At 32.6% G+C, this 51156-nt stretch overlaps 5 protein-coding genes across 8 annotated transcripts; 3 read left to right on the forward strand and 2 right to left on the reverse strand.

The window, feature by feature from the left end:
• The first annotated feature begins 1240 nt into the window (after positions 1-1240).
• Positions 1241-4060, forward strand: LOC122605020 (zinc finger protein JACKDAW-like). 2 transcript variants are annotated; one of them, XM_043777887.1, is made up of 3 exons: positions 1241-1593; positions 2307-2706; positions 2913-4060. In XM_043777887.1, the coding sequence occupies exons 1-3, from the start codon at positions 1431-1433 to the stop codon at positions 3895-3897; spliced, it is 1548 nt and encodes a 515-aa protein (XP_043633822.1). In that variant the 5' UTR covers positions 1241-1430; the 3' UTR covers positions 3898-4060. The 2 variants fall into 2 exon arrangements, with proteins under 2 accessions (XP_043633822.1, XP_043633821.1); XM_043777886.1 differs by having other exon boundaries at positions 1242-1602.
• An 8703-nt stretch (positions 4061-12763) lies between these two features.
• LOC122602784 (dnaJ protein P58IPK homolog) lies at positions 12764-16736 on the forward strand. The gene is made up of 9 exons (XM_043775381.1): positions 12764-13020; positions 13561-13726; positions 14425-14626; positions 14731-14891; positions 14969-15062; positions 15150-15362; positions 15454-15534; positions 15626-15844; positions 16193-16736. Exons 1-9 carry the CDS (start codon positions 12879-12881, stop codon positions 16379-16381), a joined length of 1467 nt encoding a protein of 488 aa, XP_043631316.1. The 5' UTR covers positions 12764-12878; the 3' UTR covers positions 16382-16736.
• LOC122602783 lies at positions 16728-20889 on the reverse strand. 2 transcript variants are annotated; one of them, XM_043775380.1, is made up of 8 exons: positions 20634-20889; positions 18766-19272; positions 18516-18687; positions 18146-18443; positions 17989-18061; positions 17822-17912; positions 17584-17663; positions 16728-17323 (listed from the first exon to the last, which is right to left on the reverse strand). In XM_043775380.1, exons 1-8 carry the CDS (start codon positions 20706-20708, stop codon positions 16994-16996), a joined length of 1626 nt encoding a protein of 541 aa, XP_043631315.1. In that variant the 5' UTR covers positions 20709-20889; the 3' UTR covers positions 16728-16993. The 2 variants fall into 2 exon arrangements, with proteins under 2 accessions (XP_043631315.1, XP_043631314.1); XM_043775379.1 differs by having other exon boundaries at positions 18140-18443; positions 20634-20887.
• An 8226-nt stretch (positions 20890-29115) lies between these two features.
• On the reverse strand, positions 29116-31988 carry LOC122605963 (probable E3 ubiquitin-protein ligase LOG2). The gene is made up of 3 exons (XM_043778927.1): positions 31321-31988; positions 29470-29962; positions 29116-29343 (listed from the first exon to the last, which is right to left on the reverse strand). Exons 1-3 carry the CDS (start codon positions 31797-31799, stop codon positions 29212-29214), a joined length of 1104 nt encoding a protein of 367 aa, XP_043634862.1. The 5' UTR covers positions 31800-31988; the 3' UTR covers positions 29116-29211.
• A 12464-nt stretch (positions 31989-44452) lies between these two features.
• On the forward strand, positions 44453-49098 carry LOC122605965 (nuclear cap-binding protein subunit 2). Of its 2 annotated transcripts, none has more exons than XM_043778929.1 (9): positions 44453-44527; positions 45628-45655; positions 46678-46901; positions 47066-47204; positions 47288-47321; positions 47466-47579; positions 47993-48052; positions 48153-48259; positions 48668-49098. In XM_043778929.1, exons 2-9 carry the CDS (start codon positions 45638-45640, stop codon positions 48737-48739), a joined length of 768 nt encoding a protein of 255 aa, XP_043634864.1. In that variant the 5' UTR covers positions 44453-44527; positions 45628-45637; the 3' UTR covers positions 48740-49098. The 2 variants fall into 2 exon arrangements, with proteins under 2 accessions (XP_043634864.1, XP_043634865.1); XM_043778930.1 differs by lacking the exon at positions 44453-44527 and adding an exon at positions 45029-45153.
• The last annotated feature ends 2058 nt before the right edge of the window (positions 49099-51156 follow it).

Here is a 51156-nt window from a genome sequence, read left to right on the forward strand (position 1 = left end):
TACTAGTTTAACTTTACTAAACAATATTTCCAATTCATTTTTAGTAGTTGCAACTATTATCTTAAATATAACACAAATCTCTTTTCTCTTCAAACGTCCGCATACAAAGTCAGTGGTACGTGGACGGAACCAAACAACGTCATCATTTAACCATGTACGTATATCCTTGCCGAAAGTTTTAAAAGTGATCCATTGTAGTGTATCGCATGGAGACATTTTTTTTGTATTTAGTTAAAAAGATTTTAAACAATATTATATATATTCAAACGAAAATCTAAGATATCAATTAAGAAATTATTGATTTTGGGAAATGTTTTTTTTGTTGTTGTTGTTGGTTAAACTAGAGATATAACTAGACGACCTTGTACGTATCATGGCATCAAAGAAATCAATTCTATTGTCTAGGGGCTTGTATTACATTATCGAGGTGAGTTTTGTTTCCTTTTTATAGACTATATTGTTTTCTCATGGTCTTTTTAAAGAAATAAACAAATAGTCGTACTACTGCAAAATTTTCACTTCCCCAAGCTATAGCTAGACTTTCTCTAGTTTTGTGCATGTATATACGTGTCCAAAAGAATATTAAATGTTTTGAAAAGTACATGGTGTTGATAATAGGAATTTGAGGTTCGAAAACCTCCAAATGACCCAAAACTCTACACATTCTACTTACAAGCAGCTAGCAGCCAATTTACATAACATTAATTATCTATTTATAATATATGTATATAACAGAGAGCTAGCTAGGGGGGCCCAAATAAGCAGCTAAATTAATCTATGGCTGACCCTCTTTGAAAATAAGGGCTAAAGATAAAAAGGATATACAGTAGACGAAGAATTGAAGAGTAAGCAAATTAATTAAGCATCCGGCCACAAGTAAGAGAGAGAGAAAATATTCTTGTCTTTGGTTTTTTGTTAATTAGTGATATATATATATATATAAATATAAGAAAATTAAAAACACACCAAAAAACACAGCAATTAAGTTGTTATAAGTAAACTCCACCAGATCTCTCTTTCTGTCTGGAACGTAACTCACAGTTAGTTTCTCTTTAGATTATTGTGGTTTTTTGTTTGGTTATAGTAGTTGGTGATTTATCATCAGCTTCTTGTTTCAGCTATATATCTTTCTAGCTAGCTTGTGTTTTTAAAGTAAAATTGTTTCTTAGCTCTTTTTTGGCACAATCCTACATATATATAGTTCTAGTCCTGGAAGTTTTGTTTTTAATACACATAATAAACCAAATCAATCTTTTACCTGTGTGTTTTTGTTTTTGTATTCTAGTTTTGTGGTTTTGAAAATCTTGTTGTTTGTTTTTTCAAGTCAGTCTTTGCTAAACTACAACTAACCAATCTTAATCTGTAGTAGTATCTTAACTACTGAAAGCTAGTAAGACAAGAACAAATTAAACCTTAGTTTGTACGTGGATATGATGTCCGGTGAGATGTTTCCAATTCCTCTTCAAGATTATCATCATCATCATCATCTTAACAGTCAACAACCACCAATAACTACTACTACTACTACTAATGACCCAAATAACCCTACTCCTAAACCAACCTCTAATTTCAAGAAGAAAAGAAACTTACCAGGTACCCCAGGTATGAATAATTTACATATATCATCTAGCTTCTTTTTTTCCCTTTCTACTCAAGTGTGTGTGTATGTATACACACTCAAACACTTGTTAAGTTAAAGCTAGATTTATAGATTGCTTAGTTTAATTGGTATCTTAATTATACATAAGAATTATATGTGCATACATATACTTACATATGTAGTATATAATACAGTAGTAAAAATATAATTACCTATTAATTCTCTTTGACTCTATATACTAGTATATAGTAGATGAACTTGTCTGCTTAATTATAGCTTCTCATTTATGCATTTTGATATATATTGACATGGTTAATTAGAAATGATTTAGATTTTCCAAGTTCAATATAATCAAGTACTTTGTTATTGACATATGGATTCGATCACACCAATAATTCAACCATATATAGACATCTTATAAATTAAGGTTTGAATAAAGATAAATGGATTTTTCTAGTAATTAATTTGATTTAAGTAATCAATAATCAATTATACATGGGACGACAAGGGTCTATTTTATTTTTAAATTGTTGTATTTAATTTTCTACTTTGAGTGTTATCCAAAGTCATTATGAATACATTCCTATTTGACTACTCTAATCATATATATCCTAAAATGTAATTATTTGACTATCCAAAAATATACTCTAGGTTGTAGTATAGTTTTCTAATTAAATTTGACAATTACAATGTTTTTATTAAACAGATCCAGATGCGGAAGTGATGGCTCTATCACCAAAATCACTAATGGCGACAAATCGATTCGTATGTGAAATATGCAACAAAGGATTCCAAAGGGACCAAAACCTACAACTTCATCGTAGAGGTCACAATCTGCCATGGAAGCTAAAGCAAAGGAACACAAAAGAACCCATCAAGAAGAAAGTCTACATTTGTCCCGAAAAAACATGCGTCCATCACGATCCATCTCGAGCACTCGGAGACCTAACCGGAATCAAGAAACACTTTAGCCGGAAACACGGTGAAAAGAAATGGAAGTGCGAAAAGTGTTCCAAGAAGTATGCAGTTCAATCTGACTGGAAAGCTCATTCCAAAACTTGTGGTACTAGAGAGTACAAATGTGACTGTGGCACCCTTTTCTCCAGGTGTGTGTGTATGCCTTATTAAATTTAATTGTTTTAAGAATCCTTGTTTTTGTTTATGTTCGAATGTTCGATATAAATGCTTTGGAATTTAATGCATTTCGACAATATATATTTAATGTGACATAATAAGTGTAACATATATATATACAACGTACATGTTTTAATTCTTTTTTGGTTACATTTTTTTTTTTTTTTATTTTGTGTAGGAAGGATAGTTTCATTACCCATCGTGCATTTTGTGACGCGCTGGCTGAAGAAAGCGTGAGGCTCAACTCATCGGTGACGCCAAATAACATCGGTTTGAAAAACGAAGGTATGAATGAATCAGGAATGAACCCGAATTTCCCTCAAGGGTTTTGTGGGATGACACAATTTGGGTCTGGGTTTAGGCCTGATCATTTTGGTGATCATCAAAATAATAAGCCAAGATTGTCACTTTGGTTAGACCAAGCGAATTCTCATCATCAGCTCAATAATCTCAATCCAATGGAACAAATGAATATCAACAACTCGAATCTTTACAATATGTCATCTAGCTCTGCAGGTTTAGCCGATATGGTTAATGTGTTTGGTTCATCATCATCATCATCTCCTATGGCGAATTATTCAAACTCGAACCAAATGCCAAATTTATCATTAACTCCAATGGCCGGAGAAAGTTTAAAAGAAGAAACCCTAGCTTCAATATATTCAATGAACCAAAGCCATCAAACCGAATCATCCACCGGTCCAATGTCTGCAACCGCACTCCTTCAAAAAGCGGCTCAAATGGGCTCAAGCAGAAGCAACCCCTCTATCTTTGGGACAAGTTTCGGGCTCATGAACTCTTCCACGACATCAAACACCGCGGTTAGTCTAGTAAACAACAGCAATATCACGTCTCTACCTCAACTTCAAGCCTCTAGTGCAATGAACATTAACAACACCTCATCGAATTCAAGTCCTCAAGCGGCGAGCAATAATGCTGACAACCAACAAATGGTTATGTCAAGAAACGAAACAATGGCGGCGCCATTGAAGATGATGCACCACCAGAGCTTTAGCGGAGTCAACAACGGAATGACGAGAGACTTCTTGGGGATGGGAGCAGGAGAAGGTGGGCGGCCGTTGTTGCCACAAGATCTTATGAAGTTTGCATCTTATGGTTCCTCGGCCATGGGATCTGCTATGAGACAATTCGCTAGTAATTAGTTAATTAATTAGCTAGCTGGATGTTGTTCCATTATTATTTTATATATATATATATATATATATGCTGCTTCATTAATTTGAACGTTTCATCGATCATGATCATCATCACGTGTGTTTAATGTAGCATAATAATTATGTATCTATAGACGTAATTTTTTGTCAATGGTTTGATTTACTTAGATGAATTGGTCATGAGATTTCCTCGTAGTAGTTAAGGGGTTCTTTATGTGGAGTTTTCCCCTTAAGAGGTCCAAATCTTGTGGTGTATATTATGGTAAACTACTAAGTTATTAGCTAAGGAGTGGTGATAGGGCGAAAATCGGGGGGAAAACAAAAGTACCTACCTTAAATCAACTGATTAATTAATTCGTCATGGGCACACGGTGAAAGATAGCTAGCAACAATGAAGACATTCAGACTCATTACCTTCTTTAAATAAACCTTGATTAAGACATCAAAACTGATGCGTGCTATTAATTTGCTACTTATCATGTACTAATAATCTTTCTTGAAAAATGCTAGATAGTGAATTTTTTAACTCAACTGATCGACCATTTTATAGTAAAATTAGTCTCGACATTGACTATGTATATACTTGTCTTTGAATGTCATCTTATAAAATATCAGGACAAATTCAAACTCATGCATGACTTATATTTAGTAGAGCCTCACAAAGCATTTGGGTAAAAAGAATGATATTACTTAATCTGAATATGGATAATATTATGTGATAAACTTTACTAATCAACTTACGGCTCAATTTTCTTTACTAAACATTTAGTTAAGTAATTAAAGTTTAACATAACAAATTAATAAAATTTGTGTGCCTTTCATGTTAATATTTTTTCAGTGCTTAATTAGGATACAAGCATTTATAAACCTTATTTCAATTCAGAACATGAATATATTTATAGGCTCACGAAGACTTAAATTTTTTTTGAAACTTCTATATACATGACTTTTATGCATAAGATTTCTTAACATTTTTGGTTGAAATGGAAATGGACATATAGAATTATTGTGGGACCAAAATGCGTTGGAAATTGACTGGACCAAAATACATGTCCATCTGATCACTCTCACTCATGGGATGCTTTTTTGTATCTCCCTTTGTTTTTCTTGGTGTCGTGTGTCATTTAACTTTTATCTAGACAAATCTTTCTTTTTCGTATTTAATTTTCTTTCCCTCAAAAGCAAAAAATTAAAAATAAAAATCGCTTTCTCGCTGACTTAAAAGTCAAAGTATAGGTAGGGGGCTATTCTGGTCAACGTTTGTGGGTTCTTTAAAGTTTCTTTAGTGTTAACTTTTAGGTGTGTGCGACATGTAAATTATAACTTGTTTCCGGTAACAAATTTGGCAAATAGATTTTGCTTAACCAAATATGGTGAAGAATTTGCCAAAAATAGTGGATGCGTGTCTTCTTTCTCTATATCATGAAAAAAAATCTAACCATTAAGCATATTTTATAAGTATCATTGGCATGTAATTAGCCGACGACTTTAACGACTATACGTTTAGTCAATCGTATTTAATTTACGAGATCAATATATTAACCACAAAGTTATACACCAGAGGAGAGGTGAATGTATGTCAAGTGTGAGATGTAGTTTTCATGAAAAAGTCCAAAATTTTAGAAGGATATGATTTTTTACACGGTAGACTGAAAAATGAACGGCATAGCAAAAGTGTAAATAATTTATTATACGTCTCTACTAGCTAGTCCTACGGTCCATATAAGAAAATGTAGCGACTAACATTTGAGTAATATATGATACAACAAGTGACTCTGGCTATGTGAATATATATTTGCAAGTAAAGGATTAATGATGGTATACTAACAATAGTTTACTTAACATATTCTATAGAAAAGAAATTACTTTGGTAATTCAATATTCAAATACCTTTATCAATCCGCAAAACATATATAGTACTCATATAGGTTAGTCCAACATGTTAGAATTATTATAAGCAAAGGTCAAATACTAAAAAACATTGGAAAGAGCTTATATGAACTGCTTTTCATATATTTCAGCTTTTTGTCTCAATTACGATTATTTTTATATTGCTTATAATCATGTTTTGTCAATTTAGAAACCCAAGAGAAGAAAAGAAAAAGCTGGTCTTATTATCTCCTCTCATATTGTGCTGTGTCAATTTAGTACTGTAACATATACTAGCATTATGTTTTTGTCTTGATATTATAATCGAAGAAAATCTTAAAGCGCTGTACATGTATTTTCAATCACAAAAGGTACTAAATAACCATTATGTTTGAAGAAATCAGAAACGATATAAATCATATTGTAACCTTGATATATATTCTCAGACAAAAGAATTCCAAACACGTTATGTTTGAAGATAATTAATTCAAAATTAGTAGTTTAAATAAATAGAAAATGATTAAAGTGGCTAAAATCATAAACCATTTATTTCATTATTTGTTCTGATATAATTATGATATAAATTACTTTTATGCACAACATCAATTTTGGTTAACGTTCAAAATAGTGATATAAACTTTTACATATTGTGTAATTAATTTTATTAACGCTCAAAATGATTAAATCAGCCCCATTGTCATTAATTTCTTTTAGCACCGTCATTATTTGTGATGACCTAGCTCCTTCTGATAAAGATTTTAGGTCGTTTCCTATGCTACGTCGTGTGGAGCTCATCTTGGGGTGTCTTCGTCCAAACTCGTCCAAAACATGAAGAGGAAGGATGAGGGTGTGTGAAATTAGAAAGAGTATATGTATGTGAAGGTTTATATATATATATATATTTGATTGAGGATGCAGTGAGAAAGAAGTCATGATAGGGAATAAGTGTTCTAAAATGTGTTTTGAAATTGGAAAAACTGATGTTACAGTCAAGATTAGAAAAAGATCGATGAGTTCATGATTATCTTTAGTGGACAATTTCAATGTATATAGTATAGATTATCTAGTGGTATTGTTAGAGATTGTATATGATGGGCTTGTTCATTATTATTTGAAGCTCAAATTGATTGTATATTTGATTTGTTAATAAAATCGAGGCCCCGTCCTCATTATTTGAAAAAAAGAAAATAAAACAAGATGAGTTCACAATAATGAAGGGCGTTATTCATCATTCCAAAGCATGATCTAAAGGATTTTTGAGGCTATAAGAATGAAATCCAAATCTTAGACACATGAACACATTTTCATACTAACGAAACAACACAATATGAAACACAAACTTAACCCATATTCAAAACCCCAACCAAACGGCACCCTTAATTAGATTAACTTTATTGAAATTAGGTAAATCAATCTGCCTTGGTACTTGTTAGTACCCACCTTTTAAGGACACCTCTCAACTTACCTTTTCTAACCCTTCGATTCACCTTTTCAAGATTTGGATCCAAGGGAGTATTGAGACCCATGTCCTTCTAGTCGTTTTAAATATCAAATGCGTGTGTATCCATGCTAATTTAAAAATTACTTGAAATGTACTACAGTATTATATTATCTTTAAATAAAAGATGATATAATCTATCATACCAACTACCAAGGTTAAAAATCTTGACAATCTTGGAATCTAGAAATGTACTATTTTATATAATCGGTCGACATATATTTTTTTTAAACATGTGAACTTGATTTTATGGTCATTAAGAACCGGTTTTACAACATGAATCATATATTTTCTTCTTTTGGGGCCGGGTAAAATTCGAAAATATTTCTGCTTGTGGGCCTTATAAAGTTTAACTTAACGTGTTGGGTTATGTGTGATTCTTAATAATAACGAGTGAATCATTATTTAAGTTAGAAAAAAGCAAAAAAAAAAAGTTAGTAGTAGATCAATTTCTTTTATTCATTATCTAACTTTCTAAATATAACAATCATTTCTACCCGGGCGTTGCCTCAAAACAATAACAAAACTCTCATGATAAAAGTTAAATAACATTAAGCTGAAAACCCAAATTTCGTGCCAAAAGTTATGAAACTTTGATGGATAAAATTAAAAAACTCGAAGTTATGCGTAAAAAAGTAACTAGGATAAAACTCTAGCGGCAAAAGTTTAAAAGACAAAAGTTATGTGGTAAAAAAAACTTTCGTGGCAAAAGTTAAGATAACGAAAACTTTAAAACAAAGCTTCCATGACAAAAACAAAAGTTATATGGCAAAAAGTAAAATGGAGAAAAGTAAAAAAAAAAAGGTTTCCGTGACAAAATTTTAAAAAGTAAAAGTTACGTAGTAAAAATAAAAAGGTAAAAAACTTTATGTGACAAAAAATAAATTTAAAAAACTAAAAGTTATGTGGTAAAAAGTAAATAAGACGAAACTTTCAAGGCAAGAGTTAAAAAACTTAAACTTGAAAACAAAGTTCGTTAAATACACTTTTGTAACTACCGTTAGTTACCCAAGCGACAATTAACGAACGTTAATCCGTTAATTATTTTTGGTTGTGCAATACAAACTTGTACCTTTGTAGTATTAGCTATAGTAGGGCTGTCAATCTCAACCCAACCCAAAAAAAAGTCAGGTTAGGATTGTGAAATCTCGACCCGCCAACCCACTAAACTGATTTTTTTTTGTTGGGTTCAGGTTGACCAAATGGGTTAACAGGTTGACCCGCCAACCTGATTAGAATTTAAATTTACATAATTTTTTATTAGGTCGACCCAACAACCCATTTGACCCTGCAACCCGCTAACCCATGACCCATTTGACCTGAAATGTACTCACCAACCCGCCAACCCGTCAACCCATGACTCATATGACCTGTTTAACCTAAAATCAACCCGGCAACCCACCAACTCATTTGACCCGCCAACCTGAAACTCGACTCATCCACCCGTCAACCCAATTTTTTTTAAGGTTAGTGGGTTGGGTTCGGGTTGACAGGTCATTGGTTGGCACTTTGAAGTCCCGAACTGAAAGGAGAGATAAGGCCCAGGATTTAAACCTATTTTATTGGGCCTAGTTCAAGCTAATTTTACAATTTGGGCTGAATAGAATAGTCATTCCAGTAATCCTGTATAGGGTAGCCTTGTTTGTTGCGAACAAAGTACACTATAACCCATAAACCCAATTCCTGAAAAAAATGATTGTTTCAATTCATATCAAACAGACTTTCATTTCTTTTATTTGGCAAGATCGTATTTTAGTATAGGTGTCGCTCTTAGATCTATACTCCCTATTAATCTATACTCCCTATTAAAAATTATCACTCCTTGTTAAAAGTTTACGAGATTTAGGACATGCGATTTTACCCTTTTACCCCTCCTTATTCCTTCCCTTATTCTCTACATTTATTCTCCCTATTGTTTTCTTTCTGCCACAAAAATACACACACACCTCCACCGCTATCCTCAAAACCCAACCATCACCTCCACCTTCGTTCAATACCACCTCCGACACAAAACGTCTCCATAAGACCCACATCACCCCTCGACCTAGACGCCCTGTCAATGGTATTCGCCGCAACGTGCGAGTACCATGCTCGTTTTCTCTAATAATCGACCAAGTCATTATTTTTTTTCCCGCTCGTTTCTTGTGGTACCACAAAGTCGTGAATCGTCAAGTTGTTTTTGATACACTAGTTTTTGTCCATACTTTTAAAAGGTTGTGAAATGTATTTTGTTGTGTGTGAGAGTAAGGATGACAAAAATACCCGTACTCAATGGTGAATCCGATACCCGCACCCGATTTGACCGGGAATTCCCGAGTTGACCGGGGATGGGGACGGGTATGGAGATGTAAATCTAATCCCCGATGGGGATGGGGACGAGGATGGAAAACCATAAATCCCCAATCACCATACCCGAACCCGAAAATACTATATATACTTATTAGAATCACTTTAAGTTCTTATTTATAATCTATAATCAATTTTATGTTTAGAACTTTTATTTAGTACTTTTTGTGTTGTATACTATATTAATCATTTACTTAACATATATCTTAGTTTATACGAAGAAATAAAATATTTAAATACACATTTTCCTACATATTTTATATCAAAACAAATCAATGTTCATTAAAAAAGTATCCCCGATACCAGATGGAGACGGGTATGGGGATGTAATTTAATTCCCCGATGGGGATGCGGATTACAAATGAAAATCAGGTACGGGGATGGGGATTGAGATCCCCGACAAACCCCGCCCCATTACCATCCCTATGTGTGAGTGTGTGTTAAAGTGTATAGAACGAGGGAAAGTTAAAAATAATAGATATAAATATAGTTTTGGTTGTTTGAAAAATGTAAATAGATGTACGGGGTGAGTCAATGGGTATCCAAGGTACCGGGAATATGGTTCCCTCCATTACCTTTTTTTAGAGGTGAAATGAAAAACAAAAAAAAGAATGATTAACAGATAACAAAATATAATAAATTAAGAGGTCATTCTGATACTACAACTAAAGAAAGAAGGTGGCCTATAAACCTTTATCCGAGACTTATTCAACACCTGCTAAACCAATCGTTTTTAAAAGTCTTTACATGACCCCCTGATATAAGAACCGGACGGATGCCTCTTACAGTAAGGAATCAACTATAGAATTTCCTCTATATGAAATCTTTGACTTGATTCCCTACATCATACTCAACTTATCAAGGGGAGTTTGACCATCCTAAATCGTTAGAATACGATAGGAGTATTTCTCAATTGAGTTTGTCACACATGGAATGTGGAAGTTTTCTTCTAATTGCACTCTATATCTCGCCTAAAATCCTTAGTTTATCTGAGGCGGTCAATAAAAGTTAGAAAAACCTATTTAAAGACTTTGTCTTTACAAACTTAAGTGATTTTATTGATTTAGAAAAGCGTCTCTATAATTGTAAAAAAAATAGTGTTTAATGAATATATTTTACCCTGTTATGTAACCTGAATTTTTATTTATTCATGCTAGGCTTGCTAGCTATGAGAGTGCTTGAGTACTTGGTAAAGAACCAAAATTGATTGATTTGTCACTTTTAGTATCCTTACATTTTCTTCTTGTATAGATGATAAATGATTTAGTTCATCTAATACCAAATTACCAACAACCTAGTTGTGCTAACCATATGTGGATTATAAGATTGATCAATATCGCGTGATCTTATTTTAAAATATCTTTCATATATATTAAAAGTAGATATCTGAACATGATAATAATAGTTTAATATAATAATAACAAAATGGAATAAATATTTTTTTGAATTTTGACATGTGAAAACAGTAAAGTAACCTTAGCGTCCTTGAGTATTAGCTCAATGGTTGAAATATCATCTCCTTATCTATGAGATCTTGAGTTCAAGCCTTGGGGAGAACATAAAGAAGTCCTTTTATGAGGGCTTGGTTTAGGTATACCCATGTTTAAGTCTGAGGGAGCAAGGTTTACCCCTATTGATCGTCGCGCCTTCAGGCATATTAATAGGGGTTTTTTCCGCCATCAGGTATTTGAAATAAGCATTTCTACTTCGAGGGAGCTCTCTAGCGCGGACCCGATTAAGACAACGTATGCTAGACCTTCTGCTGTCGAATCGCGACACAAAGTTTCCAGCGAAATTCACCTTAAAAAAAAAAAAGTAAAGTAACCTTAACTTTGCATATTTGAGTCTTTATTTACTGGATGGTAATACTTAAGACCTTAAAAATGTGTTACTATTAAAGTCATAGTCTTGAGGACGACACTCCAGTAAAACACCTTTAGAGTGAGAACACTTAAAAACATCATTTTTGATGCATTAAAAGTCCATAAAACTAATATAGTGTGTAACTAATTATCATTATTTGAGTGTTTAAGAACACATTGATCCGTCAAAATAAAAAAATTATGTTTTTTGTTGGATATATCCATTTTGATGAATGTGCATCCAAGATAGATACACAAAACAAAAAACATGATGTTCTCGATTTTTAACAGATCAATGTGTTATTAAACACTTAAACAATGATAATTAAATTTACACTATGTTGGTTTATAGGTTTATATAATGCATTAAAATGAAGTTTAAGTTGCGTGTGTTCTTATTCGATTGCCCATAGTGATAGATATCTTTATTTCCTGGATCAAATTCGCTTCAGATTAAAAATCACGACAACAAAATCATGGTTGTAAATTGGAGTATCTGTTTTCATAGTAACAGTAAAAAAAAAAAAAAGAGAAAATTATATTTTTTGTACCTCAATTTGGCAATTTTTACACTTTTAGTCTATAACTTAAAAAATTGCAGTTTTCATACATAAAGTTTTGTGTTTTTTTCAATTTTGGTACCATGTTCATACAACATTAAATTTTGCCGTTAACACCCTCACGTGACAAGCACGTGAGGGGTATTTTAGTCCTTAGACCTCATTTTTTTTTGAGAAAAATTACAGTTTTGATATCTCAAGTTGTCAATGTTTTCACTTTTGGTACCTCAAGTAGGCAACATATTTTTATGTCACTCTCCAATTTTCATCTCAAACGTTAGCATCTATCAAAGAACACATACTCAAAAATCAACAAACATGATTTTTTAATTTTTTTTACGGCTCCTAAAAAAACACTCAATGATATCAAAATTGTAATTTTTTTTATAAAAAGAGGGGGTCAAAAGACTAATAAAAAATTTAACGCCGTATGAACGTGGTACCAAAACTGAAAAAAAAACAAAACTTTAGGTATGAAAACTGCAATTTTTTAGTTATGGACTAAAAGTGAAAAAATTGTCAAATTGGGTTACAAAAATGTAATTTTCTCAAAAAAAAAAAAAAAAAAAATCAATCCGACGTGGCAATTAAGGTGTATAGTCAGCCAATAAAAACCCACCAGGGTTACGCGTGTACATATCTAATTGGTCAATCCAACGTGGTATGACATTCCAATCCCAGTAAACACATCACCCCTGTTTCAAAAAACACAAAATCCTGTCTCCAAAACATCACACGCACACAACTCAAAACCTATACATACAGAATCTTACACATATATATATATACAAATACAAATATCTATATATATGCACACCTATTTCACTACTGGGGATGATGAAAATATTGAATATGATGATATTGCCAAGAGGAATGGATCTGGTAGCATGGAGAGGATTTATATACACTTTGTTTATACTTCACTTTGTTTTCGTATGCCAAATCCTTCTTCTTCAACCCCTTGTTTCTGCTTTAGGTAACTTTATTGTTTTTTTTATCATAAAGTTTGCATCTTTATTAGATCAAGGATTGATTTATATTGTTTTTTGTTTATATTGATAATGCCCTACATCTAGGTATAACCTCATCCGTTTACTGTTATCTAATATGGGCCTGAACTGGATATCACCATTTTGGGGAATTTAATGTGATTCAGCTGTTGAAAGGGTTATTTTTTTTGTACAAATTCTTGTTAAAGTTTGGATACTTGTTTTGGAGGTTGTTTATTATGTTGGAGATTATAAAGTTTTGATTTTTATGAATTTAGGCTCTAAGTTTTTGTGTTTATTGGATGAAGTATTTAGCTTTTTTGTTGCAACATTGTATATTCGAGGTTTGATTTGCAAAGTTTATGATTTGTGAATGTTATAGACCAACCACCGAGGCAATGAATCTTTTAAGTTTAGAGATTTGAAAGACAGTGTTTTCAGTTGTTATGCGTTTACGAAATGGTTTTTTGTATCTTTGATTGAAACTGCGTGATGTTTTGTTAATTTTTATGTTTATGGCTGTTTAGATGGAAAATCCGGTGATAATGCGGAGTTATTTGAGAGAGTTTCACAGAGTATAAAGGTGAAACATTATAGTGAGGCTATTAATGATCTTAATGCGGCCATAGAAGCGGATCCTTCGCTTTCAGAAGCGTATTGGCGCCGAGCTTCTGTTCTTCGTCAGTTGTGCAGGTTCCTTTTTTGACCTTTTTAGTATATTTGTAGTGTTTCTTACAAGGAAGTTTGAGTTACATTGGTCTTTTATGGATCCTTGTTTAGTGATATTGAGTTTAGACTTCGGCATTGTATCTATAGTCTCTGCATTGGTTGACTACTTGACTTATCCTCCAAATCATTGCAACGTGGTAATTCCCTTCATTGTAATGAACGTAAATTTGGTAGTTGGTACCCTAAACTAAGTTAGCTAATTTAGCGAGACAACGTACAGTTAATCAGCCCTAGCCAGCTCTAGACCAGAGTTAGAATTTCAACCCTGTAGCATCCTTGCCGTTGTCTTTGGTATGCACATAATGCCTAGATTAAGTTTTGGTTCCTAAATTATTGTTATGGTTTCCTCTCCTGCTATGGAATTGGGGACCGTCAAGTATGATATCTTAGTTTACCTGTGTGCCTAACAAAAGTCCTTTATAAAACAAGAAGTTTCATTAAGGTCTCAAAATGTTGAAATCCTAGATTATCAAACTTCAAAATTCACTAAATTGGCTGAGTTTTAATATGGTTTTCGTTATGTTCAGTTTGCAACATTTATTGTTAAACTTTGTCACTCTTGATCGTTATAATCTTTCTTAAAGTATAACTAAAACTAAACTGATTTAACCTAGTTCCTGATAAGAAACTTATATGATTCAGGCGATTTTTGGCTAATGTAGATATGAGGAATCTGAAAAGAGCTACAAAAAGTTTCTTGAAATGAAACCTGGAAACTCAGTCGTTGAAAAGGAGCTTTCTCAGTTGCATCAAGCACAAAGTGCTTTAGAAACAGCCATCACGCTCTTTGATTCTGGTGATTATATTAAAGCATTGGATTTCATCGACAAGGTGGTACTTATTTTTTCTCCTGCATGCTCACAGGTACCAACCAAAAACATCCCATGATTAATCATGTCTACTTGTTTCACTTTCTGTTTTCTTTAAACTCAGATTTTCCATCTTTTTTTTTTTTTTGTAAATTGTAGGCTAAAATACTAAAGGTAAGGTTATTACTAGCAACCAAGGATTATGCAGGGACAATTTCAGAGGCAGGATACATACTTAAAGAAGATGAGGATAACCTAGAGGCTTTACTTCTCCGTGGTCGTGCTTATTATTATTTAGCTGATCATGATGTTGCTACAAGGTTTTATTTATGACACATTCATTAGCTTATGAAAAATGAAGCTGAAAATAGTAAATAACGTAAGTGTTTTCTGTCAGGCATTACCAGAAAGGGCTCCGCCTGGATCCAGAGCACAGTGAATTGAAGAAGGCATATTTTGGATTGAAGAATCTACTGAAGAAGACAAAAAATGTAAACCCAACCTAGCGATCAGCCTCTAATCAGCCTTTGAGTTTCCTATGTCTTTGGGTAGAAGTTAAATTATGGCTATTGTTGCAGGCAGAAGAAAATGAAAAGAAGGGGAAGTTGCGTGTTGCCGTGGAGGACTACAAAGCAGCCCTTGCTTTAGACCCTAATCATGTGGCACATAACGTGCATCTTCATCTCGGGCTATGTAAGCTTTTAGTTAAGCTCGGTAGAGGAAAGGATGCCCTAAATGCTTGCACAGAAGTTCTTACAATTGATGAAGAACATACTGAAGCTTTGGTTCAGGTTCTTTAATGTCAAACTCAATATGGAAATGTAGTAAAGTTGAAATTTAATTTATATAACCCAATTTGATTTGAATCTGTTTTTCTCTCAGAGGGGTGAAGCCAAGTTGTTGACAGAAGATTGGGAGGGGGCTGTTGCAGATATCAAAGCAGCTGCAGAAAAATCACCTCAGGTTAGTTTCATATTTTAACTTTGAAGCCTGTTAAATTGTAAATGGCTACTGTATCTACATGCTTGTAACGATGGACATGCCAACTTTAAAGGACATGGCCATCCGGGAAGCACTTATGAAAGCTGAAAAAGCCTTGAAGTTAAGCCAGCGGAAGGATTGGTACAAGATTTTGGGTATTTCAAAGACTGCATCCATAGCAGAGATAAAACGAGCTTATAAAAAGCTAGCTTTGCAATGGCATCCAGATAAGAATGTTGACAATAGAGAAGAAGCAGAGAATAAATTTAGAGAAATAGCTGCTGCATATGAGGTCCTTATTTTACCCTTTTGATTAGAGGGAGTAAAATGGGTGTGTTGGGTAATGAGTCAAAACGGGTTATTCTTGGAACGGATCAGGTTGGCCTAAGATATACTACCAAGTAGTGTGTTAACAGTGATTATATAAACTACATTCTGTCAATTAAAGAGATCATGAAACATAACTTAGGGAGCTTTTTACACCCATTTTCATTGGCTATCTTTTTAAAACTTATTCTTACCTATTATTCCTAGAAAAACATATCAAGCGGGTCGTAATGACCACTTTTAATTGCATGTTTATTGTATCAATGTCAGTTGTTTGATTGTTTGAAATCTATGTCTGTGATGTTAATTTCAGGTTCTTGGGGATGATGACAAGCGTTCAAAATATGATAATGGTGAAGACATTGAGGAGGGCATGAATATGGGCGGTGGCAGTGGTGGATTTAACCCTTTCGGAGCAGGGGGTTTTGGAGGAGGTGGTGGTTATACATTTCATTTTGAAGGTGGCTTTCCTGGCGGTGGATTCGGTGGTTTTCACATGTAACTTATGGTCTTTGTACTTTCTTTGATCGCCTCCTATGGACGGGCCGTCAATCCAACTGACTTACCCCAAGTTGATAGCAAAACAATGTAGGAAATTGATTTTTCAGTTACCGGAATTCAAACCAGGATATGATTCCTTTTTTCTTTTGTTAAAATATGCAATCAGTGACCATAGACATATCAAGTTCACTAGGCTGCAATGTCCTACAAAAATCAGGCGGCTTGGATCAGAGTTATCAATTTGATTTGTGGAAATTAGAATATGTCATGTGCATATATGTTATATACTATTTTTAGCATACATGATTATGATCTTTAAGATGTGATCACCTAATGACAAAGTTTCATTCTTAAAAGACTATTATTGCATTTAATATTAGTGACAAAAGCCTGTTTGTACAATAATTTCATAAATAGAACTACAAGCCTACAACTAAAAGCTTCGGGTTCGATGATCCTCGAACTCCACATCTTTATGCAGTCTCCATTTTGATCGAATATTGAGGTTTAATAAGCATTTGCTAATGGGATTTTGTACAATCTTAGTTTCTGTAGTGACTGACAATGATGGCTACTACACACATTGTTAAATGATTTGAGCTCATACATGCTATTATGGTCCAGTTTGTTGACCTGGCTCTTGGCTTTGACTTATTTGCAGGTCAGACCCATTTTGGGGTGTATGACCAGTTTCTGTGGGCTGTTGTGGCTGTATCGCTTCTATTGAACCACCTTGTTGGTGGGGCTCATCTTGTGATACATGAGCAGATTCTGATGAGCCTTGAGGCTGTTCAATGTCCGGGGTCTCGTGAGGGTGGTTTGACCAACTGTGCCATCTTCCCCTCCATTTCAACAACTCATAAATAATCGAAGTTCCGCACATCGCACCGCCAAAGCCAGCAAACGTAGCAAGCAAAACTGATAGAACCCCAGCAACATGAAGCTGTAAATTATGCACATATTATATTGGTGAAGGGCAAGCTCCATAATTCTCTCTACAATCCAATAGATAGACTACAGGTTTGACTTCCAAGAGTCAAAAATACTATTTTCAGCTTTAAAATTAATATGAATTTTTTCAGCTGTAAAACCGGAAATCGATCATACAACTTAAAATTCTCAGCAAGTTTTAAAATCAATTGTCAAACATGGTACTATATCAGATTATCGGCACCTAAAATAAACTCACATGAAATAACTTACCTTTGAGTAGAAAACATGTGCAAAGCCAACCACTAGAATGAACTGAACAGAGGCATAAAACCATGCATACCGTCTCTTCACTGAACATAAATTGTAGAATTATCAGTATATCAATGAAAAATCTGCAAAGCCATACCGGTTATAATAACGTTAAAGGAACATATCAATTATCTCCGTATCTATATATTGCAACCGTTTGGGACTGGTGATAAAATTAACACGTAAGTGATGAAAATACCCATTGTTGTCGATGTCATTGATGCAAGGAGTCCCAGGATGCATGAAAAAGGCAGAGATATAGCAATTGCTCCAGACCCCATTTTGTTTACCTTATATAAAAAAGGACAATATTAGGAGCACTGCTCATTCTTTAAAAAAAACAGTGATTTAAGATTCATGGCATACCAAAAGTTGCTCCAAGAAGCAAAAGTACGCAAGCATACTTACAATCACAAGAACTGGTACATCTTGCCATACCCTGATAAATATTTTTAAAATTAAAATCAAACACTTATATGCCAAATAATCAAATGTGTTCTTGTGTTGTAAAGATTACCTGTACCTGGGAGCTTCATATTGATGCATAACTCCATTTCGAAGAACCCGGCTTTGTGATCTTTGAATCCTTAAAAGAGTTACAGGCAAGTTCTTGACTTCTTGCTTGCAAACCTCACAAGTCTTATTACCTTTTATGGTAAACCACTTTATGGCACATCCTTGGTGGGCCAGAGCTAGCCCCCCTTTGCAATCACATTCCATTTTAAGGTAATCATCAACTCCTTCCTCCAGTTCAACCATACATATTCTACAAACAGCCTCTTCTTCTGCAATGTCCTCACCCTCTTTGTGATCATTTCCATCTAGTAATTAAAAACAAGAAAACGTTCAAGTAAACATATATACGAAGAGTTCATTCATTACATAAAATTTACCAGCTTCAATTGAAGGAAGCACGATTTGGGTGGGATGAGTTCCTTGCACATCTTTTTGAGTAGTTGGAATTATCCGGAATACCCCTAGAGACTCTGTTTGTGTTACGCTTCCATCTTTAATCAAATCAGGAACAGAATGTGATCGATGAATAGGCCGTTGGATCCAACCTTTCTGTATAGCATTGTATTAAAACAGATAGCATAATTTATGAGGTCCCAATATCTAAAAAGTATGGCCAAAGATACTTACTTCCATGTTATTTCTTCCATGCATAGACTCGGGATTTGAGTGAGCAATAGGAGTTACGGGTAAAGATGATGTTCTTTTCATTTTGGATGAAAATAACTTGGTAAAAGAATAATTTCTAGACATTTTAGTTTTCCCTCTCAAATCTGATGGTGAGCCACCAAGGGCTAGAATTGCAGCCTTTTCAATCTCCGAATTTCTGCTTCTAAATTTGAAGCTTAATTTAGGAATGAGGCTTTTGATGGATGATTTACCTCTAGATGTTGAAGGACTTGACAGTTCATTAAATTTGGGATAAGCATATGCAGGGCTATGCAATGGTGAAAAGTTGACTCTTTTTGGAGTTTGTTGCGGTGTTAATGGTATGTTCATCTTTACATCATCTCTAATAGTGGTATCAAATGTCCTTTCAGGTATCTCCAAGACCAAGTGTTGTGGCTTTGAACCTTGACTAGTTTCAATTATTTCGCTTGTAGTAGTAACTTCACTAATTTCACTTGTTTGTCCAACCTACATATATGCCAAGTTAGTTGGTTTAATCATGTGAATTCACCCAATTTTAGTTAAGAAGTAGATGCTTAACACCAAAACTCCCTTAATCCAAAGGAATAGTCCGTGAGAGCATCTCCAATGCTATGGACTAAGTCAAGTTTAGAACACTCACACATCATCTTTACATAGACTACAATTTCCTACAAATATGCCTCTCCACTCTTATAACCTTTCTTAAATCTTAAGTTCATAACTGAGCCCCACTTACTTTAAAGTTTAATATAACAGTGACTAAATAAAAATCTAATTGTGGGACCAACCTATTTTGTGTTTCCAAAATTCATAGGGATGAACTTCCCATCTTTGAACTTCTAAAAACCTTACCAAATAATGGGGAGGTAAATAATATGGTTAATATCACTATAAACTAATTCTATAAATCTCTGTTGGAGGTGCTCTGATTGACCAGTACTTCTAAATTTCTAAGAATATATTAAAAATTATTGGGGAGATGATAAGTATGAAATAAGTTCATAGAGCCAAGTACAGAATTTTGTAACAGAAACCTGGTAGAGAGTCAAGAACACAAGATATAGCACAATTTTAACAACACAAGAATTAAATAACAACAATAACCAATCTCACAAAGGTCGGGATATAGGATATGTGGGATGCCTATAATCATACCCTTATCTGAGATTAGAGAGATTGATTCCAGAAAAACCTCTGGCTAAATATAGTCAAATTTGCCAAATAAAAAGGTGCTGCCTTTGTAAATGATTTTCCAAGAAACCTTTACAAGATTTTGGAACCTCAAAAACCCAATTTACATGAATTAGGAAAAATCATATAACTGTTGCACTAACAATATTTCCCATGATGTCATGTAGGTTAAATGAGCCATTGTCATTTGTCAAAGTACTCCCAAATGAAAAAGAAAATAAAAAAATAATATATATTTGTGAGTAATTTTGCATAAATCTTAATAAGCTCAAAATATTTAAACAAGCCCAGAATTTACAAAGATCTAACAAACCCAAATTTTATATAAAGACAAAATCTTGGGAAAAGAAAAAAAAATGATACTGTATAAAAGAAAACACCCAGATAGTACACTTCAATTATTATCAATTGACACGTAGACTCTGTCTGTGTGATTATGTGACACAGTGACACACCCTCCATAATTTCCAAAAAAAGTTAGTATCTTTTTGGGAAAAAAACAATAACTTCATAACAAAACAAGAATTCCCAGATCACATAATGCAAATTTCATCAACCCACTAATTACTGTGTGTATTGACTGTCTGTGTGTGTGTGTTTGTGAGAGTAAGAGACACAGAGAATGAGAGATACAGAGATTGTATTTAAAGATTTACCTTTAGAATGAGATGAGGTGGAAGATCAATATTGAGAGCTTCATTATGATCAACGGCAGTAGTGGATTTAGCCATATATATATGTTTTGATGGGGAAAAATGAAAGAAAGATTTTGAGCTTGAACTCCTCAATGGTAGATATATATGTATATGAGTGTGTGTGTGTATGTATACATGCTGATGATAGATTCAGGGAAACCCTGTAAAAACCCCACGGAAAGAAATATTAATTAATTAAGAAAGAAGGAAAGGGAGAGATGAAAGTGACAATGAGAAAATTATATATTTGGGGAAGGGGGGTTGGATAATTGTGAGCCACCTACAACTTACAACTATCCCACCTCGTACCATTTTGGCTTTGTCCCGAATCGATTTACGGTTTTTACGAATTTTTCAATTCTTTGATACGAAAAGCAAATTAAACATAAGAGATAAACAAAACCGAAAAATTAAATGGCGTTAGTCATTTATCCATTTTGTTTTAAAAAAAAAATAGACATATGTTTGAATTTAATTTAAACTAATCCAAATCATCCTCATCTAGAGTTTTTGGTAATATCATTCCTTTCAAAACAGTTAAAAGTATTTATGTGAATTATTTACTAAAACCCAATAATTGAGCGGGGTACCAGGGAGTACAAGGGAGTACAAGGGAGATGATAATATACATTGTATTATAAACTTTGATATTTATGAAAGGACTTTCTAAACACGTATAGCTTTAAAAGCTTTCGTTAAGGTTGCATTTTGTAAATATTTTTATGAAATGCTACAAATTATTTTTAAGTTAAATAGGTATATATAACCATATTGCAAATTCAAATTAGTATCAAACCAAACCAAATTATCAAAAGAAAAAAAAAAGAAGCTAAACTAACTTCGAAATTCAATTTCAGTTTGAATTAAGTTTTAGTTTCATTGACTTGAGTCCATATACTGAACACCACTACCAATACTATCCTTTTTTTCCATTTTAGTAAGATATAAAATCACTCCCTTAAGTATGTATAACTTGCAATTTACAGACTTTACATACCACGACTACAATTTTGTGCGTTTTGTTCACAAAAGTAGCGTTTGGTCACTTGGTGTTTGACAACCGAGTGAGGACTTTCAAAGGATGAGATTGCATCTTGATAAAACTTTAGCATAAACATTCTTAACTATCGAGCTTTTAAGGGAAATATAATGTTATAGTCTCAAAACGCACTATAATGCTAAAACTTCATTAAACACAATATCAATCTAATACACGATGGACCCAAGGTTCGTTTTGGTTGTTTTAATATAGTTTTGTTTCCAGAAATAGACCACTAACGTATGATATCATTGATATGCCTAGGGTGCTAGTTGACTTTAATTAACTTGATTCATATTAGTTTTATAAAAGGGAATACGAGTATGAAAGTTTTTTTTATTGTGATTTGTATTATATTGGACGAAATGGGTAACCGCGCAATGTGACGGTGGTGGCGGCAACGAGTGGCGGTGGTGGTAACGGTGTAGTTATTAATCTAAAACTAATTGATGTAAATGATAGTCCTGTTATTATATGGTTAAGAGATGTATCTTTTGTAAATAATTTTATTAAGATTATTATAGAGATATTAGGTGGAAATATTTAAATTAATGAATAAATGAGATAGATAATTTGGATAAATATGGTTGAAAAATATTTTAAGAATATATTGGGTAGATTTAGTGTGTGAGTTATGAATGTGTTTAAAATTAAGGATATTTTAGGTAATTTAAAGGTAGAGGGTTGAAAAGAGATGGATGATAAGAATATGTTTAAAATTAAGGGTATTTGGGCATTTTAAAAGTAAAGAGTTGAAAAGAAAGGGATGATAGTTTGTTTTATAATAGAGTATAGATAAACTTCAACTTCTATGTCAAATCAAACTTTTCTCTAATACAAGTAATACTTATCTTTATTTGTAACTCAACTAATTAGCTTGATGACTTTGTATAAGGTAAGACTGTCAACATAATACTTCTCCAAATCTAATTATTATCGGATTGGGTATCATTACGGTCACGAATTCATACTGGTCAATGGGTATCATTTAGATTAGTTTTTTGTAACAAATATTATAAATAAAATTAACCAAAAAACAAATATTATAAATAAAATTAACCTTAACGATACCCGTTGACCAAGCTAATGCTCCATCCAAAATGAGTGTGAGTGTTGACTTTATGCTTTAATAATTAAGTATAATATGCTTATTGGTGGGAAAAAGGAGTAGCACATTTTTATGCTTTTCGATTATAAAGACAAATTTTGTTTGGAATATTATAATTGTGCTTTTGAACGGGATGTGCATTATTTCAATTTTCATGGTCTTCATATATAAGAAATTTTGATTTGAAGATACGCACATACACGAACGGGTATCATATATGCACTTTTCAGAATTAGTTGTAAAGAAAAAATGAAACTATTACTAGCAGACTAGCAGTTGCCACTTGCAAATTGTATCTAATCATTGTTAATCATGTATTAAACTAGCTTTTACCTTCAAGTTGTGGACTCCAATTACTTGGAGATTGGACAAATGAATTACTTTTAACAAGTGCAATTTGACATGGGTGAAATTAGTGTAAGTTCCACCTAAACTAATGACAGATTATATACTAGTTAATCATACTACCCAAGGTGATTGTTTTTCTACGCTATCAAAATGATGTCTTTATTATACGAAAAAATATAAATAATTAAATGACCTTTCCAGCCAACAGAAAGGTAAAAATAAAAATTTAATAGTTGTCGTTATCAAATCAAAACTATAAATTGACATTTTGTCGATTATTAAATCACTAAATTATTTAATCACTATTGTTTATCTATTTTTTTGTTAGTAATATTTTATCGAAAGTACAAGTATACTTGCAATATTTATATTTGTCGACGTGAAAACTCTTTTTTTTTTATATTAGGCGAGTTATCTACAATCATAGAAGAAGAATAATACTACGGTAATCAGAAACATAAGATTATTATTTGTAAGATAAATGGAAAATTCCTCGGTAAATCCTTCCCGCCCCCCCCCCCCCCCCCCCCCCCCCCCCCCCCCCCAAAAAAAAAAAAAAATTGAAAGAAAAAAAATACAACAAAATCTTTTCAAATCGTGTGGAAAGTGCCCTTTTGTGACCCATTCAGACTTGTAGTTATTGCACCATTCTATTTGTTTTTGTTTATTTATCGACCTTTTTCTGTTTATTCGTTGGTACCTACCTTACAGGTTTCCAAAGCCAGCAACACATAGCTATCAAGTATTATTTTATTCTTATTATTAACTATTTATCAATAAATATAATTAGTAACAAGTAAAATAATGCAGTACTTTATACAAAGGGGTTTGTTAAATTGCCGATCTACTTGTGATCGAGCATTATTTTTTCATCACTGTCTTTTATTAACCCCTAAGCCATTTATTTACATTGGAAATCATTTTTATTTTACTTTTATATTTTTTAATATCTTATTATATATCATCACATAAAATAAATTAAAAAAGGCAAAATAACCTTCACTACATGAGTGAAAACTTTCACGAAGTCCACCATCATTAACCTACGCCTACCACTTGCCATCTTCAACCCTTCACTTCTGACCTTATCCTTCTAGCGATCATCTATGCCCACCATCACATGATTAGGCCGCTCCTTATAAGGGCGTCTAGCCCGCATCCGACGCCGATCCAATCTCAGACGTCGTTAGCACCGGCACGTCCTCGTTTGCGTCCAAGTGGTTTATACCATTTTCAGACGTGCGTCCAACACTAATATGGGTCCTGATGTGTCGTTGTTAAGTTTTTTTATTTTTATTATTTTTTTGAAGAATCTCCTATTTGAATGTCCCTGTATGTCCCGATTGTATGTATGCGTATAGTTTCTATATGTATAGCCACATATGTAGAAGACAACATATATTTTATGGGAAAAAACCAATATGCTTTTAGCAGCATGAACTCCCCCCATGAAAATCACATGTATAAATACAAAATCTCAACCCCCCCCCCCTCACAAAATCATGGAAATATGATGTTTCTAGCAGTATACTTGTTACCCCCATATTATATATATATATATATATATATTATAAAATGTTACAAATAAACCCCTGAAAAGCTTTGAAAGTTTTGAATTAACCCCTGCACTTTTATAAAAGTTTTAGGGAAAAGTACAAATTTCGTCCATGTGAACACGTTTCATCCTTGCCGTTAAAAACGAGCTTTTTTCCGTCCCTGTGGTTTTTATTCCGTTAAAAGACTTCGTCCCTGCCGTTATGTCCCACTCACGTGCTAGTGACGTGGGGGCCTTTTCGTCAGTTTGCACCAAAAATGAAGACCCTTTTCGTCTTTTTGCTATCTTATCCTCATTTTTTCCCCTTTTCTTTTTCAATTTCATCCCTGTGTTTTAAATAAAGAAAATATGATAAAAAAAAAACACATACACGTAGTAGCTCTTAACAATCCAAGAATAATATCAGTCGAACTTTTACACATTAGGGGATCAACCCATCCAAGAAAACCACAATTCTTTGATTCCTGATAACAAAGAAACCAACTTTGATTTCCCAATTCAAAGAAAGAAACGAAAATTAGAATTAGGGTTGAGAAATACTGCATTTTGTGAACAACAATAAAAACGGCGATCTGGATTCAATGGAGTCCATGATGTTTTCACCACCAAATGCTTCCCACACAAACAATAAGCAACCATCGATTCGATTGAAGCTCAATTGATTGGATCGAATTGAGGAAATTAGATTTGGGGGAGAAATTAGGTTTATGAAATGGGTGGGTCAAAATAAAGGGTTGGGTCAAAATAAAGAGTTGGATCTATTTAAAAGTAGGCATTTACATGTTTTTTTGGTTGATTTTTGGTGCAAACTGACGAAAAGGCCCTCACGTGACTAGCACGTGGTGGGGACATAATCACAGGGACAAAAAAAATTCGTTTTTAACGGCAGGGATGAAACGTGTTTTTCTAAAAAACCATAAGGACGAAAATTGTACTTTTCCCAAAGTTTTATGTTATTTGATATAATTTGATTAAAAATATGATTTTAAAGTTATTATTCATAAAAAAAAATTATTTGTGTTAATTAATATTAATGTGATGTGTTTATTATTAATAAAAATGAAATAATAAAATAATTGATGAACAGTGGAAGAAGTTGTATGTATAAGGAGAGGCCTTAACAATAAATGAAGATGGGCAACAAATAGGGCCGATGAATGAATTTTTAAAGACAGTATTAAGATAAAGAAAAGTTAGGCCCCATATAATGAAGAAGTTAGATATTAAGATTTAAGATATCTTGTCCATGGCTTAATAGCCTAGTGGCATTTTGGTGGTGGGATAAGGCTTTGTAACCATAAGGTCATGGGTTTTTCTCATATTTAATAAGTTTCCTCTTGAATTTGTGTATTGACATTATATTGCCTAGTGGGGATATGATCGGGTGGTACCCTAGTGGCACGATAATACTCCAGTGGTCCGTCAGAGATCCAAATTTGACGTTCAAAAAAAAAAAGATTTAAGATATCTTTAGATCCAAAATGTGAAACCAATCTATCAATTCATGCAGTGATATATGTTACCGATCCAGTTTATGCCCACATATGAAGACAGTGAAGTTGAGATATGTGAATTTAATGTGGAAGCCCATATTATGTAGGTATTAAGTGAATGTATTTTACCGTATTATAATAGTAATTGTGTATTTAATGGTACATTATCTAGATACAGTGATAGAGTAAAGATTTCTAATCTGAATTTCCCGACTAATAAGTGTAAAATTAAATTATAAAATTAAATTATATCATGAGTTAAGTACTTTTTTCGTCCTTGTGGTTTTTCAATTTTGCAATTTTCATTCTCGCCGTTAACTTTTGGCTAAAATCATCCTCGTGGTTTGCATTTCGTCCCTGCCGTTATAACTTTGCCGTTCACCCCCTTACATGCAAGTCACGTGAGGGGCATTTTCGTCTTTTTATAGAGTTAAGTAAAAAATCATCCTTGTGCTTTGTTTTTTTTGCATTTTTCATCCTCTCTGTAAGCCCAAGATAACTTTTCAAACAAAACAAACAAAAATTATGGTAACAACTTAATCCAAACAAAACAAAAACCTATATATACCTACATTTGAGGATCTATTCAATTACCTTCAAATGCAAACACGTACTTATGATGTTTTCAACACCGATAATATTACCTATAATACCGGTATCCGAGGGTATTCTGGTACAACTATTTTCGGTATTTTTTGGTATTACCGTTCCGGTATTTCCGGTATTTTCATTTTTTAATTTTTTATATAATTTACAAATTATTTTTATAATACTTCAGTGTTATTTTTTTTTTTGTAATTGAACTTTAAAACTTATATTTTGTTATAAAATACCTATTTCTTATTATTTTGAGTGAATTGTAATTATACTTTGATTATTTTCGTTAAATTGTAGTAAGTTTTATAACATTTTTATAAAAATAAAAATAAATTAAATTAAATTAGCCGTATCATCCATATTAAATTAGATCCTCATATGTATTTATACATAGGTTTTTGATCTGAGTTTGTTTTGATTTTTAATTAAAATTTTGTTTGAAGGTTTGTTAAAGACAAGAATGAAAAATGCAAAAACGACAAAACATATGGACGAATTTTGCATTTAACCATAGGGGGACAAACCATGAAAATGGGTAAAAAGACATAAATGCCCCACGTGAGAGGGTTAATGGATCAAATGACAAAATGCAGACCATAAGGATGATTTTGATCAAAAGTCAACGGCGAGAATGAAAAGTGCAAAATTGAATAACCATAGGAACGAAAAAAGTACTTAACTCTCGTATCATTTTACAGTTGTTAATTACCTTTAAACTAAATAAATATATAAAATTACTATTAAAGATATAAAATTATATAAGTATTGTAAGATTATCATAATCACATATGATCGCTATATAGTTCAGCCACTTTCTAAGTGGGTGAAAAAAAAAACATAACTTTTTAATATATATATATATATATCAAGAATGGCACTCGAATGATGATAACTTGATAACTGTATAAGATGCCTAGATTGCATGCTATAGTTTTTGTAGAAAGTATAACCCGTCGTCAAGAAGATTTTACAACTGAAGTTAAATATTATCTATTTAATAATTTTATTTTAGCTCATACGATTTACGAAAATTCACTTTTCATTATATAAATCTAATTAAAAATCTAATCTAATGACTCAATCACTTTCCTCATTTTCCATTTTAATGATACCATTTTCTTCAAAAAGAATTCAACAATATACGTTGAAAATCCAATCTTCATTATGGTGTTTTATTCTGCACTCAACAAATGATTGTTTAAGTTCCTTTTCCATAATATAAAGCAATGATCGAGTTATTTTGATAATATATATGACGGTAAAGTTAAGTGGATGTCAATAATATTCCCATTATTCCTTCATTCATTCATTTTGAAATAATAGTAATAACAATGATTATATTATAAAAATGTTACAAACAACACGATGGATGGACTATCGTTTTCGTGTTTTTCTTTACAATTTGAGTTACGTCATACATACGTTATTCGTGAATACGTCTCACTACTCCAGTTGATATTAATATAAAAAAGCAAGTTTATATATTTGTTTACTTTTCTAGTATTTACTTTATTTTTTTTGTTATAACTTTAAAAATATTATATATAACACAAACCATTGTGTTGTTAACGCCCTGTACACACCGACAAGTCCACGACACAATGTAAAGAGGCAAAAGAAGATAATACCGAAAATGATAAATGCGACTTCCTTGAGTCATAGTTAAAAAGTTATTACATAAATAAAAAAATTACACCTAGAATTATAAGCCATAAACTTGATTATGTTAAATAGGCAAAATCATTGATGCGTGTAATAACCGATGTTATGATTATCAGTAATAACAACTTTGATTGTCATCGGCTGTTTAAATGAATTAATAAAATTGTGTGAATGAGTATATTTTAAATTGAAGGTGTGTTGTTTTTTGTTTGTGATTGTGAATTGTTGAAACCTTGAATATGATATACGGAGTAACAAAAACGAATTAAGGTATTACAGACTATGGGTTAGAGCATTGAATGTGGGCTCGATTATGTAGCCCATTTTTTTTGTCTACAGAGTACAGACTACAGTGTTTGTAGGCTTGGAGTTTGTCTATGAAGTAAATTTTAGTAAGAGATCCAAATTTGTACGACCTTTCTGATAGTCTAATACAACAATTCTAAATGAACTGATTTTATTACTTATCAAATGACAAACTTAGACTTCCAAAATATAAAAAAATAGAAAGTTATGGTTTTTTTCCTGAGAGGAGATTACCATTTCACATTTGGCCAGAAATCTGGATATATACGGGGGCCTATGGGGTTCACTATTTACAATTTTCAATATATGATATACAGGGTACAAGACATAAAACATCAATCAAAATCAAAACTCTGCATCATACTTGAATTACTCAAACGTACACATTACTGTTTTTTTAATAAGGCAAACAACATTACAACATATTACAATTATGACGATTCTCGATCCTCTTCAGCTCCGTTGCTCACCTTGATCTCCAAAAGCCTCTCCACCGGCTGCCTGCATATCGGACACCTATTGGTTTGAAACCTCAATACTTTTGCACATCCACTGCACATACACTGAAACCAAAAACATCTTTAACGCCTCTCACAAAAAAGTTGCATAATAAAGCATATCAAAGTTTGATCATATCCTAGCAGTTTCAAATTAATATAAAACATATGTATGATAGAGCAGATTAGTACCATGTGACGGCAAGGTAGGACTGTAGTGTCTCGAGGTTCTGATAAACAAATGACACACTCTTTACCAGGATCATTCGCATCAAGTTCTGTACCATCAACTGAATTACCAATTCCGTAAATCTCTTGTAATTCATATCTCATTTTGTTCACCCACAGGATCTGTTTCACCACCCTTACCTGAAATTCGCCTTTTTCTTTCTCAAAAATTGCCTGTGTTATTTGGGAATTAGTAGCTCCAGGAATAGTGTTCCCATCTTCCGATACAGGTGGAATTGCTTCTGCTTTAATTGCTAGAGGATGTACACCTGCTTCGCTCACTTTCAATAATTCTGGTTCATCAAACGTTGAAAAGTCAATACCAGTACCCGATTCTTGTCTGAACTTCTGGCCCAAACCTTCTTGGAAACTCACTGTAATCGGTGGAAGAACGTCTTCTTTTGTTGGAGTCATGTTGCAATCTTCCCCCTCTTTTGCAAAGAAATAAAGAGTCATGCTGCCAGAAGAATGACATAAAACATTTAGACCCTTACAAAGATACTTTCTACCAAGGTCTTAACAAAATTAATTTATCAAACACAATGATTAAAGGCAATCTGTAGATATCGTACAAAGCGTCTAGTAAGCTACGCAACCTCTAGAGATGTTTCATCAAGACGGAAGATAACAGATTTAGTGCATTTAAGCAAAACTACTAATTTGATTGCTCCTAATACATAAAGATCAAAAAATTTCCCAACTGACTCACATATTGCAACAGATTTCTATTTCGCCAACTCTTTTCAGTGAACACTATAATCTTATGCTTGCTTCAACACAAGATAAGAGTCCAAATTGGCTTTTGAAGCAACACTAGATCAGATGGCACCTAGATAACATACCATAAACAATATTTACTTTGATGATAACAACCTTTTAACTCTTTTTGAACAAGAAAAGGTTTCATCATGTATTCATGTTACTGCTAAATTGTATACCAGAAAGAGCTTAAGGTCAAACGAACCACCACCCGCATTACCAACAAAGGAAATCATATTCAAAAGTTAATTTTAGGTCAAGACACTGTCACCTTGCTTGTATAAAGTTAACTGAAAACAAAAGTTTGATATATGGCTTTTCATTCTTGTACAAATAACACATCACCCTCTTCTCATGGTCCCCTTTTATCTCTCCATGTCAACAAAGCACATAAGAAACTTATCACTAGCTCAATTGCATCTTATCCTAAATCTCCAAATCGCTCCTTCAAACCATCCACAAAACAAAGAATAATGGAATATCCACTTTTTAGGCACCACATTTCCATCAAAAAGTTCACCAAAGTCATTGCAGAATTACTCCAATCATTCAGTCAGGGTACAAACTCTTATACAAATCATAAAAAGATATCCTTAAAACATAAAAACAAACAAAAAGAAATCTCATTTGCACGGTCGCACCTACATTTTATACGCCTACAAATTTCGCTACTCAATAAATGATTAACAATATATATCCATCCACTTAAAATAAACTTCTAACAACAATAAAAGCAAAATTTGTGTTACACGTAGTAAAATCAGGTAATTAGTGACAGCGAAAGAGCTAGTGGACTTTGGTCATGTGTGATACCTACCTTATTGAGTAACAAAATTTGTATGAAATAAAAGTAACTTCTCAAAATAAATATATATACTATCAATTTTCCAAGAAATGAAATTTTAAAAAAATTCATACCCATATGATCAGTCAATTCATACACCAAAAACAAACAAGAAATATCTGGCAACATGACAAAACTCAAACTCCTATATCTATATATCCATGTATACGACTGTATCTATATTACTATATATGAAAAAAAAAAGATTATACCTGCCAGCAACAGTGGCATCAAAGGTGAAAACAACAAGAAACTTTCCAGGGTTTAATTCATCAGGTTCAATCTTTAAACTTTCCTTTTTTAGATTAACATCATTTCTAATTGTCACTGCTTTCTGATGATCAACATAAGGTGTTGGCGGTGGCATCACTGGCCCACATGGGTATCTCCCACCGACCCAAGCCTGAGCGGCTGATGGGTCCATCGGCACACGGTGGTGGTGATCGAACGGCGCCGGTAAAGGTCCGGTAGGCGGAGGTGGGTAGTAAGCTCCGGCTGGGTAATTGTAATTATTGGGGATATTAGGGTTTGGATATTGTGATGATGGGTATGGTGTAGCTGCGGCAAAAACGTAACGATTTGCGTTGATTTCTGATTGTGGAGGTGGCGGTGGTGGGTGGTTTTGATTAGTGCCACGGCGACCGGAATGTCTTCTCCGGCCGGTGGAACTGTTACTTCCGACATTGCCCATGGGGTTGTAAAGGTGGGATTTTTATTGTGGGAAAATTTGTGGGGTTTGAACAAGAATTGAAATCTTGATTTAATTTTGGAAATCTTTGATCAGGAAAATTGTATGTGATGAGAAAAACAGAGAGAGTTGGTGAGTGAATTTTGGTGAGAAAGTGTGAGAGAAAAGAGAGAGTGGGTTGGGTTGGGTTGGGTTGGGTTGGGGATGCTCATGTAAAGAAGTTCCACTCTCAAACGGAACAATATATATACATTTACAATTACAATTTAGAATAAAGTTTTGTTTGCAGTCTTAAATATAAACTATTTTTTTAGTAAGGGTGATAATTTTTTCACGGTAGATTTTTATGTGTTCAAGGAAATTTGATGTAAAATGACAAACTTGTCCTTTCATCATTTTTGTTTCTCTTTTTCTCATTTAATATTTGACTCAAAACCCTCAACCCGTTTCCTCTCTTCCGTCACATATTTTTCTGATCTTTGTGAATATTGTTTCCTCATTAGAATAATTAGAAAAGTTAGATCTAATAAATCAAATCAAATATTACGACCGACTTGTTTAGATCGTATCGCAAATACCAAAGAATTAGGAATGAGAAGATTATCGAATACTGGCCAGCAATGGAATAGCAAATTTTAGCGAGTTTCGACTCTCATCAGCTACACGTACCTTTAAATTAACTTTGGTTCACACAAAAAGGAAATTAATTGTAAACAATTTTGACACACACTAAAAGGAAACTAACTGTTAACAATTTTGAAACATTATTTGGCAGGTATATCATTTTTTTTGGAGTAAATTTGTTTAATTCTTTGCATTTTGTAATTTCTATCATCACGCGAGGATTACATTGTCCAATGATCCTACCTGATGTAAGTCTACTAAACAAGATGGTACTTTGTAAGGAAGTAGGATTTTGAATTTATATATATATATATATACGAGTATTTCTTTCAACTAGACACTGTAAACTTAATCTAAAGGTATTATTGTCCTATTCTATAAAATTTCCGTGTGTGAATCAAAAGATGTTGTGTAAAAATCACTTCCCACTAATTAATAACATAGAAAAGAAAGGGCCTTTTCATCCGGGTGCGAAGGTTTGGAACCTTATATCATAATTTATAGGAATGTTTGTTACGTGCAAATTTAAGAATTATTTTTGAAAAATGTACGTTAAATAAGCTTTTAGGGTTTTACTTAAATGTGCATAAAAAGTTGTATATCTTTATTTAAAAAACCCACCTCTAAATTTATGATAAATATATAACTAATTAATACACCTTAATGAAAGTCCTTAAGGCTTCATTTAGCAAAACCTATTATTTTTTGATGTATAAAAATACTATAAACGTTCAAGTATTTATCATCTTAAATCTCTAAGTATTTATTATCTTAAAATTTTAAGTATTACAAATCTGCGTATAAATCATGAGAGTTGGTGTCCGCACGTTGCAGCTGTTAAACGATGATGAAAATAAAAAACAGTGGGGGAGGAATTGATATGTGTGTGTGTAAATTAGAAGAAGAGAAAGAATTGATTGTATGTTATATCTTGGTAGTGTGTTTGTCTTATTATTTTTAGAGATACAGAATTATATGTAATGTGTAAATTAAGAGCAATGTGTGGATATTAAAAAAATTGCTTAGATTTTTTAAAGTCGATTTTTAATTTATATTATAAGGGGGTATAGATAGGAGTGATGTATATTAAGTTATCTTAAACTATATATGATACACGTTAAAGGTTAGATGGTGATAATGTTTGTTAAAAACCAATTTTATATAGTGATTCATGATAATCTTCCAATAATTATAAAAGAGACCCTTTAAATAACTTTTGAAAAAATATACCATTGGATGTAACACCTCAAGATTTTTTTTAAAGGTAAAATACATTAACTTATACTATAGTTTTAACATTAAAATAATTTCCTAATATTTTATTTTTAGATACGGGTTGAATTAGTTAAAATTTTAGCGGATAGTGAGTAAATACCCACAAAAAAATTGAAAAAGGGTGTGGCACTTAGAAAAAGTGTCAGCCATATTTTTTGCATGATTCATCCTCCATTTCACCTACTTACTATTTTCTTCGCCATCTTCATCCATTCCAATTTCTATTCTAGTGTTCTTTCTTAAACCCATTAATAATCAAAGAAAATATGCCTAAGGCATGATAATATTAACATTCCATCAATTGTTCTAGCAAGAAATTCTTGGATGGGGTATGGTATGTCGAAAATTGGAGGAATGGAAGAACCAAGTTTGTTGTTGCATGTTTTCTATCTAGTTGAATCTCTCATAAATTGAAGGTATTTTACTCATTTCAAATTAATTTGTTATTTGGTTTTAGGGTTCTTGAATGAAATTTGGGTTTTGATGGAAATGGGTATTTTACTTAGAACCCTAATGTCTTGGTCAATTGAGAACCATTAAATATTGTTGTTGTTTTCCACTTTCTTTATGAGGGATTATTTTGATAATAATTTGGAATGTGGATTTTTGGTAAGAAATGTTTTTGACATGTTACTCAAGTGTTTATAAATTTGAATAGGGAATTGGTAATTTTGTTGTGGCCATGTTAGGTTGAAGTAAGAATGGTATGAAAATGGTGATTTTTAGTATTAAAATTAGTTATGACCAAAATGAGAATGTGGTAACTTTGAAATATGAGATGAAATGGCCACATTGTGGTGGTAAAATAAGATTTTTAGTAAAATGATAAATAGTTGAGATGACGATTTTGAAAGATAGAATTTTGTTAATTGAGATTTGAAAATGAGCCAACTCAAGAGAATGACTTTTGGATATGGGTAAGAATGTTAGTGAATCCATAGTATGGCTAAGTGAGTTAGCCATGATTTGTGAATAAAGTTTTATATGTATATTGTGTTGATTTGCTAGGTTGAAAGCTTTGCTAGTTGTTGTGGCTATTTTGATTGTTGATTGTCGCGAAGGATGTGAGTACTCTTGCATTCGATTTTATGTATGTTGGGTCGATTACCATATGATGGTGGATTCTGTGTGTGGTAATCGATTCGGCGCTAGGGCCTAATTTGAGGTCGGGAACTAAGAATCCAATAGTTGAATTGAGATGAGGCCTAAGAACCTATTGTTGAATTGAGATAAGGCCTAAGAACCTCTTGAGTATACTATTAGCGTATATGGATCCATATATGTGTTGTTGGCGCAAAGGTGAGTATGCAAGTGATGGTATGATGATGTCATTGGCTACATGTGATAGTCCTTTGTGTGCTTTTGCACTCATTTGTTTGTATAAGCGTATACAAGATTATTTACTAAGCTTTGCTTACTTTTTAGTTGTTTATCCTTTTTATAGGTTGTCCCGAAAATGGAAACAATGTTTAGTGCTTTGAAGATTTTTGATGAATTGAAATGTGGAATGTTGCCCTTTGTGGTAAATGGTTTATGACTAGAATCCATAGTAGCCTTTGAACTTTTGGCTTTTGATATAGTTTAGGTTATTTTGATATGATTATGGTTATGTCAAGTAGATGACTTTTGATGTCTTGAAAATATTTAAATTGTGTAATGTTGTAGACTCAAGTCGTCCATTGTGTCACTTTTGGTAAATGTGGACAATTGACCCGTTTAGTCATGTGATTGTAATTTGAGATGATTAATGACATGGAAGTGGTTCTTATGTTATAATGTATGTTTTTAGCCAATTTGATATTTGGTTTAAAGTTTTGAGTAAGAAAAAGGTCTAAAGTATTTTAGTGTCAAAATGTGTCTTTTAGTCCATTTTGATGGTTAATGTTTTGAAATGGGTCAAGCCTTGATGTAAGCTAGTATTTTTGTTTGAAAGTAGACTTTATTGGCTTCAAATCAGTATAAGACATGTCTAACTTTTTCAAAGGAAAGGTCATGAAAAATTATCTTGTAAAAAAGGTTTATGTGCAGAATATGCGGATGCTGTGTATCATCCGCAGATTTTGCTAAGCATCCGCCAGAGCATTCGCCGCTCGCTGTCTTTGACCTCACTCCCGAGCCTTCGTTTGAACTTCTCGAGTCCTGAAACTTGTAAGTTTATCTTATTTTATCATTATAAGAATGTTCCAATTGCCATTTCTTGAATTGGTGTATTTTGATTTTTGAAGAAAATTGGCAAATTTTTTTCAAGTGTTGAAAATGGTTAAATTATAGTCAACTATAAATACAAATATATATAAATGGTAAGTCGAGTCGGGACTTTTAATTGGATGAGAAATAACTTTGGATTGTAGCCTTTGGATGAGTTGTTTAAATCATTTTCCTTTTTTAACTTTATTAAATATTACTAAATTACTAGATGACATTTTACTTCCTATAAATAATAAAAGCAATCATCTATACTACTATATAAAGCAAATTGCCTTTTCCTTTTAAGTAATTAAGAACCTGAAATGACCATATTACCTTTTTTATTTATTCACTAATTTAAACATCTTTACCTATATACCTATAATACCCTTAATAAAATAAACTACAACATAGATTCTCCAATCCTTAAATAACCATATTAACCCTTACCGCCGCACATCATCGTCACAATTGTCGTAACCACACCTTTGTCGTTACCACCATCGCCGCTGCATCGCGCGGGCACCCCGTCTCGTTATGTAAAAGTGCAAACAATTTTTCTCATTTTTCCTCCGACTCATTGTTTTACCTTTTGGTACTACGAGGCAATTCGATTTTGATTTGGTTCACACGTTTTTTCATGTTGTTTTTGTTTTGAAATTTTTAGACAATGTTTAATTAATATTAAAATGGCTCTGTTTGTATATGTCAAAACGTTGGTGCTAACATAATGATGATGCATTATATAGGGACATAATAAGATGCTTAAAATGATTAAAAAAAAGTTATAAGTTTGATCATATGGTATCAAAATAAACAGACTTCTGAATATATTTGCTTTTAATATATTACAACTAATTCATATAAAAGAGATTGTGTAGTTATATTAGAAATTAAGGGGTAATATACTGTAACTAAATTAATATTTAAATTGTAATTAATTTAGATAAGTATATAATAGTTAATGATATGGTCATGGATCTAAATCTTATTTCCTAAAAGAAAAAAATAATAGTTATTGGTCTTTTATATAACATCAAACATATTAAGGGAATAAGGGGTAGGGATGTGCATGGTCCGGATTGTATGATTTTAACTAAGAATTTAAACCAAACCAATAATAACGGTTTAATGTTTTTTTAGCCAAACCGTCCATACTAGTGTCTTAAACCAAAACCAATTAAACCGGTTTGGTTTGGCCGGTTTAGCTTTTATAAATATATAAATATAATCATGTGCTTATATTTAACATACTAAGATATAGTGAAATTATATTCTTCATATGTCACAACTATTAAGTATTTGATATGTATGATTGTAAGATATAAAACAATACAATGATATAATTAATACGATGACATAATTAATTGAATAGAAATATAAACTTATGTTTATAACTGTATATTTTAATCTAATGGTCCGGTTTGGTTTAAAAGGTTGATTCAATCTTTAAAACTGCAAACCAATCCGTAAAAATGGTTTATGGGGAGAAAAAACTATCGGTTTAAAATTTTGATTTCAAACCGACCAAACCGTACAATTGGTTTGGTTCAACTGGTTTTATTGGTTTCGATCAAACCATGCACATTCCTAATGAGGGATATATTATATATTTAAAGTCTTATGTAATATTAGTTAGAACAACATGTTAGTTAGTTATTGGTTCGAACCCTTATGTAATATTATAGATAAAGTGACAGATGTTTTTCGATAATTTTGTTTAATTTGTATTTAATATTAAGCCCTAGTTATGCCAAAATATAACAAACATATGTTACGAACCATATACAGTAAAACAATTTTTAAATAAATATATCATCATTTATTAGTTGGTAATATTTATGTTTAACTTTATGCAGTCATAATACAAAGATATAACATACTCGTACATATCTTATTAACCATCTTTTACACAAAAACATTTCTAAATAATAATATCACCAAATTTTCACTTATTTATAACTACTAATTATGTTATTATAGAAATATAATATTTATAACCTGCATGTTACACTAGAAAATAATCTATTAATTATGTAAAAGAAAAATGTATAATGGTATTAATATGTCTGAAAAAATTGAAAGACACTTGTTATTACCTTTTGCCCGTGGTTGTGTATGCAGGTTTTTCTTAACCCATTAAAATACGGGTATTTATTTGTGGGTTAAATATGTTATCCATATTCGTTATAATCGTAAAGACCCTAAATTATTTTGTAAACCATTATACATTTATTATCTTAGACTAAGAAACCACTATTATCTTTGACAAATTTTGGTGTTTACAAAAGTATAACCCTAACCCGTCACTTTTATGACGACTTGACATCAAATAAATGCTTGTTGTATCATCACATTAAAGAGAGATAAAAGATGTTATATTCACAAACTTCTAATCAGTTTTGCTTAGATACCAAGCAAACATGTGTTTGGATCATTGGTGGTTTTGATTGTTAATTATTTTTAATATGATGGTTTGGCTTAATTGTTGTATTGATGGCTAAATGTTAAAAATAATTTTTAAAGACTAAAAATGGTGTTATGTGTACAATAATTTACGCTTAATATCTTTTTCTAAGAGTTTTGGGTCTTAATACTTTAACGATGTATGATGGAATTTGAGATGTAGATAACCTTACCTTTTTGGGTCTTAATACTTTAGCTATTATTCTTTATCTATTATATTGAAATTAATGGTTAAAGGGTGTAAATTTGTAATTGAAAACAAAAAAGTGTAAATTAAATTCAAAATTAAAAACAAAAGTCAACTTTAAGAAATCTAGAGTTGTAATCTTTAGATCAAAATAATGACATTACTACCAAAATTATTATTGAAGAAACACAACATTAGTCCTTATACTTTATATAATTAAACATAACATATTTAACTTAATATTATTTTATTTTTACCTTTAGATATAGGGATTAATCACGGGAAAACCAACGTACTTTCCCATTTGTACACGGTTGCCCATTATACTTTTTTATTGATAAGGTTTACCCAAATACTTTTTTTTTGTACACGGTTGACCAATATTACCGACTGTCACAGGTAAACCGGTCAACTTTGGGTCAACCGTGTACACAAAAAAAGTATGTGGGTAAACCTTATCAATAAAAAAGTATAATGGGCAACCGTGTACAAATGGGAAAGTGCGTTGGTCTTCTTGTCATTAATCCAATTTTAATCAACGTTCGTAAACATGTACTTTTTAATCAACACAACTATATATTATATTGTCAATTGTTTCCTTACTTCTATCTCCATAATTATGTCTATATTATAGCTATACTCTTACACAAAACTGAACATCGTTCTAATATAAATCATTTTTAAACCACACGTTAAAAATGAAAATAATATAATTCATCCCGGACGTGCAACGCACGGGTCTTAAGACCTCGTATTGTTAAATATAATTAAAATTTGTTATAGACTTATCAATAAAGTCCGAAAATAATACTGCTAATCAAGTAATCATCACTACAAGACTACAAGTCCATCAATCTATCAACCCATTGATGGATTGTAGGAAATTCACATTAATCTGTTTAGTGAATTAGGTAATCATTATCAAAGCATCAAAATCAGAAGAAATTTCTGTCACATCCATACAATAACATAGTTGAAATACTTCAATAAATAACACAATTGTTTAGGGGCAACATGTACCATTGAAGTTGCTACAAAAAAGTTTTCCGTATTGGTCCCATACGAGTAGTCTAAATTATCTAACAAGGTAAAGTGGTTTCCACTAGCCTAAAAATATTTTGGGTCCCTTGTACAAAAATCGAAATCTAAAGTATTGAACAAAGCCACAAATTGCAAATTGCAAACTAGGAACATTTATGGAGAAGAGAACCTTTTGATCAGAATCACACTCAGATTATATTATTGGTTGGACCAAAATGTTTCCCAAATAGACGACTTTATTCTAAATAAAGTGGTAGATATATAATTACATTGTACATGAATGTAGGCCTAGGGCTTTTTTTCTTAACCAAGAAATTCATATCCTTTTTATTCCATTAGAGGATCTACTAGATTTACAAATATCTTTGTACACTTCGACGTATTGAAAAAGCTCAAAATACATCTTAATATCCTCAATATGGTAGACCAAATATCCTACAATGATAAATTATAAATGTTAAATTATTGAATATATAGTATACTATTCATACTTAAATAGTACCATCTACTCGTTAATATATTATTTTTTATATATATTTTGCCGGCACACACTAGCCGAGTGTGATGCACTCTGAGTGTTTTTGTAGGAGTAGGCGTGTTCACTGCCGTGTTGCACGCCTCAAGTGTGTGTCGTACTTTGTCAAGTCAAGATGGATGTCCAGTTTTTTATGCCCAAGCGTGTCGTCTAGGCCTTTTTAATGAATTTTTCGTTTTGATTAAGGTCTTAAATGTTGTTACTATACGGGGTGTGTTTTATATGTACATATATTCATTGGATTTGTGTATGTCATTTTAAAATGAGGTTTTGTCAATCAATGTGTAGAATATATAATCGATGAGGTGTCAGTTTATAAGTTCTCTTTAGATTTCAAAAACACTTGAGACACTACCGAATAACTCAACCTCTTACTCCAATAATTTCACATCTATATCTATTAATTGTTTCTTAAATATGTGTTTTTTATAAAAAAAAAATTTAGTTGTCACATTCTTATCTAAAAGGGCATATCATCATTAGAATTCACCGAATTCCCATTTTTTAGCTCCGTCTAGCAATAAAACGACCACACGGATCACACAAAAATGAAGCATATGGTACCACTTTTTTTTTCCTACATAACACATGCAAATCCATAAAAACACATTTTTCATGATAAAGTAATGTTATTTTTCTATTTGAATATCGGATATAAACATACTTGCGTAAAGTTCACTTTTGAGACAACTTGGATTCAAAAGTACACTTTACCAAAGTACCAAACATAACTTCAAATAAATATTCTTTTACACTCATCATTAACTCATGGATTTTACCGTTCATTGATTGACATTACTATTTTGATATGAGAACCCATATTACTATATTAGAGTGATGGCATTGTACGACTGGTGGGTGCGTGAGTAGTGCGGCGCCGCAGTGAAACACCGCCGTCGACGTGTGACCATGCGTGAGTGGTAGGTGTGGCCTCGCTAGTTTGAGAGTGAGTGGCCGAGTTCCAAGGTTGATGGCAACAACTAATTTTTAATTACAACGGTTGCTTTGCTTTTTTTTCTTTTTATTTTCAAAATTTATATATAAACACATTACACACACACAAAAACACACTTTCCTTTAGGGATGAGCACGGGTCGAAACACGACCCGACCTGCGACCCGCGAAAGCATGAAAACGTGACCCGTGACCCGGGTCGTGAAGGTTTGGGTCGGGTTCGGGCGGGTCACGGCTTTCCTTCACACTTTTTCGGTTTTTGCCTTCACCCGACCCAGTTCGACCCGTCCAACCCGTGACCCACGGAAACACCAAAGGCTTGACCCGTGACCCAACCCGTTAGGGCTTCGGGCCGGTCGGGTCGGGTGCGGGTCAGCGGTTTTTTTGCTCATCCCTACTTTTCTTTCCAAAAATTCACAAATCTTTATTAAAAAATCAACACACAACATTTCCGTCTACGAAATGATTTGACTATGCATATTGCGGCTCAAAACTTACCACATCTCCAGTCGAACAAGTACAAGCTTGACAATGAGAAGGAGGACTAGTATTGTTTTTATGTTTTTTTAGTATCTGTTTTATATTTTTATGTATTTGTTTTATGTTTTTTAGTATTATAATGTAATGTTTTATGTATTTTAGTATTGTTAGGTAATGTTCTTGTTGAAATGAATTTTAATTTTTAAATAAAATGAAAAATGCAGTGAGTAGTGAGTGAGTTGTGAGTTGCCAACAAAATTTGAGTAAGTGGTGGAGTTGAGGTGACATAAGGTGATTGCTTGGAAGTGAATGATAAGTGTTGGACCAGTGGGTGGAAATGTGGAATGCCTTCACTCTTATGGGGGAGGGAGTGGGTGCGGTAAAGTGTTTCCCCGATCTCGGCCCCGCACGGGTACACCGTCGCCGGGAGTTTACCGGAGGAGAGTGAAGGAGGATTTCAGGGTTGTTCACCGCGCGGGGGAAAGAAAGAGGGAGGAGAGAGAGAGAGATAGCGTGTTATTAGTTGAGTGGGGACCCCATAATGGTCAAAATCTGTTTTTTTTTGTTTTTATTTTTTAATATTTTTACTTATTGTTAATTGCATTTGAGTCCCTACAGTTTATATAAAAAATTGTTTTTACTTATTACTAATTGCATTTCAGTCCTTGTAGTCAAAGTATTTATGTTTTTACTTTTTTTTTAATTATATTTATATATAAACATGTTTTATTTTATATAGTTTTCAAAAATTTATAGTATTAAAAATAAATAAAAAAGAAATGACGAGGTAGAGATTGGAGGAAGATGGAGGAAAGTGGCGTTAGTAATTTGGGAAAGATTGGAGAAAAATTAAGATGGAAAGTTTTGATTGATAGTGTTGGGGGAATATGAGTGACCACTCCCCTCCCCCCCATGACTTTTTATCAATGTATGTATCATTTGGTACAACTCTAATAACAGGCTCTATGTTTTATAATTGAAAGATTAATCAAAAATTATGATACGATTATCAACTATACTTTTGTCTTTTGATATTAAATGAACCACATAATTCCTTATAAAATACACACTCACGTCATTTATATTACATAAGAAAAAAATTGTTTAAACATAGTTAAACATCTTCTATCTAATATACTATCTTATAAAGCACGAGAGTAACTACCCGCGCATTACGGCGGTGAGATGGTGGGGTGATAGCTAGGTCATAGAGTGTGATATGTCATAGGAGTTGATGTGTCGTAGTGTATGATAGTCAAATGTCTTAACCGCACGTGTCCCGTCATCGGATTTAAAAATTCGTCAAAGTATATCGAATGACATCTCTAATGAAAGAGCATGAAATTTTAAGAACACTCATATTATTTTTATAATTTATTGATGTATGGTTTTTGAGATTTGGTTTATGGAGGAGAAAGAAAAAAAAATGATTGGTTGAGATTTGAGTAGAGAAAAAAAGTATTATAGTTATTTTAGGTAATTATAGAACAGATAAAAAAAGCATGTTGGGGAGGTACTTAAAATCAATATTGAAAGTTTAAGTTCAATGTTGAAAGTTTAGAGAAAATCTGCTTTATATTATAGTATAAATAGTATAGATTTTGTCCTATTTTCAAACTTCAAAAGATAATTTGAACTACCTAAATTATTCTCATTCTTTATTCACTAATTTAAACATATCTACCTAAGACCATTCGTAACAGTAAGTGAAAACCTTAGGTGAAGGAAGGTGACTCATTAGGTGAACGTTTACATAGGGGGAGGTGAAGGCTAGGTGATGGGCCAGTCGGTGAACCATTTAGCCAAGGTGAAAGGATTTGTCTTTTTTTTTCCCCTTTTTGTTTTATATTTTTTGGAATAAAAACACTTGTTTCATTTATTCAGAACTTGTGGATCTGTGCATATGCTTTTTTTTTTCTTCCGTGTAGCTCCATTGAAGAATGGAGAAAACTTGTTTTGTCTTTATATTATTTTATAGTTACTTTTCTTTTAGCCCCTCAAATATTATTGTATTTTTATAAACCCCTAGCATGTTTTATGATAAAAAGACGAAATGAGATCAAGTTCATATGAAGGTTATCCATTAAAGTAGTTAAAATTTATGAGTAATTTTTATAAGTTAGCCTTTAATTAACGGAACATATTTATATTGATTGTATTTTAGTTTAAATTTGTTATCTTTAATCAAAATGCATTGTGTTTTAAATTAAATAATGGTGAGGACCAAATGGTAGGTGAATGGTTAAAGAGAAAAAAGAATGGTGAAGATGATGAGAAGGTGATACTGACGTGACAAGAAAAAGTGTAGGTGAAAAGGTGAATGGTTACGAATGGTCTAATAAATATGATACCTATAAATCTCAATCGCTCATGTTTTTTTCTCTCCTCAAATCTTAACCACTCATTTTTTTCATTCCCATCCGTAAATCATTTTATTCCTCTAATTTATTCAAAATCTTTTATCTCAAAAACCGTATATCGATAAATTATAAAAATTGTATGAGTGTTCTTAAAATTTCATGTTGTTTCATTAGAGATGTCATTCGATATACTTTCAACGAATTTTTAAATCCGAGTACGGAGCCCGTACGGCTAAGGCATTTGGCTATCACCTTCTATGACTTATTATCTTCTATGACCTATCACCTCACCATCCCACCGCCACATTGCGCGGGTACTATTGCTCGTGTAGTAAAATTATGTTTGTAAATTTATACCAGTATCTAATGGCCAATGCTGTTCTAAAAAATAATAATTTATACGAGTATTATTTAAAAGAAACAAACTTTCCCCCATACCGGGCTGTTTCTTTTTTGGAAAGGTACCGGGCTGGGTTTTAAAGCATAAGTTTTAGCATATCGAATTGGGCTAATGGGCCCACTCATATAAATATATAATCAATCAGCCATAAACAAAACAGAGGTTGGGGTGCTGCCGGGAAATAATAGGTATTAGACCATCGAACCGCCGTCTGACGCAAAGGTGACATTCAGAAAAACTCTCTATCTATTTTTATTCTGTAAAGTAATCCCCTGTATATTTATTTATATGCCCCCTCCCACCTTATTCAGTTTTAGATTTATTATTATATTGTTTGTGCCCTAAATATATAATTCGTCTTCTCATATCTATATAGTTGATAATTAGTTGTTTGTAAACTTGTGGAAATTTGTCACATTTGTATTTTTGATTTTGAATTACTTTCCTCAACCCTAGGTTTGTAAAAATAAAATCATATCACTCTTTATATTAATAAATTTACCACGGGTTTTAATGCGTTTAGGCTTACGTTTTTGTTTAATCTCTATTGTAGTTACCTGTGTACAGTGATTTAGAGAAATTGCTATTATGTGTTAAAAAACAGGTTCAGCTACTCTACGCTCAGTTAATTAACTACCGATTATCTCTAGAAGTTACCATTCGTATGCAAGTCATCACATTTGTTTTTCGGCCAACTTGTGATGTTGTGTTTGTGTCGTTTGTCTATGGTGATCGTTTAGTACAAAGAATAACTTAGCTTAGGGGAAAACAATTTTGTATATCGACAATGAGGTGAGCTTGCCCCTCGTTTCACATCTGTCGTTGAATAAAGAGCTGCCAGTAGAAAGGTAAAAGACATTTTAAAACAGTTGACATAAAATTTCTTTTTAGGTTTGGTCGATTCTTTTAACATAAAAATTGTTATGGACTTTCTAAGCTCCTTATGGGCTCTATAAACTGTTAAGAAAGATACAGTAATTAGGTATTTAGGTTAAACTAGTTTAACATTGTTAGAAAGGAGTTCTATCAAATTTGTATGCCACCCTCTTCATTAATATGCACACAAAAGTCAAAAGAAGTCAGACCTAGCTGGGCAAGTTATAATACAGTTTTTTCGAGAAATCAAAATATTTTGTGAATGGTAGAATTGTGCATCCGGCATCCCTGTTTCATGATCTTTTACTTTATGAATCTATTTTGGTGAACCAACTAGAACGTTAATGGGGAATTAGGGACACATTACCCAACTAATTTTTACTGTTCTTCATGTAAACATGTCTATCAACTTGATTTTAACACAAGCGATTTTCTTTTATTTTCAGATAAGCAAATATGGCCTTGCTGTATAAGGTAATTTTAATTTCATGTACTTTTGATTGATTCTACATTTGCGGTTAGCATTCCTGGCATGGCTTATCAGCTCAACAATCTTTAATGTTCATATTCTATCTTATATTGGTAAACTTAAAGATAAGAAAAACATGTAACCAAAAATCCCCTTATTATTTTTTTCATATACAAACCAACACCCTCCTAATATATTCAACATCTCGTCGCTTGGTGAAGTCAATGTTTTTACAGCACTTGAGCTTATGCAAAATTAGTTATTAGTAATATGTAGCAATAGTTTTCAAACCTGCTAGTCTGCTACGATGTTGTTCACATGTATGCACTTAGCATATAGAATCGAGCTATTTTGTTAATTCTCACGTATTGGTTATAACGGATGTATAGCGGGGATTATAATATTATGCAATATATATATATTAATACTTGATACTTAATACTAATATTAAAAGTCAAGCTTAAGTATTGGATTGAAGAAAAGTGTACTACCTGTGTTACTCATGGGAGCCGCAGATCGATTGTTTGATTGAAGTAAAAGGATTGGGTGGACTTTTCTTTCAATGAGCTGGTCGTTCTTAGAATTAGGTTTTATGAATTTGGGCTTTTATTTAATTAGGGTTGGGTTATTTGTTAGTTTTGGGCCACAAAAAAAGAAAAGAAAAAAGGGAACCTATATTATCACCATTATGACCAATAATTACAAATCAAAATATCGGTAAATATCGTCGATATTATCGGAACTGATATTATTACCAATATATTGACCAGAATTTTAAGGAGGGACCGATAACAGTTATTCCTCCGTTATACCATAGTTATTAACAACAACAGAGGAATCGAGTTTCTACCAGTGTATGGGTTACTCGATGCCGGGTTCTTGACTCCCATAATATGCTTTACGATTTTTGTTATTAAGTTGCAATACGAGAACTTGATTTATGAACCCATAAATGGTAGCCAATTGCGTTTTAAATTTTTGTGCATCTGCTCTTTGTTTCTATATACTGTGTGTATTTTAATTACAGGATGTGAAGAAGATTTCAGCATATCGTGATAGAAGGTTTCCAGGATCACAGGAAGAATATGAGCATGCACTTGAAACTTCAACAACCGTCTATATTGGCAACATGTCTTTCTATACTACTGAAGAGCAACTTTATGAGCTGTTTTCTCGAGCAGGAGAAATTAAAAAGATTGTTATGGGTCTGGATAAGAACACAAAAACGCCTTGTGGCTTCTGCTTTGTCATGTAAGTCAAATGATGTAGTTAAAAAGTTCGTTCATCTTGCCTAAGATATTTTAATAATCAATCACAAATTACAGCAGTGGAGTCTGTACATTTTATTTTATTTTGACTTTTTTCTTTTACAATATATATTCATGGAAGCTTATTTCAAAGTTTCTGGTTTTCAGGTATTACTCCAGGGAAGATACTGAAGATGCTGTGAAGTACATTAGTGGGACAATTCTCGATGATCGTCCTATTCGTGTAGATTTTGATTGGGGATTCCAGGATGGAAGGCAATGGGGTCGCGGGCGAAGTGGTGGACAGGTGCCATAGCTTTTACTACCCCAGTCTTAGGTTTACCCTATTCATTCTTCATGTTAATTTATGCTTTTTCTTCTTCTGACCAGGTGAGGGATGAATATCGCACGGACTACGATCCTGATATCCTTTTAAAATTCTAATAATGATTTAAACCATTTATCTTTATAGTACGTAAGTGAACAGATAAGTGCTACTTGTGTGATTCATTTATTTAGACTTGGAATAGTAGATCAATTGTTTCAGCTTTCCTTGACTGAGTCAAACATAGAGGTGGTTATGGAAAATTGGTGCAGAAAGAGTTGGAAGAACAAAGACAGGTAGTAGATTATGGTGTTGGATCGTTGGGATCTTTTCAGCCCCCTCCTATGCCTCGTAACTGTAAGTTCACAAGTATTTCTGTACTTATTATCTTCTTTTTTTTTCACATATCACCCTTTTAATGATGTCTTCATTGCTGTAACTAAGGAAATAAGTCAATTACATTTAAAATGAAGGCCGTAATACAGTGTGTACTTGTGGTTATGATCAAGTTTAACCTTTGATTTATGTAACATGGTATTGCGTCTATATACTGCAAACCATTTATGCAATTTTCAAATCTGATTGGATCTTTCTGAATTGAAACAACAAAAGTGTACTAGTATGACTACAAAATCAAACGATGTAGTGAGCAGTTGACATCTGTGTGAAAGGTGGTTCAGTGATAATCTTATGTGAATTTCTCTGCTTACTCTTTTAGTGAATATTGCATTTTTCGCTCTTGCTTATATGCTTATTATCATATCCTACAGATGTAAGACATGGAGGTGGTGATCATGGCTATAGGGGCTCCCACCGACAAGGCAGAGGAGGTAATAATACCGTCTACTTTTTCTCTGATTCAAAGTTCATGTAATTTTTCATCTTTTTGAGACAACAGTGCAGCTAACCCGAGTATTTGTACAACTATAGATTACCACCGAAAGAGATATCGTGATGATGACCGCCGTGGCCCAGAAATCTCCAAAAGGAATTTTGAACATGAATCTCGAAGAAATTCTGATCATGATTCTAGACAGGTACTGGCCTTTTTTCTTTATACTCATGATACCTCTTTCTCAGTTTTGTGATTACACTTTTACTTAAGCTTTGGACTAGATGTTGCAATTTCCTGACCCATTTATATATTGAACTGATCGATTTGTGTTGTCTTTTATCTCAAAAAGATCAACTAGAATAATTAGAATGGGTGAAGGGGCAAACGGGTTGGACGGGTCAAGTGAAAAGAAAGATTTATGGGTCAATTCAAACCAACCCGATGCATTTTGAAATGTACTGAAATGACTTGTTTTAACCCGAGACCTACTTGGGCCACCCTTCTTGTCTGTTAAAATGTGTTAATTGATTAGACACATCATTTTAACTCTTAGAAACCAAGGTTTTGTCATCTTTTCTCATATGCCACTGTTTGCGATGCATTTCAACAGGAGAAAAATCCACGTTTCCGTGAGCATGGTGACTCGGATGAGGAGGAAGATGACCGTAAACGACAAAAATAAGTGTAATTCAGTTTATCTAGTTATGAGCAGTTTGGGTAAAGTTATCAAGACGTTTCCTTTCTGTACAATATTGTTAAGATTTATTTTTCAAAACAATAGTTTGAAATTTCTAGCAAAAGAAGGATGAACTCCTAGTTTGTATTTTTTTTTTTTTTTTTTTTTAAAAAGAAAATCTATGCATGTAGTCTTGTAACAATTTGGTTCATATACTTGATTGAAAGAGTTATGGGCTCACTAGCTTAGATTCTTAGTCGTATGTAGCAGTTAGTTTGTTTAGAGAGTGATTGACTTGTATGGTTATTGTAATTCGTTTTATGATAAGGCATACCATGATTCAAAATAGAAGTTGTGCCTTGCTATAATGTGTTCTTAAATCACTTATGAATCTCTCTGGAACCGTAGTCCGGTTACACTCATTTTAAGCCATTTCCAAAAAATCAACCAGACGTGCCACGACATAAATTGCACCATCTTATATGCTTGCTAATGTAAGTGAATCACTATCATTAGCAAACGATATACCAAGCCTATATGGTGGGTATATCCGGATACAACCTGGTGCTGCTAACCATTTGATGTCTACTCTTGGTTCACTTGACAAAACATGAGTTGTAGCACCGTAATCGGGCTAACTAAAAATGGCGAGTCAGAATCACCTCATTCAACAAATTCACCCTACCACATTTCACATATTCTTGCCATCTAGCGATATAAAAGCGCCATCAAAAGTAGCCAACCAAATTTCCTGTGAATCTTCAGACACACTTCGCATCTTGATTTTTGGATTAATCATAATGTACCTAAATATGAAAATATGTTTAAACGCTCCATAAATTCTATTAAAATCAGTTTTACTACATTATAATTCATGAGTGTCATTTTGTGAAACCACAATCTTGCCAAATAGCGAAATTAAGTTATGATTTGCAGCAATCAGTTTTCGGCACATTGGAAGGCATATAGAATAAGGAAAGACGGAACTATCCTATCTGTGCTCGTTGAATTTTGTCAATAATATGAAGCTTTATCAAGCCTGTCATTCTAACGTATAATTCAACATAAAAACTCATGAAAACATAAAAGTAGACAATGACTTCTAATCCTAACTAACAATTTAATATAGCGATTTCCTCTTGCATAGATTTAGTAAGACATGATTCAAAGTGAATGATTCAAAGGTTTTCTCTTTACCAAAACTCGTATACATATTTGGGTCAATCACGCAGGAATTCCAAACATAATGTAAGGGAGACGAGTATGAAATGGTCAAGGTTTGACTCTTTTTATCAGGTTCAGAATTTACAATTAAGAACATAAAAGGTTTCCAAATGCATCATTGTTTTTGTCTCGTGTAATCAACTACTGTTTTTTTCCCCCTTCTTTTTATTGACATTCACCGCGTAAATTTACCCAAATAATAGAAGTATTTTTATTTGAAGATGTTGAGTCTATAGAGGGACCAATAACGTATATAACAAAGCAAAATATAATTTAGAATCTAATTTTGCTATTCGCCACATCGGTATACTGGCGTTAAGACTAGTTATGATTAAGGTTATCATTAAAAACAATATTTTTGCTAAGTGTAATTCTCAATACAATGGCTAAACTTACAATGTATGTGCAGTTCAAAAAATATTAATAAGAAGAAGAACTTGCAATGGATGTATTTTTACATTTAAGTATCATTTTCTTTAATGAAAATTGTCGAATAGAACATGTTTTCTTTCACCATTTAAAGGTGAGCTGCAGGGGTATTAATTATCCTAACTTGGTCCCGTTACATCCAAAGCTTAATAACAATACATTTGATTTAACATATTAATGACAATGCAATCTATATACTTTTAAACTTTGATAATTTGGTCCCCTTCAAAATTTAGATTTTGTCATGTATTTTCTAAAATTTTCATGAATTTTTAAAATTTTCTTTTAAGTTTTTAACATTTTGTCTCATTTTATATGTATTTTTATGGAATTTTTAATTTTGTCTCCTCTAAAATTTTTTCATGTATATTTTATGTATAATAATATTTATTAACTCAGTTAGACGACATCAATCTGGGTTACAATCTCTCACGTTCTAGAAAAAATCTTATCGGTTTTATGATATTCTTTATTCATACATGTATCCAAAAAATAATAGGTAGTACATAATATTTATCAATTGTCACTATAGACCGTTTGTGTGTAATAGTGTATGACCCGGGGTCAAAGTCTAATTCACACACGCCATAACATATTATTTGAGTTTATCTAATGTTTACTTTGCATAAACAAAGATCTTAGCCATACTTAGCAGATCTAGACTTATCCATATAAACTTATAATTAGCAAATCTTTTTATGTATTTCTTCAATTCTAATCAAACTAATTGAAGATGTTTTATATATTTTATATATATATTAAAGTTGAAT

This window comes from Erigeron canadensis, chromosome 6 (genome assembly GCF_010389155.1).
Source record: "Erigeron canadensis isolate Cc75 chromosome 6, C_canadensis_v1, whole genome shotgun sequence".
Taxonomy (NCBI): Eukaryota; Viridiplantae; Streptophyta; class Magnoliopsida; order Asterales; family Asteraceae; genus Erigeron; species Erigeron canadensis.

Bases quoted from the DNA above. Each gene is read 5' to 3' on its own strand.
- LOC122605965 (XM_043778929.1), top strand. The intron at 47,580-47,992 runs GTAAGTTCACAA...CATATCCTACAG, and splicing joins CCCTCCTATGCCTCGTAACT to ATGTAAGACATGGAGGTGGT. The intron at 48,053-48,152 runs GTAATAATACCG...GTACAACTATAG, and splicing joins CCACCGACAAGGCAGAGGAG to ATTACCACCGAAAGAGATAT.
- LOC122602783 (XM_043775379.1), bottom strand. From the start codon at position 20,708: ATGGCTAAATCCACTACTGCCGTTGATCATAATGAAGCTCTCAATATT. The intron at 19,273-20,633 runs GTAAATCTTTAA...GCATATATGTAG, and splicing joins CACCTCATCTCATTCTAAAG to GTTGGACAAACAAGTGAAAT. The intron at 18,688-18,765 runs GTAAGTATCTTT...AATGCTATACAG, and splicing joins ATGGAAGAAATAACATGGAA to AAAGGTTGGATCCAACGGCC.
- LOC122605020 (XM_043777886.1), top strand. From the start codon at position 1,431: ATGATGTCCGGTGAGATGTTTCCAATTCCTCTTCAAGATTATCATCAT. The intron at 1,603-2,306 runs GTATGAATAATT...TTTATTAAACAG, and splicing joins AAACTTACCAGGTACCCCAG to ATCCAGATGCGGAAGTGATG. The intron at 2,707-2,912 runs GTGTGTGTGTAT...TATTTTGTGTAG, and splicing joins TGTGGCACCCTTTTCTCCAG to GAAGGATAGTTTCATTACCC.
- LOC122602784 (XM_043775381.1), top strand. From the start codon at position 12,879: ATGATGAAAATATTGAATATGATGATATTGCCAAGAGGAATGGATCTG. The intron at 14,627-14,730 runs GTACCAACCAAA...TGTAAATTGTAG, and splicing joins TTTCTCCTGCATGCTCACAG to GCTAAAATACTAAAGGTAAG. The intron at 15,845-16,192 runs GTCCTTATTTTA...TGTTAATTTCAG, and splicing joins AAATAGCTGCTGCATATGAG to GTTCTTGGGGATGATGACAA.
- LOC122605963 (XM_043778927.1), bottom strand. From the start codon at position 31,799: ATGGGCAATGTCGGAAGTAACAGTTCCACCGGCCGGAGAAGACATTCC. The intron at 29,963-31,320 runs GTATAATCTTTT...TTCTTCTGGCAG, and splicing joins GATGCCACTGTTGCTGGCAG to CATGACTCTTTATTTCTTTG. The intron at 29,344-29,469 runs GTACTAATCTGC...TTTTGGTTTCAG, and splicing joins TCCTACCTTGCCGTCACATG to TGTATGTGCAGTGGATGTGC.